Consider the following 69,357-nt stretch of genomic DNA (forward strand, 5'->3'; position numbering starts at 1 on the left):
AAAAAAAAAAAAAAAAAAAAAAAAAAAAAAAAAAAAAAAAGAGCAACAAGATAAACATAGAAGAAAGTAAAAGAAAGGAAATCATCGTGATAAAAACAGACTGAAAGAGGAAGGAAGCATAGCCTGGAGAGAACCAACAAAGCCTCAAGTCCGCCGCTGGTGAGCCAGAGACTTGGGGGTGTGATCTTACGGCCTATTCGGGGAAAGAGTGACCCCCTGGTGTGGGTGGACTGGGCAGAGGAGGCTGCAGCAGGAGGGAAGTGGTGAGGCTATAGCCTGGAGGGGCCAGTGGTGTCCAGAGCTCGGAGGAGCTTCCTTGCAGAGGAGCAGGACCAGGACCCCACCCCATGGGCGGTGGAAGCCATGGAAGGTTCTTGGCAGGTTACTGGGCTGGGGACATGTCTGGCCCTTGGAGACCCTCTGCAGAGGAGGGGTCTTGACTCAGATGCTTGGGCTGATTGAAAAGGAGAAGAAAAGCCACAAGGATGTCATGTTCAGTTTTCCAGGAATCAGCCTCTGTCACGGGGAAAATGGCCACCACCTCTGCCTGCTCCCACTGTCACCTTGGCACAGGTCACTTCCCTTCCTGTGTGCGTGGGAGGATGTTGAATAAGCATCCGGGGCTCCACGCATTAGATGCCAACAGCACCTCTTCCCAGTTGTGATGGCCGTTGGTCCCTGGACCCTGGTTTGGTTGTGGTGGAGGGGTGCACGACTCCAACCCTTAGGGCTGCCTGACCCTGGGCGAGGCCCTTCCGCTCTGAGTCTCTGCACCCCCACCTGCTGAATGCGGCTGGGGAGACCCACTGCACAAGGGATGCAGTGAGGTCACTGTGCCTGGCAGAGCAGGGGCTCAGCACACAGCAGAGGTCACGGTGATGAGCCTGTGGGTTCGGGCCAGAGAGGCTGGGTCCCCAGCACGGCCACAGCGCTGGCTCATCCTTCCCACCCTTAGGAAGCCTGCCCGTTCTGCCTTCAAAGCTTGCTCAGAATCCACGGTGCCATGGCCCCCAGCATCCTTCACCTGGAGGATTACGGCAGGCTGACAATTCCCCACTTCCATCTCTGGGCCTCTGAAAGCATCCCGTTCTCCTCGCTGCAGTGGAGCGTTTTAAAACAAAACCTCTAAACCTCCCTATCATTCTAGAATAAACCCGGAGTCCTCACTGTGGCCAGCGAGTCCCTCCCGGCACCCACCCCCTCAGAACCCACGCTCGTGCTCTCCCCTGCAGCCCACTGACCTGCCCCTTTTTCTTCTGTTGCACGGTTCCCTCCACCTAGAACACGCCCCTTTCCCCTCACCCCTCCAGGTACCTGCATGGCTCCCTTTCTTCATTCAGCCTGTGTTCAAAATGTCCCCTCCTGGGCCAGGCCCTCCCTGAGCTCCCCCTACAGCTCTTTCCCCTCCATTCCCCACCCCACCCAGTGCCACCCCACGTCACACCGTGTGCACCTCTTGGCTGTCTGTCCTGGTCCTTCAGATGTCAATGGAGATGGCCACCTCCTACAGGAAGCTTTCTGTGATGCCCCCAATCTGGGTGAGTTGTCTCTCCTCCGGGCTCCTGCTTCCCTCGTCGTGTGTTATCGGTGCTTCTATACTTGACCTCACGCTCCACACGGGCAGGGACCTGTGTCATAGCTCCCAGCGCCTCGAACAGTGCTGATACTCAAGAAACACGATGCAAGGGAATTCACCTCGGGGTCCTCCCTGTCCTCCAGCCCCTCCCGGAGCCCCATCCTCTTGAATTGCTCGCCTTCCTAGGAGCCACATTGCCTTTGTGCACATTATAGCTCATTTTAGACGCTTCAAAGGCACGAGGCTCTTTCTGTTCTACAGGTATTTATGGGAATTTGGCCGCCAAAGGGACTGACGGTGGACACATCCTGGGACTGCCTATTCTTTGAAGTGAGCTCATCACCCATCATCTCATTTCTGCCTCTCCAGACCCCAGAGAGCAGGCCTGGCAAAGACTGGCCTGTCCCAGGCTGGGGAGCTGGAGTCAGGTGACCAAGGAGAGCCCAGGTCCTCCTTAGTGAGTGGGGAAGAAGGACGGCTGAGGGGATGGGGGCTGCAATGCCCCCCACCTCCGGGCGTCTGAGCCCGTGAGCCTGCTTATTTCCCAGTAACTCACAAGTGAATCTTGGTGCCCAGCAGAGAGGGTCCTTATTTCTCTAGGGCCAGGGCAGGGGGGCGTGTTGGGGACACGGATGTGCACATACAAGTGTGTGCAACACACAAATAAAAACAACAGCAGGTGGCATGACTGAGCACTGCTGTGTGCCAGGTGTTGGTCCCTTACTGAGTCCCCAAACCAGCTCTAGGAAGCAGCTGCTATTAGTACCCCCGCCTCACAGATAAAGAAACAGAGGCACAAAGAATTTAAGTTATGTGTCTGTTGTTGTGCAGATAGGAGGACATGAAACCGGAATTCCCACTTGGCTGGTTGGGTTCCAGAGCCGGAGCTGTTAACCACCACACGGTGATCTTTATTACAAATGTCCGTGCATGACCCTGTATGAACATATCCCGCATCCGCGCCTGTGCATCTGAAAGCACACCCTGGCTCACTCACTCACGTGCACACACAACACGTGCTCAGAAGCATAGATTCCCACTAGCATGAGGTTTCTCATGCGTGCTCACGTGGGCCAGCGAGGATGTCCCCTGCTGGCTCACGCACGCTCTCCAAACACGTTCACACACAAGCGTGCACGTCCCCGTTTGCACACCTGCATAGAAAGCATGCAACACCGCCGTTCATCCAAGTTCACACGTGTGCAAGTGCACGCACATTGTCGTGCAGGCGCCAGCGTATGTATGTGTACCTGTGCACACTTGCATCTGAGCAAACACTTATTGAGCACCTACTATGTGCCAGACACCGTGCTGGGGAGATCGCAGGGAAGAAAGCAGAGCTGCTACGCCCTCGGTGCATGTAGTTAAGCGGGGGCACATGGGTGCATAGAAAGACACGTACAACGGTCACATCCTATAGGTCCTAGCAGTCAAGTGTTCACTGTAGGTCAGGTGCAGAGCTGAGTCTGATGCATGAGGAGGCCCCCGATGCACACTTGCACGCGTGTGAGCACAACCTGGATATTGGCAAGAGGTGACTGGAGTGCAGGGGACAGTTTTCAGCACCCTCTGTGTTCCGAGGATCCCCGAGCCTCCATCTGAAACCAGACCGTGACCCAAGTGACAAATGCCACGTGCATTTGCAGACCTATGCACAACCCCACGTGTGCTGGTATGCGTATGCAAGCGCCCCCTTGCCCCAGGCCTCTCAGAGCCTCCTGCCCCATCAAGAGCCTCTGCCCCAAAGTCCCGAACCTCCTCCTCCCCCCCTCCCGGTCTTACAGCCGAGGGAGCCATGCCCCAGAGCCACCTAGGTCTTCCAAGAGGCTGCACACACAGGGAGGAAGGGCAGCAATGACTAGGCTTCCAGGCAGCTTCAGTGAGTTTCTGCAAAGACTCCCTTCCTCAAAGAGGCTCCTCTTTACTGAAAGTTCAGGCGGCTGTGGTTTCCCCGCGTTGACATGGAGGAAAGGTCAAACTCGCAGAAATGTTTACCCAAAACAGTCTATCAGTCAATCAACAAGCATTTACTGACAGCTGTAGCTTGCACGCTGGGCTGGGTGCAGTGAGGCAGGGAAAGAGGGAGAGGAGTAAGCCCAGGGTTTATCCTACAAAAAGGTCAAGGGCCACGCGGGAGCTGTGGTTCGCCGTGGGAAGATTGGCCCAGGCAGAAGGAGCTCCGTGCACAAAACTGGGCGGTAGGGGGGAAGGGAGGAGAAGCATGTCCTGGGCAGATCAAAACAAGCATGCTCTTGGCCTGCCAAATCCCAGCTGGCAGTGGGCTGCTAAGCCAAGCACCCAGAAGCAAAAACCAAAAGCCTGGTATGCGGTGTTTGCTGCTCTCTGGGGCGGGCATACGTCCACAACGGCCAATTTCAAGCTACCAACCTGATGCCACCAAGTGCAGAGCTGAGAGGAGATGCACACAATCTACCCTCAGGAGCTGGTGTGAGCCGGTCTTGGCACACGTCACTGATCCACAAGCTTCTCTTTCTAGGGACACATGGAGGACGGACCCAGAACCCTGGCGCCCAGGGCAGGCCAGATGTCCCAGTTAGATGGGCCAAGGACGAGAACAAAACTGCTTGCTCATCCTTTAATGGGTGTTCTGCTTTGTCCTTTCATTAACTCAGCACCCGCCCTGTGATGGACCCGGGGCACCCGGGGGTGTCTCAGGCCATCCCTTCCTGTGCTGATGGGGAAGCACAGGTGCCGAGGAGCCCAGAGGAGAGGGCACCTTACCAAGGTCTGGGGAGCCGGAGGACTTCCTGGAGGAGGCAGCATCTCAGCGGAAACGTAATGGAGGGAGTGAGGGGTAGAAAGGAGTTCTTTCCAAGCAAAGGAAATAGCATGTGCAGTGGTTTTAGGGATCTCACGCACTTCTTGGTTAAGCCAGCCAAAGCATCCTGTTTAACAGACTTCTTAAATGAGCCAGCACTAAGTACAGTACAGGTCTTCACTCATTTAATCCTCAGATGACCCTAGGAGGTACTTGCTATTTTTAACCTCCTTGTACATATGGGACAACTGAGACCCAGAGGAGGTAAGCCAACATGCCCACGGTCACTGGTTCACTCTCCCTCCCCATAGGCCACCTCTGAGCATCTGAAGTGGGTGCAGCTAGGGGAAATTTTGGGGGGTACCCAGACACGGCAACCACTTGTAAGTTTAGTTTGGGTTAATTAAATGTCAGCGTGTGGGAGGTGATCTGTTCAGCTAAAGCATAGTCTCTTTACCCCCCCAACCCCCCCACCCCTCCACTCCCATCATACACAAACAAGGCACTTCCATGGTGGAAGTGTTCACTGGAGAGGTCAATCAGCCAGTCAGCAAACGCTGATCAGCATCTTCATGTCTTGGCCTGGCATGGGTCTGGGAAGTTTAGAGTGAGCCCTTATTCACTCTTTGTTGTGTATTGTGTCTGGGCCAGGCCTTGGACTGGGGGCTGGGAGACACAAGAGGAAATAGATTCTAGTCCCTGTCCTCAGCGTGTCAGATAGGAGAGACACACCAACAGTGACTTCCTGTATGCTTGAAATATTCCATTATCAAATACAAAAAATAAAATTGACAATTACAATAGGTGATAATAAAGGGATGTGTGCTAAAGAAAGAACAATTCTGCCCTGTGTTTAGGGACAGGCTCACAGGGAAATGTCCACTGAAACTGGGCATATTTCATTAATTGCTGGGAGGCTGGGGGAGGGGAACTTGGGAGTGACTGCTGATGGGTTAGGGTTTTTTTTGTGAGGGGGCTGGTGGGTGGTGATGGAATTAGATAGTGGTGTTGGGTGTACAACATTGTGAATATACTAAAACCCACTAAGTTGTATATTTTTAAATGATTAAAATGGGGAATTTTATGTGATGTGAATTCAATCTCAATAAAAAAATAAGCGTTTTCAACCAAGAGCCTTGTGGTTGTAAGTAACAGAAACTGCTTTTCTAAATGGGCTTACTGGCTCATAAAAATTTTTTTTTTTAATTCAAGAATATACTTTCAGGCACGGATGGATCAAGGTACTCAAATGATTCCTTCAGACTGGAAGGCCCAACCTCTGGAATCTGCTTTCTTCTGGGTTGGCTTCCTTCTCAGACAGGCTGAATGAGACTCAGTGGTGGGGGGAAAAAATCTTTCAGAAATCCAAGCTTATAACCTACCACTTAGGAAGCTCAAAGGAAAGAGTAGATCTTTGTTCTAATGGTCCCAAAGATCATGTCAGGAAAGGCCCCCATTGGTCAGATTGAATCACATGTCTGTCCCTGAACCAACCCTCTATAGAGTGGAATATTCTGATTGGCCGAGCCTGAGTCATGTGCCCTATTGGAAAGCTGGAAGTGAGATCAGTTCCATGGAAGCAACATGAACGAAGGGTAGGGAGAGATTGTCCCCAAGGAAGACCAGGTGCTTTTCTCCGAAGAGGGAGGAGCAGATGCTGGGCAGAAGGAATCAGAGTCCCTTTGCACGGGGAGGGCACACTTGGTAGAGGGAAGGGCATGAGTAAAGGCTTGGGGGTCTGCAAATGCGCAGTGTGGGCTGGGTACAGTGGCCAGGTCATGGGGTCTAAGCGGTGGCAGGTCATGATACTTAGAAAATGCCCAGGTCATGGTGTCTGTCAGTGGCTGGGTCATGTTGGCTGGTGGTCCCCAGGTCTTCGTGTCTAGAGGGGTCCAGGTATGATTCTGACACTAATTTCGATGTGTGTGCATATCTCCACACCACTAAGCAGTTAACTCAATTCTGACACAACCTACCCGGAGGTGCATCAGATCCCACAGGTTGAGGGCTCGGTCCTACAAGATTGCCCCACCCCATTTCGGATGCCAATCTCAAGTCTGGCTTGTCTTCTGTGCTTCTGGCCCAAAAGGAATAGATCAGAGGTCCCAGCATCCCCTCCTTGGGTTTGATCAATTTGCTAGATCGGCTCACAGAACTCAGGGAAACATGCTACTTCCTAGATTGCTCGTTTAGTATGAAGGGATATAACCCAGGAACGGGGTTCTTGGACAAGATATGGAGAAAGAGCTCAGAGCTTCCGGGCTTCACTAGAGCTCACCATTCTCCCAGCCCCTCCATGTTCGCCAGCCCAGAAGGCCCCCTGAACTTTGTCCTTTTGGGATTTTATGGAGGCTATTTAACTATTTGTTAAATAGTTGTGATTGATTAAATCATAGGCCTTTGGTGACTGAACTCAATCTCCAGCCCCTCTCCCTTCCCCAGAGGTCAAGGAGGCAGGACTGACACTTTCAACCTAATCACAAGTTTGGTTCTCCCAGCAACCAGCCCCCATCCTTAGGTGACCCAGGGACTTCCCAAAGGTCACCTCATTAACGTAACAAAAGACACATATTGCTCTGATCACTTAGGAAATTCCAAGGGTTTTAGCAGCTCTGTGCAGAACAAAAACCGAAGTTATATTTCTTATCATTAATGAGAACATCACACCAGCTCATAGATTCTAGGGTGCCCAGGCCAAGGTGTCTAGGGATGACCAGGTCACGTTGTCCAGAGGTGACAGGTCACAATGTCCAGGGATCATGGTATCCAGAGGTGACAGGTCATGGTGTCTAGGGTGTAGTATGGGCTGAAGAGACGGAGAGAAGGAGCCAGGCTCCAGGTTGCAAAGGGCTTTGGACTCTGACCTGTAGACCAGTGTCTTCCAAACTTTTGTCCCTCATCCACACTGCCACGGGTTATATCTTCCATGCTTACCTCTCTTCCTCCACCTTTATGTACTTAAACTTGTTTTCATATCGACTTACTTGTTTTATTTAAATCATTTTATTTTAAAAAAGAAACATTGTCATCATCACAAATGGAAAACAAGAATCCTTTATCATAAATAGAAGGGAACTGTAAAAACAAAAACAATGAAACCAAAACTGAGTTATTCAGTCTTAGCGAGATGCTGTAACCTGTGGAAGGCTAGTCAGAAGAAAAGAAAGAGAATTGAAAAAGGAATTGCTTTCTTGGTTTGTTGCCCTTTTACGCCACACCCACGTGACACCTAAAATCATCTTAGGGCCCCCCCCCAGGGGTTGGTGTCCCCCACCTGGGTTGCCCTGGGGTAAATGTCCCATACTTGGGTTATCCTGAGCGTATGTGACCCACACTTCTGCCTAACGGGAGCCGGGAGGCACTGTGAGCAGGGAAGAGACATACATGCCCGCATCTCAGTAGGGGGGGAGGAAGTGGGCAGCTGGGGGTGATGCCTACTCTCTGGCTTTAGCAATTGAGACCCAGAAGGAGGAGGTTTGGGGAGAGTGATGAAGAGCTCGGTTTGGGATATACTGATCTAAGATGTGAGGACCTCTGTGTGGAGACCCATTTACTTGTTCAGAAAGTATTTATTGAGCATCTACTGTGTACCACACACTGTTCTAAGGCCCTGGGGATATAGCAGTGAACCGATCAAACAAACATCTCTGTCCCCATGGAGTCTACTTTCTAGTGGGGGAGATGTGGGAGACCTGGTAAAAATAAAGGAGCGACTAATATGTCATAATATATGTCACATTAGATAGTGATGTATAGGATATGGGAAGTGTCTGGGTGGGAGGCGAAAATTGAGATGGCTATATGGGCCTGGAGTTCAGGCAAGAGACCAGGGCTGGGGAGATATATTTAGAAGACATCATTCATTCATTCATTCATTCAATAAGTGTTTATCAAGCACATTCTATGTGCTAGCCACTGTGCTAGATGCTGGGTCACACATTCCCTGCTTTATGAAACTCCAGTCCAAATTTCCTAAGTGTTGTAGTTAACTCTATGGTGATGGGGTTCAAGGGAGGCTGTCTCAAAATGTGTCACTTTGGCATATTATTTTGAATTAAAGTTACTTAAGACAGCCCATGCAAAAAGGACAATGTGACCCATCCTCTGTCCCTCTGAAAGCAGGAAATAAATCTTCCATGTGAAATGTTCCCTCCCTGTGATAACACCAGACGTGGGAAATTCAGGGCCGAGAAGGATGTATAAACAAACCCTGTTACTTTTACTCATTGATTGCCCCAACCCAAATTTTGTTTAGAACTCTTTACTAATTGAAGCTCCCAAACACGTTTTCTTTGTCCTGTCATTTCCTCACAGATTTATGTTTCTTTAAACATATAAAAAGTGCATGGTTTTGGTCATTTCTAGGGTCTGAATTTTATTATTGCATCTCCATGTGTACCTAATTAAACTTGGGGGTTTTCCTGCCATTAATCTGTCTCATATCGATTTAATTCTTAGACCAGCCAGAAGAACCTTTGAAGAGTATAAGAAAAGTTTTCTTCCCCAGCAATGGAAACAGGAGATTGCCCATGGAGTGTGGGTGTGGGGGGGAGGGGCGGTGAGGACTCCCAATGTTTAAGGTAGGGCAGTGGAGGGGCACCTGGGTGGCTCAGTCGGTTAAGCGTCCTACTCTTTATTTCGGCTCAGGTCATGATCTCAGGGTTGTGAGATCGAGCCGTGTGTAGGGCTCTGGGCATGGAGCCTGTCTCTCTGTTCCTCTCCCCTCCCTCCCTTAAAAAAAAAAAAAAAGTAATAAAAAAAAGAAGAGGTAGGGCAGAGGAGAAGACCCTAGGAAAGGAGCCGGAGCAGGAACAAGCAGCCAGTAGCAGGAGAAGCTAGAAGGGCTGACAGGTATGGCTTGAAACAGACCTGAACATGGCGGCTGGTCTCAGTGAAAGCAGTTTCATGGCAGAAGTGCAGGCAACACAGAGAGGGTGAGGAGTGGGCGTGCAGGGAGGAAGTGGAGCCAGAGAGGAGACAGCTTTCAAGAATGTGGCTGGGGAGGGAAGGAGAGAGAGAGAACGAGGGAGAAGTAGGAGGGGTGGAGGGAACCTCTGATTGTTTGCGGATGGAGGGGACTTGAACAGAGACACGCGGTGATGGGAAGAAGCCCGCAGAGGGAAGAAGCTGAGAACACAGGGGGATGGTGGCATTTTGGGGTCCAGAGAGAGGGGTGGGCTCAGCTTTGGAGACAAGGAATGACCCTGTTTCAGGACTGGTTTCATAATTTGAGGGGCTCAGAGCAAAATGAAAGTGCAGGTCTCCTAGTTCAAAAAGTATTAAGAATTCAAAATGGTGACTCTTGGTATTCAGATAGGGAGTGTGGGCAAGAGGCTTGACTGCTGACTTGGCTGAGTTGTGGCCTCTGGCCACCCAGCACATACACCTGGGGCATGAATGGCCTTGATCATGCTCCAGCCCAACATTCCATGAGGTGAGCCGCTGACCGCAACCCTCCCTTATGCCTGCACCCGGACCCCTTCCAGGAGCAGAAGGCAGCATGCTTGCTGGGGAGGGGAGGAAAGGGGGAGATTGAGCAGGGTCCAGAGTGCCAGGGGTTGGAGGACCAGGTGGCCAAGCACCTGATCCAGGGAAGCGGGCAACCACATATGAGCTGAGGCTCCAAGCCCTTGGTGCATGCTCCACTGTTCCACTGGACTTCCTTTACAAAACACATATTCACAGATAAAATTATTAAGGATCTCAAGATGGGAACCTCAGAGCTTCCGAAGCCTTCCCTGCTCCACATTCACTTCAATAAGAGATGCTAGGTGCGTATGGAGGTAGGGGGTGGACAGACATTTTGATAGAATCCTCTGGAAGTGGAGACAGAGTGCCAGTCATGAGAAAGAGGATGGGGATATAGGGACGGGGCTGGGATGTGTCCAGAACCCCAAATCAGACACATGGAAATATCCATGTCCTAGTTCCCTATTGCTGCCATAACAAGTCGCCACAAATCTAGTGGCTCGAAACAAAAATGTATTATCTTACAGTCCTGGGGCTCAGAAGATCAAAATTGGTCTCACTGAGCTAAAAATCAAGGTCACAGCTGGGTTGATTGATCACATTCCTTCTGGAGACTCTAGGGAAGAATCTATTCCTTGACTTTTCCAGCTTTGAGTGGTCACCTACATTCCTGGCTCATGGCTCCCTTCTTCCATCTTCAAAGCCAGCATCCTGGTATCTTCAAATTTCTCTCTGACACTAACTCTCCTACATCCCCTTTTCACTTATAAAGACCCTTGTGATTATACGAGCCTTGGGCCCATCTAAACAATCCAGGATAATCTTTCTATTGCAAAATCAGTCCACCAGCAGTCTGGATTCCACTTCCAACCTTGACTTTCCCTTGCAATGTAACATAACATGTTCACAGTTTCCAGGGATTAGGATGTGAGTATATTTGGAGGTTCATTATTCTACCTACCACAATCTTTAAGGCTGTTTTATGACTGCAGAAGAAACTCTGTGGTGGCTTACACGAAAGCAGGTTTATGGTTTTTTTAAGAATCTGGAGGTTGATTTGATCACTTGATAATGTAATCAAGGACCCACGCTCTTTTCTTCTCCCATTCTGCCATATTCAGACATTATCTTTCATCTCCAGGCTTGTCCCCTCATGATCACAAGATGGCTGCCAAACCACCGTCACATCCAAAGCAGCACAGGTGATGTCAAAGGGACCCTCTCCTACTGCTGCTCTCTTTGGTTAGAAAAGAGGACTGCCAGCTTGCACTGCGGTTCCATGACAAAGAGGAAGGACCAGATTTGTTGAGCAACTTGAGCTGAATTTACCAGCTGGAAATCAGGAAATGCCAGTTCCTGGATGGGGTGGGGTATCAGTGGATGGGAGCGAGGGGTCCAGATGGCCAGAATCCCAGATCAGTCTACAGCTGGGGTCAAAGATTAGTCTGTGGCCAGGACTAGGGGTCAGCATGTGGCTGGGGTCAGTGAGCAGCCAGGATCATGAATAGGTCCATAGTGTGGGTCAGGAATCCATTTATGGCTTGAGTCAGAAGTGATTCTGTGATTGGAGTCAGATTTCAGACTGGAGCTAGGATTTGAAGTTTGGTTTAGTGTTACTCTCTCCCTCTGCATCTCTCTCTTATCTCCTGCTCTGGGTTATCTACACTGATGTGAGTGTTGTCTAGTTGTATCCATGGGATGAGGTGAGCTTAGGGTCCTCCCACTCCAGCACGTTCCCATTGTCTCATTCTCTTTCTCTGGAAAGATCTGTTGAAAGCTTGGTGACTCGGGTCTGTGGGGAGGAGAGAAGCAGAGTCTGGGCAAGACCCTGTGACATGGGGGAGGTATGGAAGAACGTGAGCGGAAAGGAGTAAAACAGTGAGGGTGGGAGGGAGAAGATATATATAATGTGTATGGATAGGTGGGGAGAAACACGTGGTCCACACCTTTGCAAATACACGAGCACCGACTCTGCATGTGAACATCTAGAAGTTGTTGGACGAATTGGTGGCATGAAGCCATTGGGACCATTTCTGTCTTGGATTTCTGTTGTGCTAGTCTGACCTTTTTTGCAATAAAATAGCATTAAATTTAGAATGTCGTTATTTCCTTTAATTATGTTTTTTTTTTAAGATTTTATTTATCTGAGAGAGAGAGCACGAGCAGGGGGAAGGGCAGAGGGAGAAGCAGACCCTGAGATCATGACCTGAGCCAAAGGCAGACGCTTAACCGACTGAGCCACCCAGGTGCCCCCCCCCCCTTAATTACATTTTATGCCCTCATTCCCACAACACCCACAGACCGGTTCAGTATAAGAAGAAGAATGCGAGCAGGCCCTTGGACAGCACTAACCATGTGCAGACACCATCCTAAGGCTTACATGAACTAGCATATTTAATTTTAACTCCTGGTCCATGAGGGTGGTACTAGTATCATTCCCAGTTTACAGATCAGGAAGCAAGCACAGAGAGGTTAGGTGACTGGCCTCCAGCCACACAGCTGATCCTTGGAGCACTCTGAGTTCCTAAAGTGTGTCAGACCCTTTTGCAAGGTGCTGACGGGGATGGGGAGAAAGGCAGAGAAGAAAGAGAGGTGACCAGGATCTCCCAGGCGTGGCGTCACCCCAAACTTGGAGCCACCGGGACAGAGGCAGACGCTGGGGCCAGAGTGGCCTCAAGAGGGCAGCAGGGACCAAGGAGCGAGCCTGCAGCCTGTCTGACGCAGCCATTCCCCCCCACTGGCCAGGTGCCCCTAGCTTGTCAATAAACGTGTGGGAAACGGTGGGATTTTGAGGAAGAACTGGCGTTGTCCAGGTGCCATCGGGTATCTTAGGAATCACAGGAGCGGCTGGGCGGCGACACATCTGCTCCTCACCCCGTCGCTGTGGGGGCTGCATGCTACTTCTCTTAGCCATCTTTGATGGGGTGGAAACTGAAGCCCAGAGTAGTTAAGTACTTTGCCCACAGTCACACAGCCCCTGACTGGCACAGGCAGGTTCAAACGAGGCAGGATGAGTGCAGAGCCCTTGCTTCTCCGAGTTTCCGTGTTCGGAGACCTGGAAGAGGGGTATGCAAATAAGGGCAAATGGTGGCTGAGAGGGGTCAGGAATCAGGGCTCCTCATGGGCAAGTCTGGCCCACGTCATAGCCCTGCTGTGGGGATCCGATGAGCTCATACCTCCCTTGCAGTGGCTCAAAAACTTTTTGCTGGCCTTTTCTTTTCTTTTTCTTTCTTTTCTTTCTTCTTTCTTTCTTTCTTTTTTTTTTTATTAATAACTTTCGTGGGAAAATAATGTCAGAAAGGTTATTCAACAGGATGTTCACGGAGTTACACCTTCAAAAACAAACATTCATTTTGTGATAGCCCACAGGGTGCCAGGAGCAGGCGGGGGATGGGATTTCCGGTGGTTTTCACTTTCCTCTTTATACCTTTATGTTTTCTCTGATTCGGAGAAGGCCCGCACGTGCCAATTTAGTAATCAAAAACAAACAAACAATAAGCAGGGGTTTTGTGTAAAAAATAAGATAAAATAAAATATAAAATAAAATAAATAAAGTAGAGGCACGCCTCCCCCGGGGGGCGGGGGATCTTTGTAAAATCAAGGCTGGAGGTGTGCGGGGATGGGGCCGGGGGAAGGGGTGGGGGGGGGGACCCTGAAATCAACGCATCTCAGGCTGCCCCGGGTCTGCGCGGCCCAGCCCCCTCCTGCCCTGCGCACCTCTGGTCCAATCCCGCGGGGGCGCTGGGAAACTCCCTCGACGCCAGCATCTCGCTCCGCCCACCCCCACCCCCACCCCCAGCCTACTTCCAGCTGCAGTCCTGGGCCCACCTGATCCACCAGATCCCCCCTCCCCCAATGCTCTTGGGGCAAACGTTTGGTACAGCCCTTTCCCATTCTTTGATCTTTCTGGAGCCACACTGAGACAATGGACAAAGGTGATGAAGATGATGGTGATGAGGGAGATTATCTCCAGGTTATCCCTAGGTTGCAGGTTTTATTATCCTTCCTGTTTTACAAATGAGAATGCCAAGGCATGGGCAGGATAAAGGGGATGCAGCAGAGAAGGGGTCTGGGGCTTCATGACGCAAATACCTTGGGGTTCCTTGCCTAATTTGGAGAATGGGGGAGGGTGGGGCAAGGACCAGATTTTAAGAGGATTTTTAAGAGTTCTTTATTGAAGAAATTCCAAGAAGGCCCCAGGCAGCCAGCCATTCCCTGGGGGAAGTCACTTCACTCCTGAGTGAGAATATCAGCACTGAGGATTTTAAACCGCCTCCCCCTGCCCCAGTCACTGTTGTCAGGAGGAACCTGAGTCCTCCACTTTGGCAAGGTGGGAGGGAGCCCTGCTGGATGGAGGAACACTTCTAGTGGCTCCACTTCCCCTCACTTGCTCCTGCTTATGGGTAGCTTCGTTTGGGGATTGGGGAGATTGAAGATTGGTGCCTGCTTTCCACCGGACCATGTTTCTCAGTGCATGGGCTACTGTGCAGTTGAGCCAAGATGTAAATTCCTCCCTCTGGCTCCCATCCTGCCTGACCGTATCTCCCATCTCGGTCCCTGGCTCACTGTGCTGTAGCTGATCTTTTCGAACTGTGAACGTATCAAATTCATTATGCCTCAGGGCCTTTGCATTTGCTCTACCCTCTGCCCAGAATGCTTTTCCTCCAGCACTTCCTGGCTTCTTCCAGTCACCGAAGGTTCAGCTTAAATGTCACCTCCTTAAAGACCTCCCTGTTAGCTCCCCCTACTTCAGACCCCACTTTTCTCCATAGCACCCCTCAGTGTTTGTAACTTTCCCCTTTGTCTATTTAATGTCTGTCTCCTGCACTGAACTGTAAGGTCCAGGAAGAAAGGGACCTTGTCTCAGTTGCCTCAGCGCCCAGCACAGTGCTGGGCACACAGTAGGTGCTCAGTAAATATCGTGGGAGGTGCAGCTTTCCTGCCCACTGCTTCCTCCTTCCCTGTGTTAAGCTGGAGAAGAGCATCTGGGGAAGCAAGAGCAGTGGCCTTTTCCCCGGTTTCCCTGAACCTAGGAGGGTGGGTTTAAATCCACCTAAGAAACAGGAGGGGTCTAATTCTCTATTCCCACCTCCCAGAGCCCAGACAATTCTGTATTATGAGTCTCAGCTGACGACTTGGGTCCCCTTCTCTTGAGATCCTGGGGGAGAGGACAAGGAGATCAGTCGCAGTTCTGTGTTGGACTTCCAACCCAGCCACCCCTCCACCACTCCCACAAACGTGTTTTCTGAGACAACGCTCAGGTAAATAGATTCGAGCTGACATTCACATAGGTGGCTTGCTGTCCATGAGGTGGCATACCGTGGTGGCTGGGAGCTCTGCGGTCTGACCTGGGTTCAAGTTCTGCTCCAGGTGTCCTCGCTGTGTGGTCCTAAGCTAAACCTCAACCTCTCTGGGCCTGCTTCCTTATCTATAAAATTGGGATAATAATCGCACCTGCCTCCTAGAGCTATGACGTAGTGGATGTGTATAGCACTTAGCGTATTGCGTGGCCCTAAATAGTTATTTTGATTTTAAATTATTATATGTTTTTTATAAAGAGTTCTTGAAGGCAGAAAGTCCAGAAGGCTAGTTCAAGCTCTGTCATTCACTGTGTGACTTTGGGCAAGTCCCTTTTCCTTTCTAGCACTAAGTTCCCCCACCTGTAAATCGTGGGGTGGGAGGTGACTCTGGCATCGAAAGGCACAGATTTGGGCTCAGGATTTCTAACAAACATCAGGCTGCATGTGAGGTAGTGAGCTCCCCATTGCTTCTAGCGCACTGTGTAGAATGCCAGAACAGAAAGGGACCTCAACCAACCAAGCCCCCTATTCTGCAAGTGTGGCCATCAGGCTAGCTACTCAGACACCAGAGTGATCACGGACATAAGAGCTTAAATCCCATCTGCGTCTTCATGCCATCTGCCTGGATGTCGAGCATGGATCACCTACAGACAGCCTGGCTAATGGAGACCCTGCCTGGGTTCAGCTACGGACGGGCCCGCCCACGAACTAGCTGTGTGACCTTGACAAAGTGTCCGCGTCTCCTTGATGTGCCAAAGTTTGCTCCAATAGTCTTTACTCTCAGCCTGGGGACTTGGGGAGCAGCCAGCCATGCTGGAGAATGAATGCCTCTGGAAGGAGCCCTCAACCAGACAGAAGCTGGTGGACAAGCACCCCAGCTCCCCCACCTTTGCAGGGGTGCCTTTAGGCATGCGCCCTGCACGGCTATCCCAGGCGCCCAGAGGGGTGAAGGTCAGTAGCCCTGTTGGGTAACAGACCCTTTCCTACCTCCTGACCTTCCCTGACTCACTGCCCCACTCCTGAGCAAGGTGTCCTGGAGTCACTTCCTAAAGCAACGGCCTGCACTTGAATCCCAGTCTCGGAGGAACCCAAGTAGAGACAGAAAGTTACTTAACCTCTTGGACCTCAATTCCTCTGGACGGCAAGATTCAACGAGTTTAACAGAGGAGATAAAGCGCTCACAACCAGGTCTAGCAGTATGTTTATTTAATAAGTGGGGGGGGGCGGGGAAGGAGATAAAAGAGCCTTTATTTATACAAAACTCCACGCCCTCCTGCTCCACCCTCCCCAGCCTAGACAAATACCAGGTGATAAAACAATCTTTGAGATGCAAACAAGCATTACTCAACCTGAGGGGTAGGTCAATGTACACGTCTAGTGTGCCTGGTGTGGTCCTTCTGGAATGCCCAGCACGTCTGGATCACCAGACCGGAGCCACTCCCTTTGTCTGGTGTCTCCGTGGCTGCCAGCAAGCAACCATGGGGGCACAGAGCGGCCCCGAGGTGTTTACTCTGGGGATCCCGTGCTTCACAGGAGTCCCCAGTCTTACGGTCATGTGGGAACCTGATGGCAACTCGTCATGGCTTGGCGATCACAATCTTCTGTGTCCTTTGGCGTCTGTTGCCTGCATTTGATGAAGCACGCCCTCCCCACTCCAGCCCAGATCCCAACTCCAGTGTCAACCCAAGGGAGGTCTGTTGAATGAACGGGCATCTCTGGCCAAATGACCACCCTTCCCGAACTTCAATGTCCCATCCATTTCCCAAGGCTTCCCAAATCCTTCCCCCGTTGGCTTGGTTAGTTGCCGGGCTTGGCGTCCAATCCACGGGGAGCACAGCTAATCCCAGGGCTGGGCAAGACATGGTGGACAAAGCAGGCCTGGGGGGCGGGCATGGCAGGGACAGCACCCTGGACAAGCTGGGGACCGATGAAGTGGCCAATGGCTGGTGCACAAGCCAAGGGGCCCAAGGAACTCCCGATCTCTGAATCTGCCTCGACCCCATGCCATACACTCCCATGGGATGTGCTGAGCCCAGGCCAAGGCTGGGAGATGGGGGGGCGGGGGGTCCGGTCTCTGTACCCCCGCGTCAGACCACCTCACCACTTCATACCGGGGTTTTCCAAGTCTTTTGCAAATCTGCCAGCCCAGCCACCTTCTGGGGGAGGCAGGGGAGGCCTGTCGCAGGCCTGGCTAAGGCCCTCCCCTGTGACGGTGGCGAGGGGAGGACACACCTAAGAAGCGTTGATGCACGTGGGCTCTGTGGAGAGCACGGCCACCTCTACCGGGGTCTGGCTTGAGCTCTGCGCATCGCTGGGGGCAGGCTGGAAGGACAGGGAGGGCTTGCCCTCCTCTGAGACGCCCAAGGGGGCCAGGGAGGCTGGAGAGAGGCTGGCCTCCAGGGGAGCGCCCCCTGGCAGGGTGTCTGGGGCCCGCAGGGGGCTCACCAGGGGCGAGGACCTGTCTCTGCAGCAGCCACAGCAGGGGCTGGGCACCATGTGGGCCTTGCCACGCTCCTCCTGGCCGTGCCACTGCTTCAGGTGGCCACACAGGTGGCAGGTGAGGGTCGAGTAGACGATGCTGCCGGCCAAGTCGTCCCTGAGGGCGTCTGTGGGCTGCTCCGGGGCCAGCAGGGCCTTGTGGCTGTCCCCTTCCTTCCCCGCCGGCTCCACACCCAGGTGCCCTGGGGCGCTGCCTGCGAGGAGCGAGGCCCGAGGGCTGCGCGCTGGCTCCGCGTCCAGTCCGAAGGTGAACAGGGGGACGGGGGTGGGGGCCCCAGGGCCGCCAGGAGGGAGGCTCTGGAAGGGTTTGTAGCCCCCCTCCCCACGGCTGGCCTCATCCCCAGATGTCCCCGGGAGCAGGCTGGAGAAGGCCTTGTACCCCACTTCCCCAGAAGGGCCGGAGCCCGCCACCCCGGCGTCGGGGGCGCAGGCCTGCCGCACGGCGCACGCAAACTCCCGGTAGCCGCTGCCGGGGCCCGGGCTGGGGGCCGGGGCCTCCCGATGCTGGAGGACACTCTGGCGCAGAATCTGCTCCCAGCTTTCTGGCTCAGGCCGGGGGGTGGAGGGGATGCCGGGGTCCGCTTCCCTGGGGCATTCGGCCGGCTCTGGGTCGCATTCACCCTCCCCGGGGGCTGCGGACTGGCCCAGGAGGCTGCTGAAGCTGCGGTACGTGGGGTTGTCTGTGACGCCAGGGGGCATCTCCATGAAAGCCGGGCTGGCCAGCCCTGGGGTCGGAGAGGCCCAAGGAGTGGACTCAGGGTGCAGAGGCTGGGGCCCGGCACCCGGGAACTCAGCCCAGGGCATCTGAGCGCACTCACTTCCTAAAGGAGGAGGAAGGCAGGACTCCTCCAAACCCTGTGGGCAAAAGCCCCCAGGCTCCCCCCCGAGAAGGTCCAGGAAGAGGCTTTCTGTCAGCCGGGCTGCGATGTCCTCCCTGCCCTCCTGGAAGCTGCCCCCGCTGCCCTCGGGCGATGGGCAGAAGCTTCTTTTATCTTCCTCCATCTCCTCCTCCTCCTCATTCTCCACCGGGGCCTCAAAGAGCTCCACACGCTGCACCACGCTGATGCTCTCTGGCCAGAGGATCATCTTGCTGACCTCCACAGGGCACCATGCTGATTTTCCAGGAGCCTGGAAAGGCGCGTTTCTGGCAGTCTTGGAGGACTCCTCATCCCTGTCCATGCCGTGCTCCAGTAAACAGGGCAGGAGCTTGGTAAGACAGGTCTTCCAGTGTCTTCGAAAGCAGAGAAAAGTTTGGTCAGGATTCATTTTTTCTGCTGGAAAAACTCCTATTCACCCTTCAAAGCTTGGCTCTGAAACCATCCCGGACTGATGTCTATCTATTGCAGACACGCCTCCTGACTTCATAATCAATAATCTATCGGTCTATCTCCACTACCACACTGGGAGCTCCTGGAAGGCAGGGCCTGTGTTTTATTTTGGGATTTCTGGAGGCCGCACATAACTTGGCAGCTAACAGAAAATCAGTCTACTGAATAAGGAAAAGTCTCTGTCAGGGACGATGATATTTAAAATACTTATCAATTTAAAATATTTATCAATACCACAGCATAAGTAATGACTGTGGCCGCGGGGTCCTAGGCTGGGGCCGTGTGAGGGAGGAGCTAGAGGTGATGGAGGTGTTGGGAGGCCAGGGTGATGATCAGATACTCAAGGATTCAAGATGGCGGCTATCTGCCAACCAGTATGTAATTATGCCAACATTATAACCTCTGTCCAGCTTTTAACCTCTATCAGCCTTGCTCAGGCCAGACTGACATTTCCAAGGGGGTTCAGCATGGGCCTGAGCCCACTCCCAGTGAAACTCAGGGGGCTTAGCCACCATGCCCGCCTCCCCAGACCACCCCTCCTCCTGCCACCCCTCAAAGCCCAATGTCACAGGACAAGTGCTGAATGCTAAGGAGGCAAAGGCAGACGTGGAGGGAGGGTGTGACCTCACTCTTAAGGTGGGCCCACTGCCCCAATTCCAACCCCTTCCAAATCCACATAGGCTGTGACCCAAGTTCATATACATACGGGCACTTAGCTGGTTCTTGGCCTCGGGACCGCTTCCCCCACAGTGACACCTAAAATACGGAGACAGCCAATGAAACAGGGTGGAGAGGCCTTGCAGCCCAGCCTGGCACACAGCAATGCTCAGTGAGTGTTTGCTGCAAAAAGGTGGTAAGGATTGACATCACACCGGCCGGAGGTCCAATCGGGTCACTTCAGCTCTCTGAGCCTTAGCGTCCTGGGAATCAATGATACTGCTCTGATACTAAGCTGCTGGGGCTGATGGTAAAAATGGCCACTGTCCTCTGGAGCTCTTCCCACCCCTTGAATCTGGCCTCTCGCTTTGACCAAGAGAATGCCTTGGAAGCGACACTGGGCCAGCCAGCTCGGGGATGACAGACACGGCTTAGTCACCCCCACGCCCCAGGTAAGAGGCAGTCGACTTCTGGATCTGTGAGTGAGGCCCCTGGGAAGGGGCCAGGCGCAGATCCCTCTACCCACACCAGCGCATGGAGCCCAGACTGCCTACCTGCACAAGCAAGGGCTAAATCAATGGTTGTCGTTTTGACTCTCCAAATTGTGGGCTGATTTGTGACACAGCAAAGCTAACTGATACACGAACAGCACTTACTGTGTGCAGGACCCCGTAATATATATTTTATATGTATTGTCTCGATGAATTCCAACATCAGGTAGGTAGGCACTACTACAGCCCACAGGAGGGAAACTGAGGCTCAGAGAAGTGAAGCAACTTGCCCAGGTCCACACTGCAGGTAAGTGGCAGAGCTGGGGTTCAAAGCCAGCACCTGTGGACTCCAGAGCCACTCGGGAGAACTGAGGACACTCGGCTGTTCTGTTCTAGACAGGGCCTGTATCCCCCCTTCCTTCCCTCCTAGAGAACCCCGGTATTGCCCAGGGAAACCCCACATGGTCATCTCGTTGGAGAAGCTGACCCACCCCTAGCTCGGGGGTGGCCACGTGGCTGGTCTCCAGGAATTCCCACCCCCTTACCAGTGAATGCTCTAGGGGACAGGCATGGGGCACCATTTAGACCAATGAGAATCGAGGAGAGATTTGCTGGTGCGTTGGGGGCAGTTTTCTGCTCATAAGGGGAAGATACAGGAAGCCTGTCCCCCTCTCCCTCAACTTGTGGCTTCCTGCCCTGGTACAGACACCTCTCCAGGAGATGACACGGAGGTGACCTCATGGGTCACCTCTTCCCAAGGGAGGTAAGAAACCAAGCGACCGACCCAGAGGAGCCCGCTCCGGCTGAAAGTGTAGCCATGGGAGCCAAGGGGCGGGAACGAAGGCCTCTGGGCTCCTAGTGACCACACAGAAGCTGCTGAAACCCTGGAACCTTCCTGACTTCCCGTGGGCAGTTCCAAAAGCCACCCGAGATCCTTAACATCCCAGCCGCTCTGACTCCTATCTCCTGCCTCACTCAGTCCGAAGCATCCTCCCCAGCCCATGCTCCTACCTGGGAGTCCTGGATGACTATGGCCACTAGGGGGCTGTGGGCTGGGTTGGGAATCTGGTCCCACCATCCTTTCTTAATCCTGAAAAAGAAAAGGAAGAGGTATTGGATGTCATGGCCAGGCTGGTGCTCCTTCCATGATGGGGTCAGAGACCACGCTGAGTGGTTCTCAGATGTCTTGCCCTAAACCCATTCTACAGAGGAAGAAACCGAGGCCCAGAAGGGAAGTGACTGCTGGACTGTGGGCAGAACAGCCAGGTTTGTGCTCCGGGAGGATGGGTTTCCTGACGTGGCCACCTCTGTCCTCAGTGGGAACAAGCCCCAGGGAATTAGGAGAAACCCAAGCGGCAGAGAGAGAATTCTGGGTTTCCCCAGCAGCAATGGTCTGAGAAGCTGAGGAGACCCAGAGAATCTGCCCGGGTCTGTCTGGAGCCACAGAGTGTCGGTGCTGGGAGGGGAGGGTCTCCGATCGCCTCTGACTGGCCCTCATCCACGCCACTCGGTCAGGCAGCGTGCATTTACTGAGCACCTACTAGGTGCCACTCACTGGGCCAGGGTGTTGGGAACACAACAGTGAACAAGACAGACAAAATCCCTGCCCTTGCAGAACTGACCTTCTAGAAGAGAGAAGACATCAGTCATAGCTACTTAAGTGTCATGAATAAAAATAAAGACGACAGGGAAGAGGGGGGAATGGAGAGTGTGATCCAAAAAGGCCTCTCTGAGGAGGTGACTTCTGAGCGGCGACTGAAGGTGGAGTGGGAGCCACAGAGATGCCCAGGGAAAGGGCCTTCCTGGCAGGAGGGGGGACAGGCGAGGGGGAAACAGGCTCAGCGAAGGGGAGATGACCAGCCCGGGGTCATGCAGGACCATTAGTGACAAGACACGAAGAGGGGAGCCTCTTCGCTGTGCGGCTGCCAAGTGCAAGACGCCTTCCCTCAGTCAATCCCCAGCCATCGCTAAGCCTTACAGGGTGAGCCAGGGCTCGCTAGACCCATTTCAGAGATGGGAGGGCTGAGGCCATGAGACACCAGGATTCCAAGGGCCTGAGCTCACTGGAAACAAGGCTCCTCTACCCTCCCCACCCACTGTGATCCAGGACTCTCTTGGGACTCTTAGGACTCATGAAATATGCTCCTTCAACCTGCAAAGGAGGGATCCAAGATGCACAGCGGGTCAAGCCTCTCATTGGCCACAAAGCTACCGAGCTCCAAGGCCAGGATCTGAACCCAGATCTCCAGACTCTGTCGGGGCGACTGTCTAGCATTCCTCTGTCTACTACCACGTACCCCTTGTGTGTGGACCACACCCTGGATACCCAGGGTGACACATCTCCCTTCTGCCGGAGGAAGGTCTTTCCCCAGCTCATTCTCCCCCATTAGGCCTCAGCTCAAAGGGGCCTGCCTGGCCTCCCCATCCAACATAGCACCCCGAACATTTCTCCCCTTCGCCCTGGTAAATTCCCTTCAGCACATGGATCGCTATGGAAACCAGCTGTGGTTACTGGTTGACTTGGCGTCTTCTGTCTCCCCACAAGGAGCACAGGGTCCTGGTCAGCCTTGCTCTCGGCTGTTGCCTCAATGCCCAGCACATAGTAGCTGCTCAATAAATACTTATTGTTGAGCAAAGGAACTGGAAGCTGACAGGTCAGAGGGGGCTTCCCACCCACCGCACACCCCAGGGTGGCCGGCTCGGTGGCATCCCGTGCCGAAGCCCAGGACTCACTTGATGATGCTGATGTAGCAGGACAGGCAGATGGCCGAGATGACAAGGCAGGAGATGCTGACGCCAAGCGGCAGGTGCTGCTCCCAGGGCTCATAGTCTGGAATGGGAGGGAAGCCGTGAGCCTGCCTCATGCGGGGTACCACCTGCTCTCTGCCTTCCAGAGCCGGAGACCAAAGCCTCGGGAAAGGGTCGTCCGAGACCCTGTGTGAGCTGGCCACCACCAAGCCCTCCCGCCTCATCCCCTCCTTCTGAGTCCTTGTCACACGGCCGCCTCGCTGTCCCCTGCTCCTCCAAAGCTCGGTGCCAGCCAGGATCTTGAACTTCCTGTTCTCTCTTCCCTGAAGCCCAGAGGTCAAAAGCAGTGACTCTGGAGCTGGACTACTGGAGTTCAAAGCCTGACCCTGTCATATCCTTGCTGGTGACCCAGCTTCTCCGTGCCTCGTCGGTACACTGGGGTTAACAGACCACTGCGTCACAGGGCTGTCGTGGGGATTGCATGACGTAATACACAGAGCACTCAGCACAGGGCTCGCCCGTCCGGGAGCCTTTGCTGGGGTCCGTGCACAGCTGGCTCCTTCTCGTTCATGCCACTGTCACCTGCTCCAAAAAGTTCCCTCACGCCCTCTCCCCTGCTGCCCCCTCCCATCCCCCCGTGCCCTCACCCCGTTTTATTTTCTCTCCAGACTTACTGTCACCTGGATCGAGATCTCTCTGATTTGTTTTTCTGTTTCCTTGTTTATTTTCTGTCTCCCCTCCAGAACGTCAATCCCACAAGATCAGGGGTTTTTGTCTGTTTTGTTCACCGCTGATTCCCCGGGGTCGAGCCCCGGGCCAGGCATGCAGCAGGGGCTCAATACACATTTGTGGAAATAACGAATGAGCGTCCAGCCTGTCGTATATGTTCCATACAAGCCATTTCTCTCCCTTTGTCTTCCCTTCCCCAGGTCAATGGTAGAATCAAATCAGGGTGATGCAACTCTGCCCAGCACTTACCGTGTGCTTGGCGCTGTGCTGGGCCCCAGAGGTATGGACACAGTAGATCCTACCTACGGAGCTGGCAGCCCACAGATGGGTCAAAGACAACCACGGGACAAGATGAGCAATGCGGAGAGGGGCGTGGGGGCATTTGGTTGGGGTACCCATCAACGGCCACTGTGCCCAGCACTTTGAAGACCCCTTCTCTCAGTGAATCTTGACAACAGCCCCATTCCTCCTCCATGGTATAGACGGTGCCTGAGGCAGTGCTCCCTACCCACAGCTACCCCCCCTTTTCTTTGCCAGGGAGGGAGCAATGTGCCCACCCTGAGGTTTGGGCCAGTCATGATTATCCTCTTCTCCTTTCCGGGAAGCTTCCAGCTTCCCTTGCAGCTGGGAGAGGCTCTGTGACAGTCCTGGCCAATGAGATGCAAGGGGGAGTCCGCTAGGGAAGCTTCCGGTAAGATTCTTCCTTCCTGACAGAAGAAAGAGATGCACCAGGTGCACTTGCTTGTGGCAGCCTTTCATTTCTTTTCATCCCTGGGGCAGGAGGGCGTGTACGGCAGCCACCTTGGGGCCATGGGGTAACAAGTCAAAGGATAAAACGCTCCCATGCTAAGGAGGGAAAGAGGGAAACAAGACAAGCCCCTGGGGTGACACCACTGAGCTGCTGTATAAACTAGGGAAGGTCCCCTTGTAAGACTTCTCATTATATGAGATAATTCAATGTTTCTGTTGCAAAAAGTCACGAGGAACAGCGCTGTTGCAAACAGCAGTTGGGGGATGCAGCTACCGAGTGAGGGACTACATGTCCCAGAATCCCTTGCAGCTATGTGTGGCCATGTCACCGGTTCCACCAAGAAAATCTGAGAGGAAGTGGTGTGTGTCACTTCTGGGCTCGGGATTTTTAAGAAGCAGGTCTGGTTTCAGCCCCTTCTGCTGGCTGGATGCAGGTGATGGTAGGGCCCTAGAACAGGGATTCTTCACTTGGGGGTTCATGGATCTCCAACAAGGTTTCTGATAGAATTTGGGGGTCTGGGAACTTGATGGGAAAGAAATAACCTCTTTATTTTCACTAGGTTCTGATACCTCGCATTTCCTCCCATTAGGGATGGAGAGAGCAAAGCACCGCAGTAATAGCAGCAGCCACAAAGCACCAACAGAAATCAACAAGGTATCATTTACGCTCACCTACTCTGAAATGACAGTATTTAGGAGAAGTACCACTAGATCTTGTTGTTACAGTGCTAATAAAGAAAACCTGTATTCGTAGACAACAAATATATTTTAAAACATTTTTATAACCTCATTTCAATAAAGTTAGTTTCCCCTGTAATCCTACATATTTTATTTTTTACATTTGAAAAATAGTATTCTGAGATGGGGTCCACAGAGTCCACTCACTGGACTGCCAAAGGGGTCCATGATACACAAGGGTTAAGAATCTTTGTCCTAGGGAATGAGGGAACCACAGGGAGGAAAACCACCCACAAACCAGCTAAGTTCATGCCGGACGGTTACATTTCTACGGTGTTTCTACTAGAACGTGTGAGCTCATCTGTTACTGCAGCCCAGCCTACCTACCCTGACCAGTACACCAGGTCAGTCAGTAATCCTGTTACCCGAGGTTCGAGGCACTCGATGTGATGGAAACGCGGACGCTCAGCCAGAAGACGTGTCTGGCCACAGAATAAAAGTGCCAAGCAGATGTTCCACCTGCCCACGCCTCCCTGTGGACACTCACAGTTAAGCCACGTTATGTTGGGGCTCCACTCACTCCACGTGCTGTTGTAGCTCTGAGCCCAGGCCCTCACTCGAGCGCTGTAGGAAGCTCCAGACTTGAGGGTGCTGGCCGCCACGCGGAGGGTGGGCCCCATGTAGGTCACGTTATAGACTTTGAACTGGTAGAGGAAAGGGACACGTTAGGGCACCAGCTTGCGGGAAGAGGACATCCCAGCTCCCACCCCGGCTGCCGTCTCCTTAGCTGAGCCCACAGTGTTTAAGAGCCACCAGCCTGGGCATCTGGTTATTCCTCTGATTTAGGCCTTTTGTTTCACCACAACTGCGACCAGAGTCAAGCGAGAGGAGTCAGGGAATTGGCCCTCACCCCGCTCCCCACCTGCCCCCGCCTGGCTCCCTGATGAGCTAGGCAACATTACTGGGGCAAGCTGAGTTTTAGTTTTCTCATCTGTAAAATGAGGGTAAGAGTCCCTACTGCCACTTTCTAGCTGTGGGACCCTAGGGAAGTGACATAACCTCTCTAGACCTTGATATGTTCCTTCTGCAAGATGGTGATAATAGAAGTCCATACCCCCCCCAGGGTTGTTGTGAGGGTTAATATGGGTAAGCATGGAGGACAGGGCCTGGCATGCAGGAAGCATGACAGAGACCTTTCTAGAGCACAGAAAAGGTCACCGTGTCCCCCTCTCTCCTCCGTGGGCTCTCTGGAGCCTTCATACTCAAGCCCAAACCCTGGCCTAGAATCTCAGCCCTGCTCCCACTGCTGGGAAGGGACTTCTAAGACCTGTCATTCAGTGAAAAAGGTAAATGAAAATTAGTAAGTGTTGTTTGCCACACAAACACACTTACACACACACACACACACACACACAAAAGAAGACAGACTCTAGGATGGCCCCCTGATCCCCACTTTGTATCACACCCCTGTGTAATCCCTTCTTCTTGAGTGTGGGCGGGGCTTGTGACCTGCTCCTATTCAACAGAATGAGGCAAAGGCGGTGGGTAGGTAGGGACCACGTGCATGGGGTTATATCACGTAAGGCTATAATTCCAACTAGCTAGGAGATGCTCTCTCCTCTGTTGGTTTTGAGTCGACAACAGGAAAGGAACCGAGGGCAGCCTCCCACCAAGGGCCAGCGAGAACCTGCGGCCCCCAGTCCAGCAGCCTGCAAGGAACCAATCCCGCCAACATCACAGTTGGCACTCGGGAGAGGTCTTTCCCCAGTCGAGCCTCATATGAGACCACAGCTGCAGCCAAGTCCTTTCATACCATTTGAATTTTTTACTACATCTAAGTATTACTTTTATTTAAAAAACAACTTTAAAAAATGAAATAAAATCTGTGTTCCAGATCGATTCTGATGGCATGGGTGTAGCCCAAATCCTCTGCCCGGGGCCCCTCTCCCTGCCAGGCCCAACCCTTTGCAGCTGTACTTCTGCTTGCAGGTTGGAAGTGCATTTGGAGAAATGGGTCTGGTGTAAAGTGAGCCGAGGGGAGGTGTTGCAAAGAACCCCGACAGGTCGCTGGAGAGACTGGAGGGCAGCTGAGGTTCCCAGTGGAGCTGAGGCTGGGGAGGGGGTTGAGGGAGGAAATGAGGGCAAGAAGACGAGGACACTCACTCTTCTCTTTCTAAATATGAGTAAGCAGGAACGAACAGCTGGACCTAGTTCTCCAAAGGAACTGTATACCCTGGAGAGGAGTAGGGGATTGGGAAATGTTTTACTAAGAAACGGAAGAGAAATTGGAGCTACCAAGGAACTACTTGTAGCTTGTGTTTCAACAAAGAGGCCAGGTGTTTGGGAGGCCACCCCTGAGATGAAGATCCAAGGCGGGAGAAACAGCACAGGCCCCAGAGTTCAAATCCTGGCTCCCGACCCCAGCTCTGCCATTTCCAGCAACCCCGGGCAAGTCAGTCCCTGTCTCCGCACCTCAGTTTCCTTGTCATTAAAGTGGACTTTTGCAGCCAACAGTGATCTGGGTTGGGCTTAGCACATTTCAGGCACGCAGGAAATGGGAACCATTATGACTACGAGCGTGGCATTCATGACCCTGCACACACCACCACATCCCCATACTCCTCAAGCGATGCCATGCATCTTCATACCTCCAAGCCTTTGCTCATGTGGTTCCCTCCACGCAGCCTACCCTTTCCTTCCTTCCCTATCTAGAAAACTCTTATACACCCTTCAACACCCAGGTCAAAACTCCACCTCCATTATGGAACCTTGCCCAGAAATCATCCAGGACCCTGAGTAGCTTTATCCCTCAAATCCCAGAGGAAACTTCTAAGATGTCCCCTTAGAACTGATGCCACCCATGGAATGTACAGCGTGGAGACTACAGGGAACCTTCTGGCTCCAGTTCCAGGACTAATCCTCATTGGTCAAGACCAATTGCAGCCATTCCATTCCCTAGTCTATGACTGATTAGAGAGGAGCATGTGACCAGCTCTGGCCAATGACCAATGAGGGGAATTCTACAGGTTGGGTCTGTCCCTGGCGAAGGGAGGGATAGGTGAGGGGTGTCTCAATAGCTTCTGCCCCACCAACAAGAGAAGCTGGACCCAGAATTCGGAGGCCCTGGGCAGCCCTGGGCGTGTATATGACAACTGAGTCACGGCCTGGGTACATGGATTAATTTTCCCTGCTGGCTGGAGTCTGGGGCCAGATCCCAAACCTTACTGTGTCTCAGCCAGCCCTGTCCCTGTTTTTCCTTCCCCGGAGTTTCTTCTGGGGAGCCACCCCTTCCTCATTGTCCACCCATCTGGCTTGGGTGGAGCTGACCCCACCTGCAGGTCCAGGGGTGGGCACGTGACTCACCTCTGGCCAATCAGAGCACAGCACCAGCACCTTCTTTCCTGCCCACAGCCTGGGCCAGGTTCAGAGATTTGCATGGGACCCAAACAAGGCAACTTGGCATTGGCCCCAGAACTTTTACTGGGACTCTCGGGAAAGAAAAACCTTTCCCACTGTGGCCTGAGCAGGTAGCTGGCATGTAGCGTGGAGCTGCTGGTGGATACACTGGCCACTTCATGAGGGAAGAGCCTACCTAAAAATGAAGCCAGTAGAGAATAGAGCAGGGGCCAAGGGCGGGATAGATTCCCGGAACCTGGAGCCAGCCACACTAAGCAAATATGGAACATTGCTTTGGATCCTAGAGGTCACACCCTTCTCTCCCCTCTTAATGAGCCTTGCACTTCCCAGAACATGGGGAGGGGATTTCGCTACAAATTGGAGCCTGCCTCTGTCTTTGGCATCTCTGTCTTTGGCGTCTGTGCGACCCCTCCCAGTGCTTTCTGGGCCTCCGCTGTGAGAACCCCACTGCCCAGTTCCCGCTCCCACCCCACACCGTGGCCCCATGGCCCTGTGCCAGGTGGGAAAACACACCTGAGCGCGAGAGCTATGAATCAACACCCACCCCCTCCCTGGCTGAGGGAGGAAGACAGGAAGCAGCCAGAGGCTGATGTGGGACTTTAAGACGTGTGCAGCCTGCTCCTTGGCAGCAGAAGCCAGGCCAGCCTGGGTCCCAGGACACTGGGCGTGCCTCAGAGCAGGCCCTCGGTGAGTCTGACGTAGCCACTTCTAGACCGAGGTGTGGGAGGGCAAGGCAGATGGGGCTTTCCGAGGCCTGTGGCACTCGGGAGGAAAGAAGAACAATGTTGACGACACACTGGGTGCCCAGCGCACAGTCAGCACCCTCGGTAGCCCATGGAGTAGGTACTCTTGCTAGCCCCATGTTACAGATGAGACAACTGAGGCACGAGGAGGTTACACGACATGACCAGGTCATGCAGCTGATGAGTGCAAGCAGATGCTGTCCCTCCCCTGGGAATGTGTGAGGGGGAAATGGGGGTGGCAGCAAATGAGCTCCATCCCCACTGGAAACTTTTTTTTTTTTTTTTTTTTTATTTGCGAGAGAGAGAATGAGAGAGAGCACGAGAGGGAGCAGGGTCAGAGAGAGAAGCAGACTCCCTGCTGAGCAGGGAGCCCGATGTGGGACTCGATCCCAGGACTCCAGGATCATGACCTGAGCTGAAGGCAGTCGCTTAACCAACTGAGCCACCCAGGCGCCCCATCCCCACTGGAAACTAAAAAGGAAGGGAGCCAAGCCACCTGCCGCGTACAGCCCCTGCTAGTATTTACTGGATAGTTTGCTGTCCATCAGTTCTCCCTTTTAAAAACCTGTCACCACCTTCACTTAAAAAGCAACCCCGCAATCACTGTTGTGATGGCAAGCCCGTAGCAGATGTCATTAACATCCTATAAAAGTCAGTGCGGGCGCCTGGGTGGCTCAGTCGTTGAGCGTCTGCCTTCGGCTCGGGTCATGATCCCAGGGTCCTGGGATCGAGTCCCACATCGGGCTCCCTGCTCGGCGGGAAGCCTGCTTCTCCCTCTCCCACTCCCCCTGCTTGCGTTCCTGCTCTCGCTATCTCTCTCTCTGTCAAATAAATAAATAAAATCTTTAAAAAAAAAAAAAAAAAAGTCAGTGCAATGAGGACCGAGCGACAGCATTAAATGATGGCTGAACTGGTTCTCTGGGGAGGAAGGCTCTGAGCCTGCAGCCTCCTTTCTCCATGAAAAAGGGCTGAACCCAGCACAGAGCCAGGGTGGAAGTCGGGCTCTAGGTCCCTGGTTTTGCAGTCAGGCCTCAGGGCCCGAGTCTCCACCTGCCCGAGTCCCAACAGGTATAGAGAAACCTCCCAGCGCACACACTCACGTCCGTGGGGTTGTTTTCATTGGAAATGTTGACCATGTAGGTGAGCTCAGAGTACAGGTGATTCTCGCTAGGGTACGGGTTTGTCCACATCAGCAGCCACGTGTGGGAGGCGTTGGCGTGAACCGTGAGGTTCCCGGGGGTCCTGGGTTTCACTGTGGAGAAGCAGTGCCTGGTGAGGCCCTTGTCTGTTTGCGGGGAGGGGGATAGCCCGCGCGACACGGGTCACTTAGATTGCTAGTCAACCCGGGGGGCGCGTGGGGGGCACAGTTGGCTGAGCGTCCGACTCTTGGTTTGGGCTCAGGTCATGGTCTCAGGGTCAGGGGCTCGAGCCCCACGTCGGGCTCCATGCTCAGCGGGGAGTCTGCTTGCTATTCTCTCCCTCTGTTCCTCCCCTCTCTTTCTCAAATAAATAAATCAATCTTTAGATTTTTAGTGAACCACACCTCTGTAACACATTTCTGGAATCCCACATGGATTGAGTCTCAGCAGAGAACGACAATCATAATACTGATTATAATGTTGCTAAAACTCTACTTAGCACTCATGGTTATTAACCAGCTTTCTACAGTGAAATGCAAAATGTGTGAGCCAAAGTAACCCCAAATTTGCCTTTTTTTCACCTTTGTCCTTCACACTTTTGGCCACATCTATGTACTATGTTCTTACTCACTTTTTTTTTCGTTTATTTTGATTCATGTGTTTTAAAACTTAGTCTCCTTTTAAGCAATCCTATCCAGGAGATCATAGGTATGTAACATGTACTAAAATCATTGCACACGTGCAGAAATGCTTTTAATTCATGGGTTTGTTCACGGGTCTGTTTAAACAACCCACTGACCATGGGCGGCATGAACGGGCCCTTCAGGAACTGCTGAGCCCGTGAGCTCTGTGGATACCCATGAGAATTTTCCTCTGATTCCTAGTAGCTGTGTGACCTTAGGCAGGTTTACTTGCCTTCTCTATATTATATTCAATTGTAAAATGGGGATAACTTTCTTCTGGAAAACGAGGCTCAGAGAGGTAATGTGACTTGCCCAGGGTCACACAGCAATAAATGGTGTTTTAAACTCCCGTCACTACGCCACAGCAGAATCATGGTGAACTGCGGCGGGGCCTCTGGCTACCAGGATAACGTCAGCCTTCCATGGTCCAGACCGCCTGAAGAAGCAGCAGCGGACCAGGCGACAGAGGGTGGAAGGACAGTGCCCAGCTCAGTTTTTGCTCCGCAGCCAGCTTGCCTTCTGTTAATTACGCCTCATCTCAAGTCCCAGTCTGGGCACTTAAAGTTAGGTGGTTGAAATATAAAAGCTGAAGAGGGCCTGATGTACTGTGGAGCCCAGTCCCATTTCAGAGATGGGAGGACTGAGGCCCAGAAAGGGGCAAAAACCTCATCGTGTCTGGGAATATGCAGAAGACTGCTTGCACCTCATTCCCCCAACTGGAGCCTGCCTCCCCTGCCCCAGAGCCCGGCTGGGGTTCGGGACACCCCGCCCCCGGCCCCACTCACCATGCGCACTGGGCTGGAAGGAGCCGCCCCACAGCTGCTGCTTCCCAGCCCACAGGTCCAGCTGATAGACGTCCGCGTCGACCACGTCATCTATCGGCATGCTGCATGTGCACACCGCGCCTTCTCGGTTCTCGGGGACACACGTGCGGTTTCTGCAGACACGAGTGTGCCGTTAGGTTGCCATGTTCAGGCGGACCGTGACCCACGGGTATCCCTGGAACATGCCTCAAGGAACACATGTTCAACATACGCTGCCCGCTTCCTGACTGCCCTGCCCCCGGGACCAGATCTGGGGACCGCTCTCCTTGCTGACCACAGCCACCTGCCACGCCCACCACGGACTCTTAGACGGCTCTGGCCGTGGTCGTGGTCCCGGAACTTGGCTTGCCCTTGAAAGCCAGTGAAAGGGAAGAAACAAAGGCACTAAAGAATTTGTAACAATGCGTGTATGTGTCCCAGTGTACCCCCGGGTAGCACGGTTTATCCCAGTGGACAGCGGGTGGTAGCATGCTGCCCCACATCTCACAGGCTAGGCTAGGGGTCAGCGAACGTTTTTTGCAAAGGGCCACATAGTAAATATTTGGGGCTTTGAGGGCCATACTGTGTGTGTCCCAACTATTCAACTCTGCTGTTGTAGCCCAAATGCAGCCGTAGACAATACAGAAACGAATGGGCGTGGCCGAGTGCCAATAAAACTTTATTTACAAAGGCAAGTGGTAGGTCGGATGTGGGCCTCGGGCCAGAGTCTGCAGATCCCTGGCCTAGGCCAGTGTACCACACTTCAAAGCACAGCCCATCCAGCTTGGTATACCTTGGAATGCCTCTGTCAGTGGACCCTATATTCTGGTGTGTGGCCTACACCAGGGGGCCCTTTGTAACTGCATGCCTTGGGTACCCGATCACGTCCTGAGCACCGCCTGGAAGAATACCGCAGGTGCCATGGATTATCCCGGTGGCCCACCTGGAACTATGTACCCCGGGTCCCATGGTCCACCAGACATCACAGTGAACTCCACCACTAACACACTATCCCCAACCCTCTGGGCACAGCCTCCCCCAAATCCCAGCTCCACCCCAGGCTTACTCGGACCCCATGAAGTCCAGCTGGTAGGACAGGCGGAGCTCAGCACTGCAGTTGGTGGGACCGTCCATCTCCCACTGACAGACAGAGGTGCTGATGTAGTCGGACAAGCAACTGGGCTCCTGCAGGACCTTAACACTCCCTGAGGAGACACAGGAGTGCCCTGAGCAGCCAAAGCCAGACAAGCAAGGGGGGCATGCACCAGGGGGACAAGTCGGAAGCCAGCCCAGACAGGACCGAGGAGTCCATCACAAAACAAGGAGACCACAGTCCCAGGCACAGTTGTATGCCAGTCTTCATGGAGCTGGGGGCAGGATGGGGCTCTGGAGCTTCCTAGCCGGCATGGGGGAGATTCCTGAAGCCGAAGAATACCCCCAGGTGGCAGGGGCTACCTTTATCTTCCTGAAACTCCACTACTTGCCCCTATGAGGCCAAATCAAAGGAAATTTCTAATCTAAGAAATGTCTAGTCTATTGCACCATGAGGCACCTGCCCCAGAGCAGTGTGAGTGAGAGGAGGGGCTGTTATCCATTTGCCTGCTCCCTGCTCCCATCTATCTTCCACCCCTCTCTGCGCTCAGGAGGCTGACCACCCCCCCCCAACCATGGTCTTGCCACCCAGATGCCCTTGTCCTCTGGCTGCTGGTTGGGTTCGGCCAATTTCAAGGGCAGGATGAAAGGTTGGGGTGTTTCTTCCGACTGGTCAGTGGCAGAGCTGGGGTGTGAAGCTGGCAGGATGGATACTGGGTTTGCCAAATCATCCGAGAGCCCTCGCCCCGGCTCGAGACTGCCCAGCCACAAACGGGCAGGTGCCTTCTTGCTCTGGTGCCCAGCACCAGCCCTGCCACCGCAGACATCAGTCTGCATTTGTTTGCTGGATGAAGGACTAACCATGTTAGGCAGAACCTTAGATTTCTAATAGATATCTTAAACCCACCTCGTGTCCAAAACTCACAGGTTCCCCACCCTCCCAAACGAGTGCTCCCTACTCTGATCCGTGCTGTATTTTTCTATCACTTTCTAATGCTCTTTACAATTTATTTATAATTAGGACTATGCGTCATTAGCTGTCCCCTCCCACTACAGTGTAAGCTCCTCGAGGCCCGGAATCTTTGTTTTGTTCACTGATTATCCTAGGAGCCTGGCATCTAAACGGCCAATGAACATTTGTTGAATGAGTGATCGAATGAATGAACGAAGGAATGAGTGGGAGTTGGTGACTTACCAGAGCCTGTCACCCACACCAGGATCAGGCAGCTCATAGGGAATGTGAGCCCAGAGCAAAGCCGCCCCATTGGGAGATCCTAAGATACCTGCTGAGAGAAAGTGACCCAGGTTAGTGCCAACAATGAGCCCTCTGTGTTCACCAGAGCTCTATCTATCTATCATCTATCTATCTATCTATCTATCTATCTATCTATCTATCTCTTTAATCATGAAACAACACAGATGCAGAAAGCCCAGAATGAGATCCACAGAATGCCTGTCCCAAGAGACACTTGTTGAAAAAAAACCCATGACCTACTAAATTTAAGCAACCCCTTGGACTTTTGGAAACTCATAATGCACATTTGCAATATAGAGGCTCTGTTAAGTCCTGCAGCAAAGAAATTTATTTTTCTTCATCTAACCCAACACTTACCAATTTATTTCCCTATTCAACCTTGATTTGTGGGTGTGTATGTGTGTGTGTTAAAACTCCAATTAAACCCCTAAAAGATTCCTTGAAATATACTTTGGAGATGTTAATCTGTTTAGCCTTATAGAGCTGGTTAAATAGATGGTGGTATATCCATGCAATAAAAATGATGTTTGAGTGTGTTGAGTGTGTTAGACTTCTATCAATGGCCCCAATTCCTCACACCCCTGCTGGATCCATGTAACATTTCAATGCCTCCACCACCACCACCCCTCTGGGGAGGGCGTTCACCCCTGTCCTTGGATTATGGGCTCAACCATGTGACTAGCTCTGGCCAACTGAATATTAGCAAATGGATGCATTGTAGAAGCCTGCTTTTTTTTTTTTTTTTTAAGATTTTATTTATTTATTTGTAAGAGACAGAGATGGAGAGAGGCAGAGGGAGAAGCAGGCTCCCAAGGAGCAGGGAGCCCGATGCGGGACTCGATCCCAGGACCCTGGGATCATGACCTGAGCCGAAGGCAGACGCCTAACCATCTGAGCCACCCAGGCGCCCATGTAGAAGCCTGCTTTTGCACGACCACTGCCTTGAGAACACGGCCGTGCTAGCCTGCGGGAGGATGGTGACATGGAACAGTCCCAGCAGCCCCATTCCGCATTAGGCAACAGGCAGCCACCCCCAGTCATGTGAGTGAGCTCAGCAGCTCAGCAGAGCTGTGTAGCCGACCCAAGGCTGGCCACAGGTGCACGGGGGAGCCCAGCGAGCTCAGTCAAGCCCAGGTAAGCTGGCCCACCGGACTTGAGCTAAATGAGCATCTCTTGTTACATGCTCCTGGGCTTTTGAGCTTTATTGTGATTCCCCCTCGGGTCATTACCCCTCCACTCTGACTTCTAACCCCACAGATTACTTTTGTGTTTTGTGTTTCATGTAAATGGAATCGTGCCCTGCCCCTACTCTTAATGGCATCCCATAAGACATGACTGGGGAATAAGAATCAGAAAGTACAGACACCCAAAATGAAACACAATTCAAATCCCCCCCAAAATCACAAGGCCCAGCAATAACCCCAGTACACATTCCTATTAATGCTTCCAGATTTGTATCTATACAAATAGGGAGATAAACACGAATTTTATTTACCCAAATAGCAGCACCCTCTGCCTACTAAAACTTAAACTTTAATATTTAATATATCGCTAAATACCATTCCATCCCACTGTAGATCCAAAGCATCAAATTCTTAGTATCCCCCTGTGTGTCCGCCATTGGATTTTTAGGCTTTGTTTATTATTGTTATTGCTTTGTTGTTATACACAGCATGGCGACTGTGCCCATCCTTGGAGAACCATCGCCACACATTTCTCTGATCCTTGCCTTAAGCTTATTCTTTTCTTTTTTTTTTTAAAGATTTATTTATGGATTTTAGCGGGGGGAGGGGCAGAGGGAGAGAAGCAGGCTCCCCGCTGAGCACAGAGCCCCACACGGGGCTCGATCTCATGACCTGCTCATGACCTGAGCTGAAATCAAGAGTGGGACACTCAACCAACTGAGCCATGCAGGTGCCCCTTATTTCTCTCTCTCTCTCTCTCTCTCTTTTTTTCTAAAGGTATATTATTGATCTTTTCTCATATTACAAAAGCCACATTTGATCGCTGCGGAAAATTTAGATAAGAGGGACATAGCAAACAAGCAAAAAGAATGCCTGTAATTCCATCACCTGGGAAAACACCACGGATGATCGTTTTGCATCCGTTTCCAGTCTTTTCTGTGCATATCTAGTTGGACGGTGTGGGCTGGTACAACGTCTGCTATTTCAGAGCCTGTTTATTTCTATGCCATGAAATACTGCTCCACACCCCTCCTCACAACGCTGTGTAGTGGGTTTCCTGAAGTTTAAACACCTGCTCTTGTCACTTACTCCTTGTGAGCCTTGAGCAAACTGCTCTGTACCTCAGTTTCCTACCCTGTAAAGAGGCGCTCATAACAGCTCCCATCTGACTGGGGTCTTGTGAGCGCTAAAGGAGATAACACAGTCACGGTCCAAGGAGTCAACGGTCACTCTTGTTAAGGAAAATGCTCAGAAGTGGATTCCCATGGGGTCAGGGAGTGTTTACTTCTTCCCGCAACACTCCTGGCACAGAACGCCAAAGGCATTCTCTAAAAGGCAAGGTACTGAGGTATGTTCCCGGCAATGCTGAGATCACCAGCCCTCCCCCCCCCCCCCCCCCCCCCCCCACCCCCCCCCCCCCCCCCCCCCCCCCCCCCCCCCCCCCCCCCCCCCCCGCCTCCTGGGTCTCTATCTTGGCTTCCAGGCTTTCTTCTGCTGCTTGGTAGCTGTGTGCTGTTAAGCAGCTACCCTATCTTCCACTGAGCTCAATCTCACAGGTGTACTACAAAAAGGAAGTGAGGTGTGTACCCAAAGCACTCTGCACCCAGTGTCTGGAGCACAGGAAGGGCTTTATGCCCCTGTTGGAAGCTCTCCACTTGCAGGACCTCCTGGGCCACGCCCCGCCTCCCTCTCCACCTGTCCCAGCACCTGTGCTCAGGGCTCCTGCCACCCGCACATCACTTCCTCCTGCTGCCCTTTGGACACAGTGAACCCATTCCCACCTCCATACGTTTCCTCCTGCAGTCCTTCGCTCTCTCTCTCTCTCTCTCTCATTTATTCATTTTATGTATTCATCTGTCCTTAACAGATAAATTACCCCGTAATACTGCGGTGTATCTTTCAGAAAACAAGGACATTCCTTCTCCTATCGAGCCACAAGGCAACCGTCAAAACCAGGAAATTAACACTGAGGCGTTACTCTCATTGGATCACAGACCCTACCTATTTCCACCTTGCTAATTGCCTCCATAATGCTCTTTTTAAGTCCAGGACCCAGTCTAGGATCATGTGTTACACCTGATCATCGTGCCATCCCAGAGCGCAGGTCTTGGCTTCGAGCACTGCTCCACACCGAATGGAACGAGGGCTCCTCGAAGAAGGGGCTGACCCCAGGAGCAGGGAAGGTGCACGATAAGCCTGGAATCCTTGTGTCAGAAAGTAAGGATGTGCCCCAAGAATGGTGGGGACTCGTCAAAAAAGACAGAGGAGCCAGCCAAAACGGTGTCCACTGGCTCAAACGGGCACAGCTGAAGCATCGCAATAAATATACAGTAACCGATTGTAACTCTTGGAGTTAAACAGGGCGCAGGCGTCTGTCCTGCTTCTGCTCAGCAAGTGGGGGGAAGGGGGCAGTTCCATGTCTCCATGGCAGCCTCTAAGTATCTCCCCACAAGACTCGTGTCGCTTATTCATTAGTGAGTCAAAATACTTATTAACTTTACAACATTCTATACTTTATACACAATACTTTATACAGAGATACAATTGTATATAACTTTATGTACAGAAACCTGGCAGACACACCTTCACCAATCGCCAGGAACGGGACAAATCAAGGTCAGGAGCTTTCTGAAGCTATCCCCCGAGAACACAGCTTGCTTCTCTGGTGTTCCTGCCCCAAGTGCACAAATTACAAGGAAGCATCAAACCTAACCGAGAATCGAGAAGAATCGAGTCTAGAAAAGAACTGGCCTATGCTCTTCAAAACAAAACAAAACACGCCGGGGGCGGGGCGGGGTGTGGGGGCAAAAGGTGAGGACAGTGTGGGAGGGCTGCTCTTTCTCAATTGTCTGTCATCCCGAGAGCCAGCCTTTGTCTTGTTCGCTGCCGAGTTCCTAGCACCTACAGCGGTGCCCGGCGCGCAGCACCTGCTCAGTTAGTGCTTGTGGAATAAAGTCATCTTGGACGTGATGTGGGGCCTCTAACGGGCTCAGCACGGGACTGGAAACTCTCCCCAGGGGGGGAACCCAGGATCTGCTCAAAGCCCCAACTCACTTCTCTTGAAGAGTCACAGTGAAGAGCAAGGAAGGAGGGGTGGGAATGTGGTGGTGGACCCATGACGCTGGTGTCCTCTACAAAGTCCCGGTAACTTTTCCTCTGACAAGTTCACACATGCCTACAGCATCCTGCGGCAGAAAAGGCAAAGGTGTCACTTTAGCTCCGATTTTGAATAAAGAGAAACAGAGAGGGCAAGGTAACGTGTACAAGGGCACACAGCAGAAGGGCTATTATGATAAAGTCAAGCCACCCAGGCAGGGGAGACTAAAACATCCCATCTATAGCAGTCAGGGTTGCTACCTTTGATCTGTTTCAGAGGGCACATCCAAATATGTGCATGCGGATGCCCATAACCGCCTGCGTGCGCACGCGCACACACCAGCTGGCTTCACAGACAAGCGGGTGCTGCATTCAGGGGAAATCACAGCCTGCAATGTGCAGTAACAGAAGAGGCTCCCTGAATATCATAGGGATGGAGGACAAAGATGCAGATAAAAAAAGTAAAAAGAATAATTACCAAGTGCGTGAGGCAAGTATATGGCAAGAGAAAATAATTTCAAGTTCACACTCTCAGTCACGGGAGTCCTGACCCACTGGAGTCGGCAGGTAACCCCAGGCTCCATTGCCAACCAAACAGCGATGCCCTGCACACATCTTCTTTCTGCCAGGCTAGTCCACCGTCTGCTCCCACACCCCCCTGGATGCTCATCTCCAGGTCGAGGCTGAGCAGAACTGACGACTGGAAACCGTTTCCTTAGGTCGAGCCAAAGATTCGTGTAAACAAAATCCCGCCTGTCAAGTACCTACATTGTGCTTGGCGCTTAGCTAAGCGCATTAGGAGCATTACCTTATTGAATCTGCCCGAACACCCTGCAAGATGGCCTGTTAATCCCACTTTCCATCTGGGGGAACTGAGGCCAGAGAGGTCAAGTAACTTGCCCGTCAGGTCCCACAGCTGCCGAGAGGGGAGAGCTAGAATCAGAACCCAGGTCTGTTGGCTTCTGAGCCCAAAGTGCATTCCAATACATCAGTGCCTTCACCTTCTCCTTGAACGACAGAACTACAGAATGAACCCAACTAGACGAATGAAATAAGCCAGGGAGAGCTGGCCCTCCTGCTTGTCAATTTCAAACATCAGCTGCCCCACTGCACAGGACCAGGAACAGCAGAAAAGGCCTAGGGCTTTTGTTGTTTACAAACTCCCCACAAGCCAGAGGGGAGGCAGCAGCTTAAAAAAACAAACAGACAAAAAAGCCAGTAAAAGTCATATTAACAGAGATATGAGAGCCAGGACAAGGGAGGTGACAATGCCCAAACACACCTGTCCCTCCCTTTGGAAGAAACCCTGCTGATCTGAATGAAGCTAGTCTAGAGGATGATAACCGACACAGAGAGGGCCTGAAAAATCCCAGAGGGCCTAGAAAGGCTTTGCCTAAAGGCTCTGCCCCCCTACAGGCTCATCATTCACTGAACAAACATACGATATTTACAGCATGCCAAGTTTCTTCTAAACACTGCACTTGTATTCATTCATTCGATGCTCAAAACAGTCCTATGGAGTAGGTACTATTAATTTCCCCCATTTTCCGAATAGGTAACCAAGGCACAAAGGGTTAAGTGATTTGCCTGAGGTTGCAGAGCTGTGGCAGCCGTTCGATTTGAACAGGGGCAGTCGGGCTCTGGGGCCTCAGCTCTTAACCCCTATCTCTGTTCAGAAGCCACAGTCCTTCATGTTTTGGAGATCATGGACTCATCTGAATATCTGATGTAAATTCCAATCCCTCCTTCGAGAAAAGCGCGCCCATTAAATTTTGCATTCCAATTTAGGGGTCCGTAAATCACCCCACAGCCGAAGTAAGGACCCCTCTTCTAGGCAATGAGCAGTTTTTAAGGGTTTGAACAGTGACAAGATTTTCCAAAAGCCCAGTCTGGGGCTGAGAGAATGATGGGGGTGGGGCAGGGAGGAAGTCAGGAGTTCCTGCAGACATGACTCATTTCATTTCTTCTCCACGCAGAGTCATTTTAAAATCGGAAACCAGGCCGTGAACTCTGTGCTCCTGCCCTTCATTGGCCTCTGACTCCCGAAGGGTGCCTTCACCCAGGGGCGCACAGATAGATGCCTGCAGTTCACGGCCCATCCAAGTCGAGCATCTCCGACTCGGAATAAAATCCAAGCCCGAGAGTGAAAACAGCCAATCCGAAAGGGCGCACCCTGTGTGATTCCATTTATGTAACATTCTTCGAATGACAAAATTATAGAAATGGAGAACAGATTCACTGTTGGCGGGGAGGAAGGGAGGTCCGTGTGCCTATAAAAGGCAACACAGGGATCCTGGTATCGAGGTTGCCGTGCTGGAGACACAAACCTGAGCATGTGACGAAACTGCACTGAACTACGTACGCACATGTGCACAAACACGCACATGCGCGAATGCGTGCGAGTAAAACAGGTGCCTTCTGAGCGAGCTTGGGGGATGATCTCAGAGTCACTGTCCTGGTCGTGGTATTGTACTACAGTTTCGTAACACGGGTACTCTTGGGGGAACCTGACTCTATCGTTCCTTACGACTGCAGGTGAGTCTACAATTATCTTAGAATAAAAAGTGTAAGAAGATGCAAAACCCAAACCAAACCAAAACACAAAAAAACCTTAAGCCCCCTAATGATCTTGCCCCTGCTACACATGCACCATTCCCTTCTACCGCCTCCCGGTCCCCCACAAGCCTTCGGTCCCACTGGCCTCTGAACACCTTGACACGCTCTGAGCCTTTACACCCAGAAACCCCACCTAATGAGGGTTCCCCCTGTTACTGCTTATCACAGCACCCTGTTTATTTCTGTCATATACTTATCACCATCTCTAATCATATTGCTGAGGTTACATGTGTGAACATTTAATTCAGGATGTAGATGGCAAAGATTGAAAGATCTGACGGCAAAAATGTTTTCAACTTCCCCAGGTCGAAATATACCATTTAAAAAAAAAAAAAAAAAAGCAAGCAAAGACCAGAAAAAGATAGCAATCTACACTGCAGAGGGTTAATGGCCTTTATATATAAAAAGGTCTTACAGGGGCACCTGGGTGGCTCAGTCGTTAAGTGTCTGCCTTCGGCTGAGGTCATGATCCCAGGGTCCTGGGATCGAGCCACGCATCAGGCTCCCTGCTCAGCAGGAAGCCTGCTCCTCCGTCTCCCACTCCCCCTGCTTGTGTTCCTTCTCTCGCTGTGTCTCTCTCTGTCAAATAAATAAATAAAATCTTAAAAAAAAAAAAAAAAAAGGTCTTACAAATCAATAAGACAAAGGTCCCTTTAAGAAAAATAGGCAAAGGACCTAAGTGATTCACCCAAAAGGTATTCCATCTTGGCAAAATGTGAAACAGACCCTTTTGTTCTGCTGCTAGTTCATGACATTGGGAGTGTCAAAGATCATCTGTAACATTTAAATTATTTGTCTATTTATGTACTGTTTGTCTCCCCACCACGAGAATACAAGCCCCAAGCTCTGTGAGGACAGAGCTTTATGGTCATTGCTTTGTCCCCAGGACCCGAACAGTGCCTCATACACACATAGTATGTGCTCAGTAAACATCTATTAAATGAGTGATTGGTTAAAAGTCAAGAATAACAAATTCTAAAATCTATTTTTAAACACGGGGTACCAAGCTGTTGCTTATGGTAACTGCTATGCACACAACTCTATGAGGTAGGCGCCATTAAAACCCCCATTTTATAGATGAGGAGACTGAGGCACAGAGAAGTTGCAGAGCTAGGATGTGAACCCAGGCAGCCTCGCTCCAGAACCCACGTGCCTGACCCCTGATTTTGCTGCCTCTTGAAATGCAGCCCCTGCCACCCTGGGATGTGGTGCTATTGGGCCAAAATTGAGGTTTAGAGATGGCAAGCGACAGAGCCAAGGTCAGGGAGGGAGGAAGCTGCAGTCGGCGAGAGTCCGAGCCAGCAAGACGTGGGAAAACCCTTCTGCCGGCAGTGAGGTACCCTTAACTTACTCTTTGTATCTGGGAGGCCGTGGGTGGCAAGCCTTGAAATGTCAGAGGCCAGCAGCAGTCAGGAAGTGACCACGCGGCTCTTCCTGAGCCCGACGGGGTGCAGGGCCTCCGGCTCCCTGCTCCTCTTCCCTCTCTTGACCGCAAACCGGCTTGAAGGGGGGCTAGACAGGCAGACAGGATGCAGCCAGTCCCATGACAAGCGCACGTGAAGAGAAAGCCAATGACAGTGGGGGCTCGGGGTGGCCTCCCTGGGGAGCTGCTGGCCCCTGCGACTCCAGTCTGAGGCTGGCCTGGAGCTTCCTCTGTCCTCCAGGACAGCTGGGCCACCCTGGCACAGGGCCAGGGCCACACTTCTCCCCAGAGCAGCGGCTTTCCCAGAACTGCTGCCCGGCTGGGGTTCCCAGAACCGGCAGCCACGTCAGCGGCCCCGCCCAGCGGGTGATGCAGGCCAGCCCCGGGCCCCAAAATGGCCTGGCCTCTGCCTCCTCAGCTCTCGGCCCAGCGAGTGGACGTGGCGGCAGGCTGGTCCTACTCCCACTGGGGGCGAGAATCAGCAGCCTCGGCCAACGGGATCCAGCAGGCTTCCTGCGGACCTACTGTGCACCCCCGCTCCTTGCCCACTCGCCTGAGCCCGCGTGTGCTCCTGCTGTGTTTTCTGAGCACCTACTACGTGCCAGTGGCTACCGACGCGGAGAAAGCCATTCATTCGTTCACTCACTCACCCATTCATTTCTTCCTTCTTCCCTTCGACAAGTAACTTGGACAGAGAAGTTACTGGAGGTTTTTGAGCAGAAACGTGACCCGATGAGACTTTTCAAACCATCCCTCTGGTTGTGTGGTCTGAAAGGCCCATGGGGTCAAGGGCAGAAGCAGGCACCAGTGAGAAGCCTCCTGCCCTGGTCCAGGCAGCAGGTGCCGGGAAGGATCAGCAAGAAGGGTTGACTTCTAGACCGGCCGAAGGCTGAGCCAACGGGATTCGCTGACAGAATGGACTTTGGGCAGAGAATGAATCGGGCTGGAGCATGACTCTCGTTTGTTCCTGAGCCACCAGAAGACTGGAGCTGCCATGTGTCAGGCTGCCGTGGAGTGTGGGAGGGCCCCGTGTGAGAAAGAGGCCTGCCGGAGGTGGGGGTGGGGGGGTGGGAAACAGCATCAGGAAAGGTAAGAGGCTGTTCGGGGAAGATCCATGCTGGCCCTCAAGCGTCAGGTGTCCCTGGAGGAATGAACGAGAATTCCCCGGGGGAGGGCAGGGGTGCATGCTTGGAGAGGGAGGAAGAGCATCCCACGCACGGGAGGTGCTGTGGGCTCACGAAGACAGGAAACGTCTCATCCTCTGGAAGCAGAACACCAAGCCTGGCACAGAGCTCCCCAACCCCTTCAATAAACGAACGTGTGTCTTCTATTTTATTCCTATTTCTACACTTATATAGTGCTCCCTTAGTGCCAGGCACTGTTCTGGATGCTTTAAGTCCTCCCTGTGAGGAGGCTACAATAATCAGCCCATGTTTGATCCCGATGAGTCTTAGGAGAGGGAGAGATCGGGGGCAGGGATGAACAAGGAATGAGGGAACAGCCAGGGAGAAGGGAGGGCACGGCCCAGCTCCTACCCTGCAAGACAGGCCCTTGGCTGCAGCGACGGAGAGAAAGGAGAGGTCAGCGGGGCCAGAAGAGAATGCCGTCAGCCAGGCACAGTACATGAGCCAGACTCGGCCATCCCCAGGGCAGTGGGGAACCACTGAAGGCTGCCAAGCAGGAGAGGAGCAGGTGTGCCTGCCAGAAAGTCCGCTCCAGCTTGTATGCGGAGAAGGGCCATGGGTTCGGGCCCGAGGTGGGTGGCTGGGTTGGGAGGGCAGGTGCTGCTGGAGGAGAGGGGCAGACTCAGCCCTGTGTGGGAGGTAGAGGTGGTGAACTTGCTGACGGATGGGTGGGGGGGCTTGGGAGGAGGAAGTGGCCTCAGGCTGGGCAGTGGGTGGATGGTGGCGCCAGGAAGATCACGTGCCCCGCCACACTGTGGACACGGCGAGTCCGAGCGGGTGGGGGGCCCCTGGGGGGCATCCGGGAGGCAGTGTGTTCTAGTGGCCTGGAGCTCAGAAGGAAGGCTCGGGCTAGAGACAGGCCTGAGGGTCATCAGCTGTGTCTGAGGCCCAGGGGGTTGTGCAGAGAGAGACAAAGCCTTGCCTGAGAGAGCCAGGAGGGGGCTGAGGACCACTGTCTTGGGGACAGGCTGGCCACTTTATGGCAGCGTGGACAGTCATGTTGGCTGTACCTACACTGAGTCCCAGCTGCCAATGAGAACCCTGCAGAGGCGGGAGGCCCCACGAGGAGCCTGGAAGCCATGCCCATCCTCAGAAGGTCCCCAGAGGCCCCAGGGAGAAGGCAGAGCCTGAGGGACTCACGCATCCAGACACCACGTGGTCAGGAGCAGCAGCTGATCCCCATCACTTGCAAGCCCATTTCTCTGCTCAGCACTTAGTCCTTGTGGCTTGTGACATGCACACGTGTCCTGTGCATTGTCCAAGGGCCCCCTGGGATGCCAGCATCCACAAGGCCAGAGGCTGTTTCCACCACCGTGTTCGCTGCTGGGGCCCTAGAACCTAGTATGTGCTTAGCACACAGTGGAGGGGCCAGGGGTATTTGCTGAATGCAGCCATCCCTGATGAAGACCGGGACACAGCCCCACTCCCCGCAAAGCTGGAATTATCCGTCTCTCACAGCCGGATAAACACTGACCAATTCTGGCTCAGAATCTCCTTAGATTCCTTAATGCGGGCCCTGAACTTGGCCACCCGGGGGAAACTAACTGCAGAGAGCTGGTAATTGGGGCATTACCATGATTATGGTCCTGGCCTCAGGACACTGATTAGATTTTGGTTGTCTTGGTGACAGCCGTGGCTCCCAGCGGGCCTACTTCCTGAGGTCCATCGAAGGCACCATGAATGTCCCTGCGCAACCCCAGTTCCTCCAGCCATTAGAGACCATACCCTGGGCCCTTCTGCCCGTGGCTTTGACCCCCACCTCCCAGACTGACCCACCTCAGTCTCGGTCACACCAGACTCTGCCCCGCACTTAAACTTCACCGACTCGCTTAACCCTGACTTCAACCCGAAGAATACGGCAGGTGCAGTATCATCCCCACGGCAGACACAGGGAAACTGATGCCCAGAGGTTCAGGAACCAGCCCAAGGATGTACTGCTAGTAAGCGATGGGCCCGGATTTGAACCCAGACCTTCTGGCTCTGGAGTCTGTGGTCCAAAGCCTGGCACGGAGGAAGCAGCCACAAGCTTGCTCCTTCTGTGCACATCTGTCTGTCCCTCCTGGCAAGCCCCATGTAGAAGATGTGGTCCAACACTCTCCCTGCAGGGAGGGAAACTGAGGCGCAGCGGCATTCCGAAATCATCCAAGGTGACAAGGCGGGAAGCGACTGGGCTAGAAATGGTTTCTGGCCCTGTTGGCCCAGCCCTCATCCGTGAAATTGTCTCCCAGCAGTGACCAGGACTTTGCCCCCTGGGCCAACCCAAAGCCAGGCAAACCAGGTCTGCACAGGGAAGAGCTCCCAGTTCACTTTTTGTCTGCAGACGGGCACTGGGGGGGAGAGGTCTCTCCCCGGAGCTCTTCCCGTTGTCCGCAGCCCCCCACCCCGTATTATTCCTGGCATGGTCAGGGACACATGGACGGGTGGGGCCACTCACGTGGGCAGGGACCCTGGAGCGTCCGAGACACAGAGGCCTAACTCTGGGCCTGAGCGCGCAGGCCCTGCCCTGACCATCTGACAGGCCTTGGTAGCTGGGGGTCCTCTCAGGGCCTCCGTCTCCTCATCTGTGAAGTGAGGGCAGAACCACTTGCCTCGTGGGTGGTTGCAAGGAGAGGAAAAGACCATGGCGGGGTGGAAGAGGCACTGGGACAGCGGGGATGAAGCAGGGGGCAAAAGCTCATCTCCAAGCACCAAGTGAAGGCTCTGAGACCCTGAGGACACAACAGTGCCCATGACAGCCACGTCAGGTCTCACAGGGGCACACGGAAGGAAGGAAGAGGAAGCTGGGCTCCAAAGGGCAAAACGGAGTCATTCACAAGAAGTTCCAAAGGAGACAAACTGATCTTGGGGTCAGAAGTCAGGGAAGTGTCCCTGGCGGGAGCGGGGGAAGGGGTAGGGGGGTGGGCAGGAGGGAAGCTTCTGGGGCGCTGGTCAAGCTGTTTCTAGGTGGCCTTCTGCACCCATGTGCACACATCAGGAAAAGTCACGAAGCTGTGTGCCCGTGTGCACTTAAGCCGCACTAAGGGGTAAAGGGAAAAAGGAGGAGAGAGGCCGTGCCCTCCAGGCTCAGGGCCCCCAGGGCCCCCAGAGAACCTGCAGTCCACTCTGGACAGCACTTCTGGCCCCCCTCGGCCTTTCCTGGGGCCACCGACCCTCTACTCACCTGCCTCTGCTCTTGCTGCTCACAGCCACCCCCCCCCCCCACCCAGAGGCGACTCAAGGATCTAAGGGAACTCAGACACATGACAATGACAGACCCATATGACATGACACATGACAGCACAGTGGGTCCCGGGCCAGTCCTGATGGGCAGCCGCCACTCTGCCACATCCGCGAAGGCCTGGGCATTTCTAGGTCTCTCGGGGTTTCAAAAAAGAAGCTAGAAATCCAGATTTCTATGCCTATTTTCCTGATTTTTAAAATTTGGACAACAGTCCCAGTTTCAAAACCCACACCACACATTTGTGGTCCCTCTTTGGCTTCCCACTACCAGCTGACGTCCTCCAGGGTGGGTGGGTGTCCCGAGATGCCACCAACAAGACGCACAAGCAGCAACAGGTGGGACCCCGTAGCTTCCCTGCGCACCGGCATCCCTAAAGGCAAAGGGTTGCCTTTTCAAACGTCCCCTGCCCTCTGTCCCTATTACCTCTTGCTCATCACGGGATGTGGCTGTCATGGCGATGAGGAGTGGGGCTGGAGACCTCCTGCCCCGCCCATCACCTGCTCTTTGTGGCTGAGCAGCATCCCGGGGGCAAGGGAGGATCCTCAAAATTCTGCAAACCCCCTGCCTTCCTCCTTCATAGGGGAGGACGCTGCCCTGCCAACCCTGTGCTCTCCCAGCCCTGCTCCACCTGTCTCCAAATGTGCCACAGTGTCCCCTCTCAGTGCCCACCTCCTATGCCACCCTCCGCGGGACCCTGCTGCTCAAACCCTGCTCTTTCCTCAGCCCTTCCCCCAGCTGTCCCTCTATCCCAACATCCTTGCCAGTCTCAGGAGTAGTGAGCTGGGCCTTCTTTCCTCTCCTTTTCCAGACTGGAAGTTCCTCCAGGCCAGAGACTGTGCCTTACTCACGCGTCTGTGTGAACAGAGGAGGCAGCCATCCAGGGGCGGCCGCAGTGAAGTCGACCTTCACCCTCTGGGTGCGGTCCCCCCTCCCTCTAGGTCCTCCTCCACTCCTGCCCTCCTCACTGCCTGGAACACCGGCCCATATTCACACCCAGTGACTAACCCGTGCACAGGGATGTCGGCAGCACGTCTCATATCCACGATTCTAGGTATTTTCACAGGAACTGGAGACGAGAGAAGCAAAGTGAGTCATAGCCCCATTTAATGGATAAGGAAAATAAGACCCAAACAGGCAAAAGGACCTGCCCCAGATCACAGAGCAAGTGATTGCTGAGCTGAGACTGAGATGTACATTTTTTTTTCCAATTTATGTGGCTCCAAGACTGGGGTCAAAGAAGAGTCACGGAAAATGCACATAAAGAGAGCAGGTATAGGAATTGAATACGGAATAAAATGGAATTCAAAGCAACAAAGTATAAAGGAGAAAAAGATGGTTGTCTTATGATAAAAGGAGCAATTCACCAAGAAGGTATAAAAATCATGAACCCTCCTTCTACTCATATATTCTACTTATATATGCACCGAACAATATGGCTTTGAAAATAAAGCAAAAAAAAAAAAAAAAAAATTCAAGAAAAGGTCAAGGAGAAATGAACAGATCCTCTATCAGAGCTGGAAATAAATCAGATAGAGAAAAACACACAAAAACAGAAAATATGAATGATGTAATGATCAAGTTTGATCTCACATATTTCTAAAACTTTACACCCACCAGAAAATATACATCCTTTCAAATACAAGAAGAACATACAGAAAAACTGACCAGAGGAATCTTACAAGGACCTCAACAAATTCTCCATCATTGATATCACACAAGCCATAAATATTGGGACACTGCTGTTCAAACCCTGCTCTTTCCTCAGCCCTTCCCCTGGCTGTCCCTCTGTCCCAACATCCTTGCCAGTCTCAGGAGTAGTGAGCTGGGCCTTCTTTCCTCTCCTTTTCCAGACTGGAAGTTCCTCCAGGCCAGAGACTGTGTCTTACTCACGCGTCTGTATGAACAGAGGAGGCAGCCATCCAGGGGCGGCCGCAGTGATCCCGTAATCACACACAACAAATTTAGACTCCAACAACAAAGATAACTTTAAAAAAAATCCACAAACCCTAAAAAAAGTCTGAAGTGCATAACGCTTGTAATCAAAGGGGAAATTGTAAATTATTTTAGTAGTGAATGACACTGTGTAACAAGACCTGTGGAATGAAGCCAAAGGAGCACTCAGAGGAAAAAAATTATAGCCACTTAGCCTGAAGCAGATTTACTAGAAAACAAGAAAGGCCGAAAACAAGTGTTAGCCTCAAACAAGGAGTCTCAGAATGGAAGAAACTTTGATGGACAGTAATGTAGAAGGAGATCTGGAGGTTTTAGCTGCCAAGCCCAGTGTGAGCTCCAAGGGGGATGTGGCCACTCACAAGCATGATTGCAGGTTGTATCAACAGAGGTATGGGCTCCAAATCCAAGGAGGTGATAGTCTCCCTCCCCCTGTGACTGGGCAGGCTTTGGGAGTGGGGGCAGGCAATGGGTTTGACTTTGACCAACTGGATCATATTTAAAGCCAGACTGAATTCTTTACAATTCCCTGAATCAGGAAGAATGACCGAGAGAACTGTGACTCTGTATTCCGAGAAAGAGAAATACTGGGCTCAGGTTGGAGGGAGCTGGTTACAACTTCCGATGGGCAGAACCAGAGCCAGAAACGTGAATGCTACTGGAAAGTTAATTTAGCTAAATCTCAGGAAAGATGTTCTCCCAGTTAGAGCTGTCCAGCTGTGAAAATGTGGCTTCTGGAAGGCCTACACTCCATCTCCAGATGCAAGACTGTTAAGAGGCTGTAGCTGCCCGGGCTTGGAGGGCTGCCCGTCCAGAGATCTGGTGTCTCTCCTCTCCAGAGAAGCTCCGTTTCCTCTGTCAAAAAGGCAGAACACTCTCCTGGCTCAGGAAAACCTCGGGGCTACCCCAGTTCTCCAAAATGGAGACTGTGCTCCCTCACTTCTGACCAAGAAAGGTAGTTCTTTTAGACGCTACTCCTTGGGCTGGAGGGCTCAGAACAGCAGTTAAATGCACAGGCTCCTGGGTCAGCAGCCTCGGGGTTGAGTCCGGACTCTGTCTCTTGGGAGTTGTGTCACCCAGATCAGTCCCTACCCTGAGCCTCAGTTTCCTCCTCGGGGAAATGGGGAGGCACCCGCTCATCTACCCACCTTCAGCCAGCTCAGTGCCTGATGTGGACAGGGGTCCTCCTCCACACCCCCCACCCCCGTGCTTTGGTGTGCCCTCACTGTCTGCGGCCGGAAAGGCGCTTGTTGGTAAAATGATGCGTACAATGATCGGATCGCCTGAAACACCATCCTGGCCTGACCACATCCACGTGATGTGTTCAAACACCGTGGTAAAGACCGAGGATGCTGGAGCTGCCGGGTTCACAGCCGTGCTCTGCCACCTGTGTGGCCCTGGACAAGTTCCTCAACGACTCTGTGCCCGTTTCTTCATCTGTAAAGTCCGGATGAGAGCAGTTCCTACTCTGTAAGCTCATTTTAAAAGGTGAATGAGATACTTGCGGGCGTCTGGTTTCTGTTCTACCTCCCGGACCCGTGTTCCTATCCCTCTCTGTCTTGCTCAATTCCATCCAATCCCAGCAGTTTCCTTGGGGGTCAGACACACCAAGCTTCTTCCCACCCCAGGGCCTTTGCGCTGCTGCTCCCTCTGCTGGAATCACTCTCTTGGAAATCCACATGTCCTTTTACCTCGGGTCTTAGCTCAAAAGTCACCTCCCTCCCTAGACTGTCAGCTCCACGAGGGCCCTTGCTTCTGTGTCACTGCTGTGTCCCCTGCCCCTAACATGTTTGCTGAGTGAGTGTCAGCCCGAAGACACGTGTGTACCTGTTACTTTTAGGAGCGCAGTCAGTCCCTTTATAAACCCGCTGCTCAGAATGACAGTCCTTCCCTTTTAGGAAATGTTCTACCAAACCCAGGGGGGGCCAAGCTCTCTTCCCCTCACATGGACCCACTTCCTCCCTCTCTCCCTGTGGCGGGGAGGAGGCGGTGGCGGCAGGGGGGGCGGGAGGGAGGGGACTCAGATGCCAGCCCAGCTGGTGATCCTCTCCAGTGAGCTGGTGCCCAGGCCTGCTTGAGCGAAGCCCGTGGATCTCTAAAGCAACCTCAAGAATGCCACGCGGGCCCCTAGGGTGAGAATGAGTCAGTCGGAACCAAACCTGAAATCTCCCAGAGGCACGGCCACTTGTTGGAAAGGCAAAGACATGCGTGTTTAGACAGATCTGTGCGCCCAGAGCCAGGGACAAGCCAGGCCAGGAAGTGGGGTCAGTGGGGTGGACAAGACGTTCCCTGTGGTTCCCTCCACCTGGCCTGTTCTTCCCCAGGCCTCTGCCCTGCAACTTCCTAAATGTCCCTCCTCACAGAGGCTCCCCCCCTAGTCCACCCTCCCCCTGCTTCACTTTTCCTCCTGGTCCTGACGGAATACTGCAGGTCCCTGTTCTCCTGTGTGAAGTCTGGGAGGGCCGGGCAGGTCTCAGAATTCACAGTAACTCAAATTATAGAAAGGTCATCTGGTATAAAATCCCACCTGACATAACCACCCCGTCCCCCAGCCCTCCCCCTACCGCCCCGCCCCGGCCATGGGTCTAGCACTCCCCGGATCGCTCACATTAATTCCTCCGCAGCGAGACACACAAGCATTCGAGTCAGGGATGATAAACAAACACACCGAGGTGCCTCGTGATTAGTTCAGCTCAGGTCTTGCTTCCCATCAGGTCATGGAAAAACTTTCGGTTTCCAGAGCCTGCAGATTTCAGCATTAGAAATAAGGGGGGTGGGTACATCTGCCTATATTTGTTTGCTTGCATATTGCCTGTCTTCTCAACTAGAATTGAAACTCCAGGAAAGCAAAGACTTTGTCCACTGCTCTATCGGGAGCTCTTGGAACATACAGGTGCTTGATAAATAGTCGAAGAAATGAATGAGCAAGCCAGGGTCTAGGTATGGAGAAGTGATTGTCCTAAGAAGAAGAGAAACAGCAATCGCTGAGCCGTGGGCAAGGTGCCTACGAAAATTATCTCATGGGGCACCTGGGTGGCTCAGTCGGTTAAATGACTGCCTTCGGCTCGGGTCATGCTTCCAGTGTCCTGGGATCGAGCCCCGCATCGGGCTCCCTGCTCGGCGGAGAGCCTGCTTCTCCCCTCCCTCTGTCTGCCACTCTGCCTACTTACGCTATCTCTGTTAAATAAATAAATAAATAAATAAATAAAAATCTTTAAAAAAAAAAAAAGGAAAATTATCTCATGAACAACCCCCCTCCAAAATACCCATTTTAGTGACAAGCAAACAGGATTAGAGAGGTTCAGCAACTTGCTCAAGATCACACAGATAGGAAATAGCAAGGTCTAAATTTGAACCCAGGGCCCTCCCCCCCTGCCCTCCCCCCCAGGGTCTGCAAGCCTGGGCTCTTCTCTCTGCCTTGGGCTCAGAGAAGCAGTGACTTCCTGGAAGTCACACATCAGGGACACGACCTGTCTGATGCGGGATGCCCTGGCCACCGCAAGACCCTTGAGTCTCCACTGGGCTTCTGGTCCACGCTCTTGCAAGGGCAAGTTCATACGATGTGCAGGCAAGCCACTGGGCTCTCTTCTAGCCTAGCCAGGGGAATTGTGGCCAGAAGTGACCGGCCAGGTCTCTGGCCATGAGGAATGCTCAGAAAGATGTCCCTCCTGCTAACGCGAGCAAACTGGCACAATGGGAAGGAACGCAGGCTGGAAAGAAAAACAGATTCAAATCCCTCCCTATCACTCCCAGATATAGTGCTTCTGCCAAGGCCACTGCACACATCCCTGGGTCTGTTTCCTCCCTGGCAAAAATGGGTAGATTAAATCCCATCCAATGGAGTTCATCTATTTACTTAACAAACACATAGTGCTCATTCCGTGCCAGGCACTGTCTGGACGCTTGACAGTTATTCGTTCATTTAATCATCACCATGGTGGTATAAAGTAGTCACCATCATTTCATAAATGGGGAGAGTGAGGTCCTGAGAAATCAGTCAATTGTAAACCCAGCGTTTGAACCTGGGCAATCTGGCTCCAGAGTCCATGCTCTTAACTTCCAAGCGGTACTTCTTAATGGGCAAAAAGAGTCATGAACATTTGTTGCGACGTACTACGCATTGGAAATTGTGTCAAGTATCTTAAAAGACATGATGTCCTCAACCCTCATGAAAGTCCAACTTGACAGATGTGAAGCACCCGGGGGGGGGGGGGCACGGCGGGGTGGCTTCTGTCCCTGCATGGCTCCCAGGTACCATCAAAGGCAGCTGAGGGCAGTGGGCCACTTGACCCCGAACTCTCTCCTCCGTCCTGGGGGTAGAGGGGTAGGGACGTAGGGAGAGGAGGGGTCCAGGACAGGCTCTGCCCTCACTTGCATTTCAGCTCCGTTTCTAAATCAGAGCAGCAGGAAACTGACTGCCTCAGGGGGCCACCTCCCTGCCCCCGCCTGACATTTCTGCACTCCTGGGATTGTGCTGTATAAGACACATCAGTTACTGAGTCACGGCCCAGAATCTGGAAATCCTCAGGTCATCCCAGACCTGCTGGTAACTGGGTGTGTGGTAACCAAGGGTGACTGACTTACTAGCCGTTTTCCCTCCTTGCTCCTTTCCCATGGCCTCCCCCCAGATTTGGCTCTGGAGTTCCCCCGTGGAGCCCAGGAATCTGCATTGTGATTTTTGGGGGACTCAGGCAAAGGTGAAGTGCACCAGGCCATGCTCCTCAGCACGGCATTCAAGGCCTTCCACAAGGTGGCCAGACCCACCTTCCCATCCATGTCTGGCTTCTCCCCCCTCCCCAGCACCAGGTGCCCCGTGGGTGCTAATGAATGAGCGGATGGCTAGGGCAGGCTGCCTCCCGTTCTACACCTCAGCATCCTCACCTGTAGCCACGCTGTTCGAGGGGCCTTTGCAGGACCCTGAATGCCCTGACTGTGGGGGGACACCCTAGACAAAGGTATACCTCCCCCTCAGTCTCCCCATGGGACTTCAGGATTTTAATAAAGGCACTGATGTCCCAGGAAATACCCAAGCTTCTAAAAGGCCACCCTTAGGGGAGGAGCTATAGGGGTGGAACCTCACAGAGGGCTGGGGGAGAACAGAGGAGAGGCTAGGACTCCAGCAGGATCAGGGCTGGCCCGGGAGCCCTAGGCAAATCCCAACAGCAGGGACGCTGAGTTTGCCTGGTCCTCAGTCTTGCCTGATCTAAGAAATCCAAATTGTGTGTGTGTATGTGTGTTTTAAAATCCAGATTCCTGGATTTACTGAATCTGAAGCTCACTGAAGGCAGCCTAGGAATCTGCCTTTTAATAAAATCCCCTGGATAGGGCGCCTGGGTGGCTCAGTTGGTTAAGCGACTGCCTTCGGCTCAGGTCATGATCCTGGAGTCCCAGGATCGAGTCCCGCATCGGGCTCCCTGCTCAGTGGGCAGTCTGCTTCTCCCTCTGACCCTCCCCCCTCTCATGCTCTCTCTCACTCTCTCTCTCTCTCAAATAAATAAATAAAATATTAAAAAAACAAATAAATAAATAAAATATAAAATCCCCTGGATAATTTGTTTAGGGGATAGTTTGACAAATACCGTGGACAGGTGGAAGACAGCAGGCCCTGGCGTCAGACCGCCGGCCTGGAATCCTGCCACACACTTTGCAGGCAGGACTCACCCGTGGCAAACTAGCTAAACTGTCCGGAGCCTCAGCGTCCTCATCTGAAAAACGGACTGATCCACACATCGCACCGACCACAACGGTTGTTTAGCGATTTAACTCAGAATACTTTCAAAGTTCCCGACAGAACCTGTACAAAATGAGTCCAGTCAATATTTGATCCCTATTATAATTGGGTCTATCCAAGATTCAAATAAGGAGAGAAAGGGTCCACGGAACCCGGGTTCCCCAGACGCCTCCACCGGGTCACCAAGTTCAGTTTCCAGAACTCCCCCTCCTCCCGACCGCTGGTCCTCACCCACTTCCTGCGCTCGGGGCAGGGGGTGATCGCCGGGACCAGGGGGCTGCTTGGCCCGAGCCCCGCCTGACCCCACGCTCGCGACGTCCTCGAGTCCCCGAGGGGCCGTCTCCCCTGGCGTCTCCGGGTCAGCGCGAGTCCGAGGGGGTGCGCCGGGGATCCCCCAGCCCCCACCCCCGCCCCCGACCACCCGGGCCTAGCCGGCCGCCGCTCCAGACGCGGGGAGGGGCGGGCTCCGGGCGGCCCCCGATGGGGTCGGGGCGGCCCCGGGGGTCCCCGCTGCCGCCCCCGCCGGCGGCCGCGCCCCTCCCCGGGCCGATCCCCCGCTTCCGCCCCGCGCGCGGGCCCCGCGTCCTACCTGCGCGCCCCGGGTCCATTCGCCGCGCCCGCGCCCAAGCGGGAAGTGGGGGACCCCCGGGCCGCCCGTCCTGCCCGCGCCGCGCGGGGCTTTCCTGAGCGCGCCAGCCGGCCCGCCCCGGCTTCCTGCGCCCCGCCCCGCCTCCCGGCCCGCCGCAGGCCCCGCCCCGCGGCCCCACCGCCCTCCCCGGCGCCCGGCCCCCACCAGCGGCCCGGGCACCGCGCCCAGCGCCCTCTGCGGCCGGCCGCCTACCTCGCAGCGGGCGGCCCGGGCCCCCCCGACCCGCCCCCCTGGGCGCACGGCAGCCCCCGCGGAGAACGCCGCAGTGCTTACCCCCGGCTCGCGGAATAAAGTCCCAGCTCCTGCGGGGGCTTCCCCGGCGGCCCCAGGCCCCCAGACGCGCTTTGCCGAGGGGCAGGTGCATCTGGGGCTGGGGCTGGGGCTGGGGCTGGGGCTGGGGCTGGGGCGGGGGGGGGTGCGGAGGGGGGCTGTTGGGCAGCTCTCTTCCTTCTCCGCGTCCCAACAGCCTGGCTTCTGGCTTCTGCTAAGTGCCCGTGGGTGTTTTTCCTTCTAATGTTGACTGAGCGCCTACCATATGCTAGGCACCGCAAGAATTTAGATAGTGAAACAACCCTTCTATCAATAATAGCTAGTACAATCTGGCAGGCTCTGCTCTGAGGCTCTGCACGGAGTAACTCATTTGATCCTCACAACAACCTTATAAGACGCTATATTACTATCACTCATTTTTTTACAGATGGGGAAACTGAGGCACAGAGGGGCAACTTGCTGAGAATTACTCAGCAGGTGTGGGATTTGAACCCAGGCGCCATAGACCACTAACCACTGGACACCAAAAAAGCCCCAGGGGAGCCAGACGGTGGGGAAGAACACTGAGGAATAAAGTATTTCAGGTAATAAGAGGTCCCAATAAAAAAGTAAAACAGAGAGGGACCTATAAGGTGCTTGAAAGGTTTCCCTGATGAGGAGATATTTGAGCTGATATTTGAGAGAATATAGGGGAAGACTAGTTTAGGGAGCGAAAATAGCATGTGCAAAGCCCTGGGGTGGCATGTTGGAGGAATTGTCTGAAGGCTAGCTTGGCTGGAGAGCTTTGAGGAGGGGAGAATGGGAGGAGGTGAAGTAAGAGATGTGCAGACTCAGGCTGGGTAGTGCTGGGGACCCAAAAAGTAATTGGACCCCATCTTAGCCTCAAAGAGCTCCTGGTCTTAGAGTAGAGACAGCTCCTCAGAGCCAAGGACAGCCCAATGGAGTTGCTGTGGTTGGGGGGTGAGCCGGGGAAGCAGGAAGTAAGGTTGGCTTCCTGGAGGAGGGGACACGGTACTTCCATTCTCTTTTTTATTATTCTTTATGCACTCACTCTTTCTTGGCACTCACTCTGCTGCCTAACCCTATGACAAGTGCTGAGGACACAGATATGAAGATACGAAATAAACATGATCCTTGCTCTCTGACCTTATAACTTAAGTATGTGTCAGTAGACTGTAGAGAGTCTGGGAGTCAAGGATGGCTTCCTGGAGGAGGTGGCCTCTGATGGTCCCTCCACAGGTCAGTGCGGGAGAGAGAGGGAGAAAAGGGAAAGGCATTCAGGCAGAGGGGACAGGGTGAGCAAATACCTGGAGGCGAGAAAGACTACAATTATTCAGCATCTATATACTGATGACTCCATGTGCCAGGCCCTGAGCTGGGGGGTGGGGAGAGTGAGAAATACAGACCCATCTCCCGCTTTCCTAGCCCTGGGGGTCTGGCTCGGGCCCTGATAAGTAAGAACCGCAAGCAGTTGGGTATAATGAGAACTGGAGGGGGGCAGCCCAGGCAGACAGGCAGAGAGGCCTCATCAAGGACAGGAAGCTTGGCCAGACAAGCTGCGAATTCTAACAGGTCAGATGGGGATTCTGCATTTCACATGAATTCCACGAAGAGCAACCGGGGCAGCTGTAGGCATTGCCTTCACTGAGGAATGTTTGATCCTGCCTGGAAAAGCTTGCACACACATTCACGCCCATCCTTGCAACCACTCACTCACATTCCCCAAACACGTTCACAGTCATGGACTCACTCATCCACACACACACACCCCTGTACACATTCATACTCATCCACGCACACTCATTCACCCATATGTTGGCATTGACTTACACTCATCCACACACTCCACGTGTTCACACTGATGCACACTCACAGCGCCACACACATTCACACCCACACACAGGGACTCAAACTCATACACAGTTGATCCTTGAACACCACGGTGGGGGGGGGGGTCAGGGCCGCCAACCCCCGGGCAGTGGAAAATCCACGTATAACTTTTGACTCCCCAAATACCTAACTACTAATAGCCTACTGTTGATGGGAAGCTTACTGTTATGTGTAATCAACATAAACAGTTGATTAGCCCATATTTTGCATATCATATGTATTATATACTGTATTTTTAGAATAAAGTAAGCTAGAGATGCCTGGGTGGCTCAGTCGGTGAAGCGTCTGGCTCTTGATTTCGGCTCAGGTCATGATCTCAGGGTCATGAGATGGAGCGCCGAGTCGGGCTCCCCACTTGGCATGGAGTCTGCTTTCCCTCTTGCCTCTCTCCCCCACCTCCTCGCTTGCACGCACGTGTGCTCTCTATCTCAAAATAAATGAGCTCGAGAGAGAGCACACATGCATAATGACTTGTATCCACCAATATAGCAATGTGAACCCTGGAAGCCATCAATCTGTTTACTGTCCCTACGGTTTTCCCTTTTTCAGAATGTTACACAGGTGGACGAAGCCTGCATATAGTCTCTTAAGACTGGTTTCTTTCACTTAGCAATATGATTTTAGGATTCCTCCGTGTCCTTTTGTTGTTGATCGCTTTTTTTTTTTTTTTTTTTTTTTCGCTGAATTCCATCATCTGGATATACCACCGTTTATTCGTTCACCCATTCCAGGACCCCTCAATTGCTTTCAGTCTGAGGCAATTAGGAATAAAGCTGCTATAAGCACTTGTGTGCAAGTTTTGCTTGGGCATGTTTTCAACTCCTTTGGGTAAATACTGAGGACTGCAATTGCTGGATCATATGGTCAGAGAACACTTCATTTCATAAAAAACTTTCAAACACTCTTCCAAAGTCTATACCCGTTTGCACACCCCCCCACCCCCAGCAACCAACGAGAGTTCCTGCTTGTTTGCTTTCTTGCCAGAACTTGGTGTCGTCAGTATTTTTGGATCTTAGCTCTTAGCTAGTCTGGTAGGTGTGTAATGGTGTATATCAATGTTATTTTAATTTGCAATTCCCTAAAGGACATATTATGTTGAACATCTTTTTACATGTTTCCTTGCCGTCTCTTAGGTTACTGATTTTAGAGTTTTCTTCATTTCTAATATCTGCATTCAATGCTACAGATTTTCCTCTAAGCACTTCTTTTACCATACCTCACAAATTTTGATGTTATGTTTTTGTTTATTTAAAAATACGTGTTAAAATTCCCCTGTGATTTCTTCTTATTCTATGTGTTATTTAGAAGTGTGCTTTTTATTCTCCAAATATTTTGGGATTTTCCAGCTCTCTTTCTATTTTTTTAAGGGGGGAGGGGCAGAGGGAGAAGGAGAGAAAGAATCCTAAGCAGGCTCTATGCCCAGCGTGGAGCCCGACAAGGGGCTCGATCTCGATCTCACGACTCTGAGATCATGACCTAAGCCGAAATCAAGAGTTAGATGCTTAACCAGCTGAGCCACCCAGTTGCCCCGATCTCTTTCTATTTTTGATTTCTAGTTTACTTCTGTTGTAGACTAAGTGTATACTTTATATGATTTCTAATCTTTTAAATTTGTTGAAGTTTGTTTTATGGTCCAGAATGTGGTCTGTCTTGGTGAATGTTCCATGTGAAGTGTTCTGTGAATGTCAGTTAGATCCAGTTGACTGATAGCGCTGTTTGGTTTAACCATATACTTACTGATTTTTGCTTCATGGATCTGTCAGTTACTGAAGAGGTGTTGAAGTCTCCAACTTCCAATATTATTAGTATCCAATAATTATTATTACCCAGATAATAGTGGATTTGTCTATTTCTCCTTGCAGATTGATTAGTTTTTGCCTTATATATTTTGACACTCGGTTGTTAGATGCATTTTGTATGTATTTTGACACTCAGTAATTAGATGCATAACATTAAGGATTGTTAGGTCGTCTTGGAGAACAGACCCTTTTATCGTTATATAATATCCTCTTTTATCCCTGCTAATATTCCTTGTTCTGAAGTCTGCTTTGTCTGAAGTTAATATGGCTACAGCTTTCTTTTGATGAATGTTAGCATGGTATATCTTTCTTTATCCCGTTAGTATTCATTTAAGTACATGTATACATTTGAAATGGGTTGCTTGTAGACAAAATGCAGTTGGGTCTTGTTTTTTAATCCACTCTGAGAGTCTCTGTATTTTGGTTGATGTATTTAGAGCATCCACATTTGAAGTGATTATCAATGTAATTAATACTGTCAGGACTACTATCTACCATATTGGTTAACTGTTTCATATTCATTGCACTTATTTTTTTTTTCTTAAAAAACATTCTCTTTTCTGCTTTCTCTGGTCTTCACTGAGCATCTTATATGATTAAATTTTCTCTCCTCCTTTAGCGTATCAATTATACTTCTTTTTTTAAAAAGTTTAATGCTTGTCATAGAATTTGCAATATGTATTTACAACTTAATCTAAATTCACTTTCAAACAACGCTATATTGTGTTACAAGTAGTGCAAGTACCTTATAACAAAGTTTTCTCAATTCCTTCCTCCCATCCTCTATAACATTGCTGCCATTCATTTCACTTATCTGTATGCTATAATCACCCAATACTATTATTACTTTGAATAGTTATCTATTAGGTCAATTAAGATTTTTTACAATTTAATTTTTTATTTTCCTTAGTTTATTTCTTCTCTGACACTCTTCTTTATGTAGATCTGAGGTTCTGACAACATTTTCTTCCTCTCCAAAGAACTTCTTTTAACATTTCTTGGAAGGCACATCTATTGGCAACAAATTTCCTTGGTTTCTGTTTGTTTGAGAAAGTCGTTACTTTTCCTTCATTTTTGAGGGGTAATTTCACTGGATGCTGAATTCCAGGTTGGTGGTCTTTTCCTTCAATACTTAAATTTTTCACTCCACTCTCTTCTTGCTTGCCTGGTTTTGACAAGATGTCTGTTTCTTTATAGATAAGGATTTTTTCCCCCTTACTTGCTCCTTTTAAGATTTTTTCTTTGCCTTTGGTTTTCTGCAGTTTAAATATGATATGCCTAGATACAGATCCTTTGATATTTATCTTGCTTGGCTTCATTCTTTTTTCTCTCTACATACCAGTGTGGGAAATTTCTTTTGACATACCCTCAAGCTCACCAGGCTGTGTCCAGTCAACTCATGTGCCCACCAAGGGTGTTATGCATATCCGTTATAGTGTGTTTTTTCCTAACATTCCTTTCTGATTCTTTCTTAGAGTGTCAATTTCTCTGCTTGCGTGGTGTCTACTTTTTCCATTAGGTCCTTTAACATACTAATTTGTAGTTACTTTCAATTGCCTTCCTGTCTGATGTCTCAAATCTGTATCATATCTGAGTCTGGTTCCTATGGTTGCTTTATCTTTTCAGGCTGTGTTTTTTCTTGCCTTTTAGCATATCTTGTAAATTTTTGTTGAAAGCCAGGCATGATATGTTGCATAATAGGAACCAAGATAATTGGGCTGCCAGTGTGAAGTTTTATGTTAATCTGTCTAGGAGCTGGGCTGTGTTTAATAATTTGCAGTAGCTGTAGATGCCAGAGGCTTTAGTTTTCTCTAGTTCACTTTTTTTTTTTTTTTTTAACCCTCTGTGGTCTTTGGGTTTTCCTAAGAATTCCTTCTTAAATAAAATGTCTTTTATTTATTTATTGTCTTTTATTTATTTTATATATTTATTGTCCTTCAGTTGTCTCAGTTGTGTTCCACTGTTATTATACGGGAGCTCTGTTGATGTGGTGGGCAGGTGTTGGAGAGGAGAAGCCGTCTATAATAATATAATTAAATCTCGGTTTTCTAGTGGGCCTGAGTTCCTGGTCCTTGACCTTCAGAAGCATTTCCTAGACTTTTTTTTTCTTGCCTTTCCAGAGACAGGAAGGTTAGATGGAGCTGGAGTCCACCTAACTTTCCTTCCCTCAGCTCCCAAGTGGCTCTGGTAAAGTAGCCTCCCTTAGAGGGCAGGCCTTTGTTATGGAGAATGCTCTCTGTGCATGTCAGAATGGTTACTTCCCTCCCGCTCCTTACCCCAAAACATGAAGGGATTTTTTTTTTTCCCTCTGATATTAACTGGGAGAATGTGGTAGGCTCCCCGAGGTACAATCTATGAAAGTATGGGCCCCTAAGACTGGCCCCCCAGTTTTCATCTCCCACAATTTATCAAAAGTATCACTTAAGTGTTACTACAAATTATTAGCCGTAGTGGTTTCTGCATCCAGTAAGCTGATCTTAGCTGTGAAATTCTGTGTTCAAATTGTCTCCCCAGATTTCAGGGTGGCAGCATGCCCTGTGACCTCCCTCCCCTGAAGGGTCTAGGAAAAGTCCTCGGATCTTCACTTTGTTCAGCTTTTCTCTTGCTGTGAGGATGGCACTGATGACTTCCAAGCTCTTTCCATGTTGGAGCTGAGACTCCAAGTCCTGTCTCCCAAGTTTTAAACCTAGTTGTCTAAGTTTGTTTTCCCCAGAAGCAGACTCTGAGATTAGGATTCTAACCCAAGCAGCTTACCTGGTCAGTGGTCCCAGGAAAACCAAGAGAGGTATGGGAAGTATGACTGGGAAGGGAAGGCATGAACACAGTTTGCATCACCGAGCAGGCAATCTCTGTGGTCAGCTAAGTCTCAGCTCTGCTGCAGAACTCTGGGAGACAGTGTAGAACATGCATCGGAAAGTCATCTCACAAGCGGGGAGAGAGCTGGGGTATTTATACACCTACTCCTCTCAGCCAATGGCTCAGAGCTGCTGGGGTGGAAGTGGGACAGGGACCGGGAAGGGGAGCAGAGAAGGCTCCAGCAACCAGGAGACAAGCCCTCAGGCAAAGAGCTGCTTGTACTGGAGGTTGGGAGTCAGGAGATGGCAAAGCTGATGGGACACGGGAAGGAGGGAATTGCAACAGGGTTGCTCTGCCTCTAAAATGAGGAATGCCTTCCTTTTCTGAGCAAAACCCACCCTGATTCTTCTAAAAGCAGCATGATGTATAAGTTTTAGGATCTGAAGAGAAAAAAGCATTTCAAAGAATTTGTCAGCTGTCCTCTTAATTCTCCATCCAACACAATGCTTCACGGTCTGTTTTATTTTTAGGTCTCTGTCATTGGTAGGTAGATGTGGCATTAAAACAGGACCAATTATTTATCCTCCCACCAAAAGAAGGAGTCCGAAGTCCCTTTTCCTACATGATGACCTGGCCTCAGTGGGTCTCTTCCAATGAATAAGATCTGGTAGAAATGATGCAGTGACTACTAAGGTTAGGTTTAACAAGGAGAAACAGCTTCAGTTGGTATTCTCTCTCTCTCCCCCTCCCTCCTTCCCTCCCACTCCCCCTCCCTCCATTCCTTTCTCTCTCTCCCCCCAACTTTCTTTCAACGCACACCTTGGGATCCCTGAGCTGACATGTGGGAAAGTCCAGCTATGCTGGAGTGAGCACATGGAGAGTCCACACAGAGATGTAGAGAGAAGCCCAAGGAGCCCCAGCTGTTTGGACCTTTCCAGCTCAGGTCCAGATGTGAGTGAGTGAGTCATTAGATGGTCAGCTCCAGAGTCATCCCAGCCTGCAGCTCCAGAGTCATCCCGGCTGACACCAAGGGGAACAGACACCAAGGGGAACAGAGCTCACTTAACTCCAACAAAATTGCAAAATCATGAGCAAAATAAATGTTGATGTTGTTTTAATCTGTCACCAAGTAGAGCAGAGACAAGCTGTTGCCACCGAGCCCTGCCAGATTACAGATTCATGGGCAAAATAAACACCACTAAATTTGGGGATAGTTCGTTATGCAGCCATAGTAGCTTGAATTGCTGTATAACCATGGTCTCACCCCCCACATTCTTCCTTGCCAACAGAACCCAGACTTTATCTGGAGGCAGTGAGGTACCCTGCTTGAGGCAATGGATCATGATTTGTTTGGGCCAGTCATGGCAATCCTATTCCAGCTTTCTCAGCCTCCTTTGTCCTGGGTGAGTGACCCAGTTCTGCCAATGAAATACAAATGGAAGCCTGTGGGTGGGGGTGGGGGGAGCCTCTGGGAAAATGTTAGCATTCCTGATAGACATGGTCTTCCAGCTGTGACCACAGAACATCTTGCCTCCATGAGAGAAGGCCAAGACAACTGCATTGTGGGAGCACTGACATCTGTGAACAACTGGGCTCCAGCAACAGCCAGTATCTGGAATTCTTGTAAGGTGAGAGATATCTTCCTGACATCTTTGAGCAGCTGAATCACACCAGCTGTGGCCAGCCTCCAGACTCCATTTAATAGGAGAAACTTGAACCTCTGTTTATGCTTCTGTTGCTTGGTTTTGTGGGGGGGGGGTTGGTTTTGTTCTGTTGCAGTTTAACAGAACAGACCCAGTGGGATTATCTCAAGAGTTAGAGCCATCTGAAACCTCCAAGCTGGTGTGGCTCCCTTGGTTTTGGCAGGTGAAGACAGAGGGATAGCCAACAACCCTGAGCCAAGCTCTGTGGACAAAGTCAGGAGACTGTGTCAGAGAGGCTAAGAATAGATCCTTTCCGCTACCACCCTTGGGGCAGAATGATATCCAATCATGCCCCAGGTAAGGCAGTCTCCATAAACAGGAGACTGTTTAGAGAAAGAACAATGATGATGGTGATGGTGATGGTGATGATGATGGTGATGGTGATCATGATGATGGTGATGGTGATGATGGTGATGGTGATGGTGATGATGGTGATGATGGTGATGGTGATGATGGTGATGATGGTGATGATGATGGTGATGGTGATGGTGATGGTGATGATGGTATGATGATGGTGATGGTGATGATGATGGTGATGGTGATGGTGATGATGATGGTGATGGTGATGATGATGGTGATGATGGTGATGGTGATGATGGTGATGGTGATGATGATGGTGATGGTGATGATGATGGTGATGGTGATGGTGATGATGGTGATGATGATGATGGTGATGGTGATGATGATGATGGTGATGGTGATGATGATGGTGATGATGGTGATGGTCATGATGGTGATGATGATGGGTGTGGGGAGGATGATGATGGTGATGATGGTGATGATGGTGATGATGGTGATGGTGATGATGGTGATGGTGATGATGGTGATGGTGATGCTGATGGGTGTGGGGAGGATGTTGATGATGATGGTGCTGGTGCTAATGACAAGATGGTGCTAAGAACTAACACTTGTATAAGTAGTGTGGCACTGTGTGCCAGACCCTGTTGTAGGCTAATATGTTAATTACAAAAATTCTAGGAGTTAGGTGCTATTATTAGCTCCTCTTTACAGATCAGAAAATAGGCACAGAGAGGGTAAGTAACTTGCTCAGATCCTGTAAGTGGGTGGTGAGTGCTGAGCCATCATGCACTTTCTCAGAAGAGAGAAACTTCTCCCAGGAACCTGATAGATATTACATGCTCACTTTGCTTGTTGCAATGGGTACGGTTTACCATCTGGAAGGAATGTACATGAGGCTTAGTGTTTCTGGCTGAAGAACAATAGACTCCTGCTTACTTACCTCACTGATTTCCTGGGGGAAAGGGAAAAAGTCCTGAATTACCCTGATCTCAGGCTGTCTTCCTCCAGGCCACCACTGACTCAACTGTTGGAGTTCACAAAGTTGAATCTCTCTCTCTCGGTTAAGAATCCCTCTGTAGCTCCCCATTGCTTAAGGGTTAAACCGGAATTTCTCAATCTCGGCACTACTGACATTTTGAGCTGGATAATCCCTTGCCGTGGGAGGCTGCCTTGTGCATTGTAGGATGTTTAGCAGCATCCTTGGCCTCTACTCACTGGATTCCAGAAACATCCTCGCAGTCGTGACAATCATAATGTCCCCAAATGCCCCCCCGAGTAAAATGGCCCCCACTTCAGAACCAGCAGGTTAAAGGAAACAGCCTTCTGACCTAGAGAAAGTGATTTCACCACGGGTCTCAGAAGATCCTCCTGCCCGATGGTGGGCTCCCTGAAGGGTGGGTTCCCAGCCTTATTCCTATTTCTCTTCCCCCAAGGTTGATTTATAGCTCATAGCAATGATGACTCAAGAAATAGTGGTCAAATCAGGGATGCCTGGGTGGCTCAGTCGGTTAAGCCTCTGCCTTCGGCTCAGGTCATGATCCCAGGGTCCTGGGATCGAGTCCCGCATTGGGTCCTTGCTCAGCAAGGAGCCTGCTTCTCCCTCTGCCTGCCTCTGTCTCTCTCTCTCTCTGATAAATAAATAAAATCTTTAAAAAAAAAAAAAAAAAAAAAAGAAATAGTGGTCAAATCAGACATAACCAGACTGTGGTCTGGAAGAAAAGCACGCAAACAGAAAGCATGGGATGTACCAAGGACATGTTTGGGGGGGGTCTCTGAAAGAGTTCCTGAGGGCATCTCTGAAGAGGAGAGAGCTGCAGTTGAAGGCAGAGGAGCATTCTGATGGAAGTGGAAGGGAAGACGGGCTTCTGAGTCACAAAGGGCAGTGTGAGCAAGGGTTGGAGGCCTATAGGTACACTCTGGGGAGCTGGGGTGGGGTAAGCAATGCAGCTTGGGCCCTGTTACCAAAGGTCTTCAACACCAGCCTCGGGTGATATGGAGCATCAGTGAGTTCCAAACCAAGGCATGAGAGGCCCAGATTTGGCTTTTAGAATAACCTCTCTTGGGCGCCTGGGTGGCTCAGTTGGTTAAGCATCTGCCTTCGGCTGAGATCATGATCCTGGGGTCCCGGGATCGAGTCCCACATCAGGCTCCTTGCTCAGCGAGCCTGCTTCTCCCTCAGCCCCTCCCCCGGCTTGTGCTCTCTCTCTCACAAAAATAAATAAATAAATAAGTCTTTAGAATAACCTCTCTCTCTGGCAGCTGTGTGGATGGTGAACCTGAGGAAGATACAGCGGGCTGTCACAATAATCCAAGTGAGACTCAGGGCCCAGCAGAGGGGAGAGCAAGGGGCAGCGTCCTCCTATTTCATTGTGGATAAATGCTAATCCTTTCCAAGAGTGTAAAGGCGAATATAAAATTTCCAGCCCCTAATAAGTGATTCATAATATGACTTTCTTCCCCACCAGCTCTGCACCACTGTCTATGCAGTTCCTGGCCTAGCTGTGTGCTTCCTTGTTTCCTCAGGCTGGGAAAGCATCCTCTTCCTTAAAGGCCTGATGCCTCCTCGGTGGAGAATTCTCAAGCCCCAGATAGAGGGTGTGTTATGATTTCGTTTGTTTTCTCTATGAGATGGTGAGCCTGTGGAGGTGATGACTTTGTCTTGTCCATTTATTCCTTGAACCAATATTGAATGAGCACCTACTATGTGCCAGGCACCATGCTAGGTACTGGGATACAGCTGTGTATAACTGTCTTGTATCCCAGGCAGCCACAGAGGGCCCAGTGAGTGAATGAAGACATGAATGCATGAACCGTGGGGTGGTTGAGGGGGGCTGAGACCAGGAGAGGCTCACTGAGTTAACCATGATGGCCTGGCAGGAAGTAGCTGGGGAGGGGCTGAAGCCCCAGACAGGGAAAGAACATGGAAATGGGTGTTTGGCGCAATGGGACTCTACATTGGGTGCTTTTCTGTGAGGTGTTCTGTGTTCCCAGACCTGTCGGTTGGCATGGCTCTGCTTCTTCAGCTAGTTGGCCAAAGATATAGGAACTATGGATATGTTTGTAGTGGACATGAATGGCTTGTATCCCACACACACTTGTCCCCTTGTTGTGAGGCAACAGCGTGCTTTACCTCTGGGGATCTACCCATCCTCAACTTTCCATCCATATACATGCACGGGGCTCCACACCCAGCCTAGGATGGGAGCGTGTGGTCCAGACCTACATCATTCAGTGTACCTGAAGGCCACAAAGCTTGGTCGAGGGCAGGCATGTGACCTGAGCGCCCTTAGCTAGTGTCCAATCAGGGTGAACTTCAAGGCTTTGGTGGGCTGTTGGGACAAGAGCACTAATACCCTTTTGCCCTGGATGTGAGTGTGGAAGGTGTGGATTTTAATTTCATTGCTGTTGGGTGCCATCTTATAACCACCAGGAGAGGTCCTTTCTATACGTGGAAACCCACAGTGGGGAGTCATGGGGTGGAGAAACAGAGAGTGAAATTAGGTCCCGATGTCACTGTCTGAGCTCCTGGATCCAGCCAGGTCTGAAGCCAGCAAAATCTTACCTCACCTACATTTTGGTTATTTTCTCAAGCCAGTCTGTTGGATTTTCGATGTTAACTGTTGCAGTGTTCTACTGGGTGCTCAACCTGTGGCGAGGAAATCTTGGCACTGGTTAGACTCCAGTGGAAGGATGTAGGAATGCACTATGGCAAAGCTGTCAACAGTGTGGCACCCCGCTCCTCCCCTCTGGCTGTTTTGTAAGAAGAAGGCAGTAGAGCACCAGATCCTTTAAACAAGGGACAAACCAATGTGTGCACTGCATTCCTAGAGTATATTTCCTAAAAGGAGTGGCCTCCTGGTTCCAGACTTTCTTCTTGGGTCTTCTCACAGACCCTGGCACAATCAATGCTTCTTGACCTTGGTGACATCCTCCGCTGGTCCTTTAGTGCCATCCATGTCTTTAACTCAACTTACCTCTGGCTGGTTCTTGTACCTTCTCCTTGTCTCAGGACACTCAGAGATACTTCTGGAAATGTCATTCCTCCAGACTGGACTCAGCCCTGTAGCTCTCATTTCTTAGAAATTTACCATGTGCCCAGTTCCATGTAATCAGTTGTCTCAATCTTCAAACAACCTTGTATATTCCCATTTTATAGATGAGGAAATTGAGGCCCAGAGAGGTTAAGTAACTTGCCCAAGGTCACACAGCTATCAAGTGGGGAAAGTGGACCATACCTTATATCTCCTCTACTCCACAGCCTGTGCCTTTAACCACTCTGCCATATTTCCTCTCTGGCTTCCTTGCCTTGAGGGCAGGACCCAGACCAAAATGAGCCAATGTCCTAACCTGTGACCTGTTTTTCCCACCGTAGTAGATGCTGTCGATGCCCCACCTATATCCCCTAGCACTCACCAGTCCACCTTCTGGCTGCAAGCACCAGCAACTCTGCCCAAGGACATTCTCTGGCCTCAGGAGATAGCTTAGCCTGTAAAGAGGGCAAGCAGAAGTGTCAGAGAGTTAGCGCTCACAGGGCAGGTCTCAGCCAACAGTGATTGGAATTGGCAGGTAAGTTGCTCAGTTTCCTTGCTTCTCAGAGCACGTGGCAGGGACAACTTAAAGGCATGCTCTGCAGTCTCTCAGAGGCTCCAGGGAGATGGAGCTCTGGTCTCCCAGCACTAACCTGCTCATCAGTGGTACTGCACTGGCTCCGTTCCCTCCCCATTCACTGCCCCAACTCCCTCCCAGTGCTTTCTGGGATCCCTTCACATGTAAATTGTACTCCAGTCCTCATCTGAGGGACTTCTGGGGCAACCTAACCTAAGTCAGACACCTCCTGGAGCATCCTCGGTATTTCTCCGATGAAGCACCCTCCCTGGATCTCAGTCCATATAAATTAGAGAGAATTGACTCTACCCTGGCTCAGGAGTGAGCAGGTGACTCAGGAGTGGCCAATCAGAACACTGTGGTCCCTTACTCTTAGTGATTTGGTAAGAGATGGGCATGTGACTTACTGGAGCCAATGAGACCCTGAGATTCTTCTATCCTTTCCACAGGTGTCTCACCTGTTCCACTTGGAAGATGTGGGGCTAGAGCTCTGGCAGCCATCTTGCTTGAAACCAGCTTTACTACTTCTGAATATAAAGACAGAACATGTGTTGCAGGAGATGGCAATGATGGCCTCTCTTTAACCCTCCCTGTATCCCCCTGCCATGTAACTTATTGGTGCCTCTAACTTGGATTCTGAGTTCTACCACATGACTTGTTGTGGCCAATGGGATTTTAGCAGGTGTGATGGGAGGCAGAAGCTTGACATTTGCTTCCATGATTGGACTTATTTGCATTTCCACCACTGCCATGAGGATGCCTCATGGGGCCCACCCACAGGGTAAGAGATAATGTGGAGCAGAGT

The 69,357-nt window shown here is 51.7% G+C and overlaps 1 protein-coding gene across 8 annotated transcripts; it reads right to left on the minus strand.

Moving 5' to 3' along the window:
* Nucleotides 1–16,315: 16,315 nt before the first annotated feature.
* IL4R (interleukin 4 receptor) lies at nt 16,316–55,238 on the minus strand. 8 transcript variants are annotated; one of them, XM_032430869.1, is made up of 11 exons: nt 55,130–55,238; nt 38,375–38,505; nt 34,077–34,164; nt 32,856–32,994; nt 31,772–31,923; nt 30,265–30,416; nt 25,552–25,708; nt 22,833–22,929; nt 21,111–21,189; nt 19,658–19,707; nt 16,316–18,854 (listed from the first exon to the last, which is right to left on the minus strand). In XM_032430869.1, exons 3-11 carry the CDS (start codon nt 34,144–34,146, stop codon nt 17,357–17,359), a joined length of 2,394 nt encoding a protein of 797 aa, XP_032286760.1. In that variant the 5' UTR covers nt 34,147–34,164; nt 38,375–38,505; nt 55,130–55,238; the 3' UTR covers nt 16,316–17,356. The 8 variants fall into 8 exon arrangements, with proteins under 8 accessions (XP_032286760.1, XP_032286761.1, XP_032286762.1 ...); XM_032430870.1 differs by having other exon boundaries at nt 34,077–34,167; XM_032430871.1 differs by lacking the exon at nt 55,130–55,238 and adding an exon at nt 38,678–38,810.
* Between the last annotated feature and the right edge of the window lie 14,119 nt (nt 55,239–69,357).

This window comes from Phoca vitulina, unplaced genomic scaffold (assembly GCF_004348235.1).
Source record: "Phoca vitulina isolate PV1807 unplaced genomic scaffold, GSC_HSeal_1.0 scaffold45, whole genome shotgun sequence".
NCBI classification, from domain to species: domain Eukaryota; kingdom Metazoa; phylum Chordata; class Mammalia; order Carnivora; family Phocidae; genus Phoca; species Phoca vitulina.

What these genes read in the sequence shown, in the direction of transcription:
- IL4R (XM_032430868.1), bottom strand. Translation starts at nt 34,146, where the DNA reads ATGGGGCGGCTTTGCTCTGGGCTCACATTCCCTATGAGCTGCCTGATC. An exon ending in CTTCCAGCCCAGTGCGCATG is followed by an intron (nt 30,417 to 31,771) that starts GTGAGTGGGGCC and finishes GCTTCTCCACAG; the next exon opens with TGAAACCCAGGACCCCCGGG. An exon ending in CAACATAACGTGGCTTAACT is followed by an intron (nt 22,930 to 25,551) that starts GTGAGTGTCCAC and finishes CTCCCATTCCAG; the next exon opens with ACTATGAGCCCTGGGAGCAG.